The following is a 58,423-nucleotide window of genomic DNA, read 5'->3' as shown; positions in this document are numbered from 1 at the left end:
CACCTCTGCATTACAGACTCACTGCATCTCCTCACTCAGCAGCACAGCTACCGTGCTGTTCATGATCAGTATCACTGCGTAACTGGAACAGAAGGATGACTTTTGGCCAAGAAGGAAGAAATGCACAGAGAAGTGCTGCCACCTGGTGCCAGAGGGGGGAAAACTTAAACTTCATGCTAAACCGGATCCTACCAGCAGGTGGCAGCACTTCAACTTCAAAGGTCAGAACATTGCAGGATAAAACCATCTGTGTCCAGCCTCTGATAAGACTCCAGAGGACTTCTGGGCCGTGCTATCAGGCAGTAAAATTAAATAACACATGTTTTACTGATGATGGATTCTTCCAGGTATCAGCTGACCCCACTGTTTCCTGTCTTTAATGAAGACATTATTATATTGGGAGGAAAATGTGACAGAAATAAGCACACAGTAAACTGCTGACCGAACATGACCTGAAGCTGTGCAGGGATCAGTAAATCTCTGAAAATATCATGTGTTCACCAGAAAGGAGTTACCCTGACTGCCGGCTTTCTGTCAGCTGTTGTTATCCCTTAACCACAGGTGTGTCACTCCTGCTCAACCTGCTGGTGTTCAACAGTTAGAGGAAACTCATAGTTTCAACTGCTGAAGCATGCTATCTGAAACACTGACAAACCCGGCACAGCACAAGGAAAAACATAACATGTTTAAAACAAGGAAGGTCTTCCCCAGTCCCGGGCGTATTTTCCTCCCGTGTATGATCCCTCTATGATCGTAACAATACTAATATCACCACAGGTGGTGCACAGTGTCCATTAAACAGTTTCTATCAGCTGTGACAATGTGCTTGGTTTCGTTTGCTCGCCTTGTGACTCTGTGTGGGTGTCATCGTGACACACGTGTTCCTGGTGACACCTGCTGTGGGAACTACCACAGAGGCGGCTCTACCTGTCTCTGGATAGCTTTTGTTAACATGATGGCATCTCATCTGTGAAAAATACAGAGATAAACCTTGACGTGAAAGCTGGGTGTGGCTGACCCACGGCACTGGAGGTCATTGGCTCCTCCACTAAAGGCCACGGCCTGGTTCCATGTCGTTCTTGTTGTTTATTTATTTTTTATTCTTTTAATGCGTTTGTTATTTCCCAAATAAGTTATGTCATCATCTTATGTTTAAAAATACATTCACTGGCCACTTTGTTAGTTACATCTATTCAACTCCTCATGAACACAGATATTTAATCAGCCAATCAAATGACAGCAACTTTGATCACTTGCATCAATCCGGCGTGGTCACCATGCCAGATGGGCTGGTCTGAGTATTTTAGAAACTGCTGATCTATGGGGACTTTCCCACACAATCATCTCTGAAGTTTACAGAGAATAGTCTGAAAAAGAGAAAATATCCAGCGAGCAGCATGTCTCTGGGTGAAAGTGCCCTGTTGAAGCCAGATTGCTTTGAGTTGATAGGAAGATGTTTCTTTGTTGGAAGGCAACAGTAATCCAAATAAGCACTTATCACAACCAGAAAATCATCTCTGAATGCACAACATCAGAAACCTTGAAGAAGACGGGCTACAGCTGCAGAAGACCAACGGGTACCACTCCTGTCAGGTGAGAACAGAAAACTGAGGCTACAGTTTGACAACAGAAGGCATGTGGATGGCAGGGTTAGAATTTGGAGTAAAAAATGTTTCCAGCATCTTGTTGAAAACCTAAAGCACAACTGTTGTACCTAATGAAGTAGTGAGTGCATGTTTGCTAGTGTAGCTGATACCGTTCATCTTGTGAGTCAGTCTGTGTGTGCACGATTATGCCACAGTGCGGTTCTGGGGAGCAGGATCTACCATAGAGGCTGTGCAGCTTGCTCTGGTACAGATTTTGTAAACACAATATTGTCACAACTGTACAAGATGATTCATTTAGAGGTAGTAATTAACATGAAAATTAAGCTTAAATTTGAGCGTGGGTGTAAGTCTGAGAACTCCAATGTATCCCACTGCAAGACGGCCCATCAATTCATGAAAACTAAGGTGAAGCAATCAGAAACTGATTTGGTTGGGCATGTTTGTCTTTGTTGTTCAGCGCTCTGGGTTTTGAATAGATGGAGTTCGGTTTATTTCTCCGAATAGAAAAAGGATTTGGGAGGCCATCATCAGAAAACCGTAGGGGGCCGCTGCAGGAAAGAGAAGCGCACAAAGAGGTTAAAGCAATATCAAAGTTTTATTCTTAAAATGTAGTATAGAGAGGAACAGTAGTACAATTCAGACAGAAAAAAGGAGAATGTAGTTCCATCTTTGAAAACCCTTGATAAAAACGTAAAAAGAGTAACCTGAATCTGCTTTGTGTTCGGAGGGCACTGAGGCGGCGGCCCGAGTTTTGCATCACTGTTAAAGTTCGAGAGAAATTGAAAAATACAACCTTTTGCAACAGCGTAAAAAAATACAGCTGGGGAAAAAAAACCTCTGCTTTACATCTGTAGTGTTTTTGCTCTGGTTTTTTTTTTCTTTTTTTTTCTCATGTTTTTTTGGTGTGTGGTTTTTTTTGTTTTTTTTTTAATGTCCATATAACAAATACAGCATAAAATCTAAAATGATACATCATAGTTTTGAGTTTCATTCATTACAGTAAAATCAGTAGGATGGTAAATAGTATCAAAAGAACAAACAAGACAACAGGATGGTGTCATGAACAAGCACACGGCGTGAACAGAGCGCGCGACAGAAAGCGGAAGGTTAAAGTTCACGGAAATACATCGCCACAGCAGGTTTGTAGCCGACTGTTAATGTTCCATTAAGTAAATCCACTAGTTAAATAATATATTCTTCATATATATATTTATCTCATATATTCTCAACATTTTATTTATTTATATATATATATATATATATATATATATATATATATATATCCGTAATATATCCCCTCCCACAGTGATTTGAAGGTAAAAGTGACACGAAGAGTATGAATATCTCTAAAATATATCATCTTCCACTGAGTGTGAAGGGAAGTTACACATCTTCTGTATCATCAGCACTTCAGTACTATACTGTATATTCGACTGCATACGAACAGATACTGCTGTTCCAAGGTTTTAACCCGCAAACAATCCGTGTTTCTTTAGAAAGTATGTGCTTAAAGAAATAACCAAAAAAAAGGGAGAAAGCAAAAACATCTGTGGAAAGGAGAAAAATTAAAATATGTTTCTAGGGTAAAGTGAATGATTCTGTAGCATTAAAAACATTTAAAAAAAAAATCTCAACAATTAACAGACACGAGCAAGGATTTTTTTTTTCTTCTACACTAAGCAAGTATTCACCTGGCTTTTCTCATACATTATATTTCATCAATAATTACAAACAACAATTTTGGTTGGACAAATAGAAATTAACAGTCTTGATTGCATTTTGGAGTCTATATATATATATATATATATTAAATAACAAAAAACCCCTAATAATAATAATAATAAAAAAAAAAAGTCGCACATTGGAAGAAAACAGTTCCATTCAGACCCGCTTTTGGGGAGAAAAAACAAAAAAAACAAAACAAAACAAAACACAGAAACATAAAAAGAAAATTATTTAATGAACGCAAAAGTAAGTGCATGTCTATGAGGCGCCATAGAGCTTCACTTTTTGTGGAACAAAGTGTTTTCTACCTGGCAGACCTTAACAAAAAAAAGACATCAAATTAAACGATGACATTTCTCTATCATATGAAAAAAATGGAGTTCTTTTACACTTAAAAACATCACACACGATGATTTCTACACGCCTCCCTGACCCCCCCACCCTCACAACCAACGTTCAAGTGATTCAAAATATATAGATATACTGTATTTACTTTATACCTCAGTACCAAATATAAACAAACGGGTATGGATGTCCACTTAGGTCCTCAAAATGTCAATTGCAAGTACTGCCGGTAGTTCTACAAAAATGTTGTACATGTATGTGTGGATGTGTGTGCGCGTGTGTGCATTAAATAAATTTTTTTTTTTTTTTAAAAATAAGCTTAAAAACAATGGCAAAGCATACCTGATAGTCGCTGTAGCACAACAGTGTTTCTATAGTTTAAGCTGATTACATATGCATAACTGAGTCAGTTTAAGCTTTATGATTATAAACATCATATATAGCCTGTAGGTCCAGTATTCTGCAACAAGCATTACAGCACCAAACGTTTCGTCATTTGGCAAAATTCAAGCTTTAAGTGAAATTCAAATGCTTTTGTATTATAATAATAATAATAAAGTGTTACTGTGACGCCGTGATTTGTGTAAAGCTAGCAATAACATTTCCCCTTGTACTTTCTTTTTATTTGTTTTTTTTAAATCATCTTCCCCCACCCTGCCCGCTTAACAACAAACCTAACATCGTCTTTCTCTCACTCTCATCTTTTTTTTTTTCTCTTTTTTTGTTTAAATTCAGTAGTTTTTGTTTCCTGCTTAATCTTGGTGTGCGGTCTGTTTGGCACAATATCACAGCCCTCTTAAATTAATCATAAATATGGCTGTAATACATTAGAGTCGCAAAACAGATTTTTTGGTTCCAAGATTTTGTGCAGGGAAGGAAAAAAAACAAACAAACATAAAACACAGAAAAGAATAATATTTAGCGCATATAAGAAAAGAAAAAAAAAAATCTACAGAGCAAGGTAAAATCTTCCTGTGGACAGTAATGCTCTTCTTCTGTGTACTTCTACAACGCACACTCAGACGCAGCAGAGAGCGACGGCTTACTACGGCTCTGCTCGCAGACAAGGAAAGAAACAATAGAACAAAACAAATTATAGAATCTGATAAGACCATAAAGACCTCTCTTCATAAATTAAATAATTAACATTTCTTTGTTTAGATGATTGGCCTAACTCAACTCAAAAACGACTTCACCCTACCAGACTCCCGCCCGCCCGTCCCGAAAACAAAAAACAAAACAGGAAATAAAATACATCACCAAAGACCTGATTCATCACGTTATTCGTCATTAAATCGTTCTCTTGTGGGCGCTGGGCCCAGAGTTGGACACATTTGAGCAATAATAAAATCTGTACATCTTGGAGTTCCCGCAAAGCTTTTCTTTAAAAAAAAAAAAAAAAAAAAAAATCAAACTCTTTGTCATATACTCGCACAATTAAGTAACCTCAAGGTTTGATAGCACTTTGGAGTTGATTGTTTACCAGCTAGATTTCTGTATACATATATATTAAACATCAACTGTTATTCATTTTTGTTTCTCAAGCTTGTTAAAAATGTATTTATTTTTTTTTTAGTCCTCTTCCGGGGCAGCACCAGCGTTGCCCTCGCCCCAATTTGATTGGTCGTTCTCAGCAGGTTCCTCGCCCTCCACTTCTTCCCCTTCCTCCCCGTCAAAGTCTTCGTCCCGAGGAAACTCGATGCCCTCCAGGCCCTCCTGAGTGGCCTGGTGCGAGTCGGCGCAGTCTGCACACACGCCGTAGCGCCGCGAGCCGTGGCGGATACCCACGCTTGCTGCGAGCATGAAGATCTTCTTGCATACCATGCACTTGTATTTTTTGTCCTTCTTGTGAACCTAGAAGGTAGACAGGGTCGATGACATGGAGTAATTCCAGTTAGTTGTTGTGTAAACGATGCGTTCACTGGTAAATCTAATGTGGACTTATGCTACTTTTCTTTAGTTTTAGTCACAATACAAGTATATTAAACATGAGCAAAGTTAATGTTCTCCTTGAGATCACCGTTGTTGCTAGGAGATAACCAAGGTTTCCCATAGGTCACAAGTGCAACATTCGCCTTCGAAGTAAAAGTTGTGGCTTACCACAAAAGTTTCAAAACTTTTACTTTGAAGGTGAATGGTCTCCGTTTCTGGTTTGAGCTGCACTTTTCATGACTCAGTGTCTTTGATGGAGACTAGGCAACTGCAGGAATCTGCCAGCTTGCTGCTAGCTGGACTAAAGCTAGCGCAAGGAGGTTTTCGGTGCAGTGGCATACATCTCAAGCAACCACTTGCCAACTGGTTTGGGAAACATTTTTCTCGGCCAGGAGGGCACTGACCCATCTTTAGGCCTTTGGGACTGGTGCCTTAGTGGCTCATTACACTTGCCACATTGGTCATGTTGTTCAGTGACGCCACTACAGCTCTGCGCTGTTTACAAAATCCTCCACATCAGCGCTTGTAGAGGAGGGGGGAAAAAAAGTGTCAAAACTGGAAGCAAAGACTTTACTGCAACATCTCCCTCTGTGTAACCTGCTACTCTGAGCTTCTGTACTGAGGATCATTAAAATGGTAGTAAAAACTGACACGATTGTAAACTTGTGTCTGGTCAGCACCGGCCACATCAAAAACACTGAGGTTGTGAAAATGAGGTGAGACGTGCACGCCTGGTGCCTCTAAACTGAGTTTCGGCCACTAATGTTCAATCACTTTTGCTGGACGTGACGACACAACAATGAGGATAATGGGAACTTTGAATGGAGAAAAGCTAAAACAGCTGAGGATCTGCACCCAGGCCAAGTTAAAAAGACTGATTATTTCTGAATTATGAGTCATGCAAAGCTCTTCTATTGGAAGCTATGAATAAAATATGGAGCTGAACCATCCACGTTAAGGAAAGTAATATTCTGGTAATCTCGGAGCTGATGGGAGGCTTCAGACTAATCTAGGTTAGACATTTATACGTTTCCAGTTTCTATGCTACGCTAAGCAGAGGTAAGCAGTAGCTCAAAATCTACTGTGATTAATTGGATGTTAGCAGAATCAATATTCCCATCGGACTTGAAGCAAGAAAGCAAACAGAAGTACACCCTTCAATGTCAAAGTCTTCGTCTCAGCCAGTGATTCTCAAACAGTACCCTGATGAAGGAAAAACAGACCAACACGTTTGCTGATTGTGCCATACTAGCCTTTATTTTACCAGTATTGAACTTGAATCCTTTTTTTTGTTGTTAATGATTGATAAAACCGGGGTGTGGGGTTTGGGCATTTATTTTCCAGCTACTAGGAGTGGCTCACCAGAATAACTGCTTTTACCACTAGTGGAACACAGAAACACTTCCCCTTCTTTTTTCACTACATGGAACTGGGATAATCTTTCTCAGCTGACTAAGGAGTAAAGTAATTATGCTCCATCTTTAACGGGACGATGCCAGGACAATGATTAACTTGGCCTCCTTATCTTTAGATGCAGGAAATGAGGGACGATCCCACAATTCCATTTGTTTTGAATCACTTTGTGTTTGACCCTACAGTCCTCCCACCATTACAAAGTAAGATATGCAGCCAAAACGTTCTACTTCTGCACTCACTCCCTTTGAGCAAAAGCTACCAGACACAAAACACAAGGTGGAGGTGCACTGATGTGAGGGGGCGGCCAAAACGCTGTGGTGTTTGCCAGAAATTGGAGGGCGCACGTCACGTGGTAGCGCGAGAGGATCCAGTGCATATGCAAACTCACCAGGGAATGTCTCTTTACATGCTCACGGCGGGTGAACAGCTTGCCGCAGATGTCGCAGCTGAAAGAGCGCACACCTGAGTGGATGATCAGATGCCTCTTGAGTGTGCGACGGTGCTTGGCGATGTAGTTACAGTGGGGGCACTTGAGCTTATTGAGGGCTAGGTGTGAGGACTCGCCTGCGTAGAGAGAAAAACAGAAAACATGCAGATGCACAGGAAGGTCAGCAGGAGACAACATTTTGCTCAAGGAAAAGAAAGTTGCTTTAAACCAATAATGGTGAGATGGAGCAAGACAATTATCGTAAAAGCTGCATTTCCACCGAATGATGACAGAGGGGTGTGCCAGCAACCAACATCCTGTTTATCAAATCACTGAGTTAAAATGCATTACAAACCACAAACTGTAATGCAGACATAATTTAGGCAAAGCTACGCACACTGCTAAATGTGACAGATTCGCAATCCCTCTCTGTAGCTGCTGACTGGTCTGCAGGTTAACTTTACGACAGAGGTCACGCTATGGCGATGATACAAAGATCTACGTTAGGCATGAATGTAAAGCAGCACCATGGATCTATGGATCTACTGCTTGGCTCATGTAGTTCAGTCGGGGGAGTGGGTGGTGGGGTTTATACAATTACCAGAGCACTGCAATTGAAACGAGGAGGCAAGTGTTAGCGGGCTACTAAATTAATGAGTCTCTTTATTAAATAATAAACTGAATAACGGTATGGTAAGGATAGCTACACGCTAATAACGCTCGTTAGGAGCATTAAGGCAATCTGAATAATCCATAGACACTGATCTGCCTAATGATACAGAACACACGATTAGCAAGCTAAATAAATAAAGCCTGGCTATTTTATCACTCAAGGACAAAGTCTATGTATCAGCATGTTTATTTATTTCTTTATTATTTTTATTTCAGTGTGTAAATCAATAATAATGCAGATGTCCTTGCACCCTCATTTTCTTCATTAACCCTGTGGGTATGTTTACAAGCCAGCGAGGACAGCTGGGTTTGCAAATAAATAGACGATGTATTGATTTTGAAAAGGCTCCAAACGGGCTGTCTCCACTGAGAGTGGGGTAATAGGGCTGATCCTTTTGTTTGAGCCAAGGAGCGCACAACAGAGGAGTCGTCAAGGCAGGTTGCTAAGGGGAGGAGGGGACGATGGTTGATGAGAAGCAGGTCACCTGTGTATTCACTCGGCCTGCGTGTGTTAAACACAGCACAGAAGCACCTCGGGGAAGTGCAACACGCTGTGAATTTAAGCTGCACAGATTTTGTGTAAATTCACAAACTGCCCTAAAAGTGTACATTTAAATAAATGCATTTTAAATGCAGTGATTTTTTTTCTTTTAAGTGAAAGGTCACATTCAGTAAGGTTACATTAAAAAAAAACAAAAAAAACAATCCCTATCACACCTTTTCAGCTGATGCCACCTGACTAACCTGCCTCTAAATCATTAATCATCTATTTAAAAACAAACAAACAATCAAAGCAAAATCAAAACAGAAGATCCGTCTCAACTTTGGGAGCAATGGGAAAGAATCTAATTTAGAGTGTGCTGTGGATTCAAGTCAATAACACACAGCTCCTATATGGAATCTGGACTCTGATCTAAACTCAGTTTAGAGTCAGACGAAGTTGAAGGGATGAAATGACGGCTTCAAAATGGCTTGACAATCTTTTCCAGTTTAAAGGGAACATTTAGGAAAATGCAAAAAAGTAGTGTATACCCACTGACCTACCATTTCACACCCGCTGTATGAACTATATATACACACACACACACTACACACCCTGTCACTTATGACTGTAAGCAGTACTCTCCCCTCCTACATGTATGTGACGATGTCAAGTTATTTTGCATGTGTTAACCGTTCTGTCGACTATTCTGGTTCTCAAGAATATACTGAAATCAATTACAGCTTGTTGTACCGTTGACTGTTCAGTACTGTTGAGTCGGAGCACTGGCCATTTTCATATCCTTTATAAATAGACTGAAAGTAACACATAACCTTGTCTAAATTTGTCTTCCCATCTCACGCCTTGTTGAACACTACCTTTTTTTTTTTTTTTTAAATAATAAAAAAAAATAGAAAAAAAATTGTGCTCTCTGTGTCATTGTTATACATATACCGTTTTTTTTAAAAAAAAAAAAGCTTTGGTTATAGCTTTAATTTAGCAGCTTTATAGATATTAACCCAAAGGACCAAATTAAACACCAAACATTGTTGCTCATTTTTACAGAGAAAGAAGCTACATGAGACAGTCTTGTTTTCCATATGTCAGTCTAATTTGCTTAAACTTGCCCCAGGCTTTCCACATACTGTGGAAACTCAAGTCCCGATTCGGTAGAGGAACTTTTACCCCTTGGAAAGTGCCTGGACATCAGCTGATTTGAAATTCCAGGAACTTTTGGTGGAAAAGCACCTCACAGAGATCACAGGTCAGCTGCACCTTCTAAAACCAGTTGAACAGGAGTTCCTAAATGAACCCGGTTGTTTGTCTTCTCACTTGTTAAAAGAAAACATGTTAAATAGACTTCCCACACTCATTTGAAATAATGGGCATTGCACAAGAGTCACTAAATTTGCCTAAGCTGGTAATTTAGCAGTAGTCTAGAGTGTGGCATCTTACCATTCTCCCAGGACTCCCCTTGTTGTAAGTCTTGCATGATGCTATACTGGATCTGATTGGCCAGCTCTGGGAAAGGGGGAAGGGACAAGAGAAGGGAAAAAGACAGATGAGAGGTGGTTGAGAGCTGGAGGGTGGGGTGGGGAGTGGGGGCGACGCACACCTCACAATGTCTTGTGTACACAACTAACCACCCCCACATGAAACAATGGAAGTTTCAGTGAACAACATAGGCAAACACAAAGACACAGGCCCCTACTGTATGTAAAGCAGTGTGTTTTCCACCAACCAGTGCAACAAGTTAAGGAGGCTCCAGCAGGAAGGGGGTTAACTGGAGGATGACAGAGTCGAGCCCTCACACGGCTCATCTTACACTCAGCTTTTGTAAGCACTAGTGTGAGCACCTGTGTGTGTGTGTGTGTGTACGTGCACGTCTGGTTCGTAAAGCATCAACGCTTAGAGCCCATTAAAGACACACCCCTTTGTGTGTGTGCGTGAGTGAGTGAGTGAGTGAGTGAGTGAGTGAGTGAGAGAGAGAGAGTGTGTGTCTCCATTCTCCCTGGGTCAATATTTGGAATAGTGAGGACAGCCCCAGTGCATTAGAGTGGATTAGGGAGAGAAGGGACTGCCCCTTGCGGCTTTGCACCTCGCAGGGATTGGGGGTAGGGTGAGCAGTGGTGGGTTGTTTCTATGTGTGGGTGTGTATGGGTGTGCTACAACAGAGACCAGCGTGCATGCAAATACATTTCACCTGCTCTTTGTGCCTTTGCAGCACCCACCCTTTAAACAATCCAACAGTCTTGTTTGGCCAAAGAATTTACTGGCCATGAGTAATGGCTGTGGGCTTGGTGTAGGAAGAACAGGCAGCACCAGCAGAGTAACATAACCTTGAAACACTCTTCACTTTCAATTGCTCTTATCCTATTCAACACCAACCTTCCTTCAACATCAGCCGTCTTTACAACTGAACCACTGCCAAGAATTAATTGCTGCTTTTCTGAGCTTTCACAGCTCATAATTAAATATTTGAATAGTTTGGGACGTTACCTTGAACGCTAAAAAACTGACATATTTCACTAGTCAGCCCAATTTAAAGGCCAGACTAATTATGAAAAACAGGGAAATAACTGACAGTTGTTTGCAACAACGAATAATCTAAAGCACAACAAGAAGAAGACTGATAAAAAGTTACAGTTTTTATTATCCCTTTCAAAAACTGTAACAAACAAAGGCCTCCATTTGTGCTAAAATGTTTCCATCCTTGGAGCGCGACTACACAGATCAAAATGAAGCAAAATGAAAGCCAAGAGCGTGACATCACTGTGGGAAACTGGGACAGCTAGTATTGCTCGATGACTATTCACTCAAAGAGAAATATGCAAGGCAGCTAGTGCGAGAGAGCTGTGTAGTTTAAGCCAGCAGAAGAGTTTTTGTGGTGTGTACTTGTACTAATGACGGAAATGGATCATTCTAGTATTTTCTATCCAAGTATATGTAGATTTAGAAGATCATGTGACACACAAATCAAGACTGAATTACAACAATTGAGCACTGTATTCAGTACATGGCTAATCAAGGCTAGACTGTGGGAAATGCCGTCACCAACCGACCGCTCTGACAAGAAACTTTTTGTCCATAAATGGCGCTGGACAATCGAGGTGAAAAATTGTAATGGTACGGATCTTTCAATCAGACAACAGTGTATCTAAACCAATGCAGAATATCTACCATTGTGGCTGCTGCCTGTGTCTAAAATAACTCACTAGAACCACAATTTGCAAAGTGCTGGCTCCAGAGATCTGATGAATTTTTTTTTAGTAATACATTTATAATAAAATGAGGGGGGGAAAAAAAACACACAAAAAAAAAAAAAAAAAAAAAAAAAAAAAAAACTTGAGGAAGCCAAATCTACTTATATAGAATGAGGACAAAGGTTAGTGATCTTCTGCAGAGTGGAGAAGTACACTCAGGGTTTGTTTGTTTTTAGCATCGTCACCTCCCCAGAGACAGAGGAAAACTCACCAGCTTTGTACCATTTATTAACCACTTTTAAAGATTACACAGTAGTACAAGGTACCATTAAACAGTCAGAAATAACAGGGATATGGAGGTTTCTGTCAAATAATGTCTAACACACTTGTCTTTATGGCTCCCAGAGGTCAGTCTACAGTCGTTTTACCATTAGTACCTACCAGTGTTGGGTAAGTTACTTTAAATGAGTAACTTAGTTACATTACTAGTTACTTCTATCAAAAGTAACTCATTTACTTCAAGTTACTCATTACTTTCAAAGTAACTAGTTACTAGGGAAAGTAACTTTGGTTTTACTCAGAATTCTCTTGTTAATGTGTTGCTTCCGTAACTGGATACCCAGTAAGATTGCCAGTCTTCTAGCTTGCTTACTTGCCACAAGTGCACTGCGCCACCTACCAATAGAAAGGAAAAAATAATGTGCATATTTCCACGAGAGAAATCCCACGCCTGGACCGTCATTGACTGCTGCCATGATTCTAGCCTACGTCACAGCGTCATGTGTGCTTTGTACATCCAACACGAAAACTGCAGTTGTGGTGCTTTCGATTGTACTCAGAACTCGGAAATTCTGCCTTCCGAATAGGAAGATGTAGGTAACACCAGACTGCAGATGAGCTGCCTGGGACAAAAAAATAAATAAATAAATTTAAAAAAAATTAAAAAATTAAAAAAAATAAAATCGGTCCAGGCGTTTTGACTAGAGACCGGCCCGCCATTATAGGAAAAATCATAAAGCCTTTGAATGAAAACAAATGCTATTGTGACAGTGATGTACACCGTTTTGATGGTATATATGCATCAATCTATCAATCGTTTGTTGTAAGATTCAGATAATTTTTTTTTAAGAGCTAGATATTTTAAATGAGAATAAGAAAGAAAAGTATTTCTTTGTGCCCCCCTTTCCCTGTTAATGCCCTACCTGGCTCCCTGGCAAAACTTTGCTAGACCCGCCCCTGCACAGTTACCAGCTGTCAGCTACCTAAAAAAGGATCCTAGTGTTATTTGTCTCTCAGAAACAGTTCATAACTTCCCTTCAACTCATCCATGTCACCTAAAAGGCAAACCTGTTTCTCCATCACCTGTTCAGCTCTGATGATTCAGTAAGGACATCTCCTGGTTTCATCTTCATGCTTCCCTCTCACCACATATCCAAACCGACATCATGATCAGCAGTGTTTATGGCTGTGGTTCCAGCAAACATCAGCTGATACTAGAAAGTAATATTAAATAAATTCTAACAACAGCTGATCAAGCTTAAACGTGCTGCTGTTGTTTAGCGCAACATTTCCTCTTTCTGGCACAAAGTGAGCGATAAACAAACGAGAGAGAAAAGCCGATCAGCTGATCATTGATCAGTTTCATGATTGAAGTAGCAACAGGAGAGTGAGGGAGAGAGAATGAGAGAAGAAGAGACCGCTTTGTGTCTTTTTCATTGTAGCTGAAGTACCGGACAAACTGCATTCCTTTTCACCTCAATACGAAACGCGTAATATTTTCTCTGAATATGAGACGATTCCGTTTTTTTTTTTTTTTAAACGGGATGGTTGGCAACTCTAATAATTAACCTTATGAATAAAATAAAGTTCAACATCAGAAACATCATAGCACCTACCCAGCTGTATAGAAACTCCGTCATGCTAGCTAGTACACTGTACGAAAAAGTCAGCATAACGAAAATAAACTCCACCTAAACTTGGTTTATATCTGACCCGGATAGACTGCAGGTCATAACTTCTTACCTGAAGTTCAGTTCACCTGACACCAGCGGCCGCCTCGGTCCGCCTCGCCCTTTCCCTCATCCACCTGCTGGCCTCCACCACTTGCTAATGCTACTGAATCTGTGGAAGCTCCACGATAGCCACCACACGAAGTAACGAATAACGACCCTATCTAAATCCCAGTAACGATTAACGCGTTCCTGATTTTGGCATAATAACTAGTTACTAGGGGTGGGGGGAAAAAATCGATACTGTGTAGTATCGTGATATTTTGTTTGCTAATAATGTATCAATACAGGGACAGCAGAAATCGATATTTTGTTACAAAAAAAAGGTTTTTGTGCTCTGACTTCAGAGCATGTTGATCCTTTTTCTGAGCAAGAATCCTGACATTCCTTCACTGTCCAAATGTGTTTAACTTTTTTTTGGCAGCAATAAACATGACAGCTTACTTATTTTAACTTAATTAAAATAAAACATGTCTTAAATTAAGTTTAAAACTTTTTTATTTTATGTAAAATTATATTTTGTTTTAATTTACTTTCAAATTCTTCAGTTGCTGAAGGGGCTGCATAGTTTTCATAAATTGCTTAGTTCAGAATAGCTATAATTGTACCAGATGGTTGCATTCAGTTAAGTTGGACTAGACTGTAATACAAACCGTTCAGTTTTTCAACAATAAAACTGACTGAAATGAGAGAAAGACTGAGTGCGAGACTTTGATATTAAATAAAATGAATATTGATAAAGTTTACCTTTATGTACAGAATCTGAATATCGCAAAATATTTTAAAAAATTGCAATAATATCGTATCGTGCGTTAAGTATTGTGATAATATCGTATCGTGGGATGTATGGTGAGTCCCACCTCTACTAGTTACCATGCTCGTTACCACAATAATAACGTAGTTACTGTAACGCGTTACTTAATAACGTGTTAGTCCCAACACTGGTACCTACTCAGATCAGCTTGACGGGACTCGAGGCAGTACGACTCATTTTTCACCGCAATTAAGTACCACCTTGCGTGGGGTCGTTATAGCAATGCGGCTGAACATCCTGTGACGTCATTTGTATGTGACACGAACACCACAAAGGTGGACGTTGAGATGACATATTTAGACTTGTTCAAAACAGCTGATGAGATCAGGATTCTTTGCCAAAACTTTTGTAGTTTCAACCTCAGCTCTAATCTTCAGAAGAAGAAAAAACCCTCAGCAACTTAACTTAGTCTGCACTCTGTAGCACTACTCCAAAATGGGAACTAACACTAATACACACACAAAACAAAAAACCCCCGCTTAGAATACACCAGAACCAGAGAAATACCACAAACGGTACAATTTAACCTTAAATGAACGTTGTATCACATGTTTAGCGCACAAGCGGGCTACATTTCTTATGACCTAAAAAGAGGTGAAGCGCCCTCCTCTCCAACATCAAACAGCAGCAGCATAATGTGCTGCACATTTTAGCCTTAAATTCTCTAGACACCACCACTCGCAGATATTTCACAAAAGGCCGGCCATTAGTTACAGACGTTCAAGGTTCTTGACTGTAGTAGTTAAAGGGTTTAAGCGTCTGGATGAGGAGGTGGTTATATTTTGGTGAGCCGATCATTATTTACATTGAAAACGCAGCACATACTGCTCGACTAAAAATCTGGTAGTTGAGGTAAATGTACTGTTGGACAGAAAATATAATTTAGGGGTAAACAGCTGCCTTAAAACCTTTTTCATGTGATTGATATCTTACACAAAGCCATAAACATCTCTTTATTTGGAAAAAAGCTGTATATACTGAACAGAGACATGGAGCACACATGTTAAAAACTAACAGCTTTAAGTGAACTCTCTCTAGGCCAACACCCAGCATCGCTACACGTACATTTTAAAAGAGGCCTTGGAGGCACAAAGAGCATTCAAGTGCATTTAGGGAGGTCTGCGGGAAGAAATACTTCCCCTGCTTTCTTCATTATCCCGCATCAGGGAGGGCTTCTGTCTCTCTCACACCACACGTACATAAAATGTAGTTCTCTACTTCTTCTACACACAGTCTTCACATCCTCTTCCCCCTATCAATACCACTCCACTTAATATGTGATATCATTATGGTTAGATGGAGAGCCATGCTTAATGGTAACAAGAGATGGAGAAGGCTGGATCTAAGAAGAGATTACTAAGAGTGCTACAACGTATGCGGACTGGATAGGGTGGATGAAGGAACAGACAGAGTACAAATGTAACCAGTGTTGAACAGAAGAGAAAAAGACTGAAAGGACAGAAGATTTCAAGAAATGGAATACATGAAAGTCTCTTACAGAAACAAAAACGACCTCAGCGTTAGAAGGACAGACCTGGCAACATTAACATATCTAGATCTCTCATCTCTTAACTTTTATGAGCCCAACGGTCTGGAGTATTTGGTGAAGCCCGAGTCCAGGATTGGCTTAATTATTGACCATTCATGGCAGGTTAGATGCTTGAAAAGCACAGATTGGACTGCTTTGGGTTCAATCTGTGCTTTTATTGGGTTAGCAAGTAGGAAAAGTTTGTTACTTGATGATAAAGCCAACTGAATGTTGCTTTTGAACCACTCATGTTTCAGGGCTCTACTCAGTAATCTTCACTATATTTTTTAAAACCTTTTTGGCCGACAAATGTGCAGCTACAGACTCCTTTCAAGGTTGGAATTACTTCTAAAGCACAGTGCGTTATTCTGCATTTGGACAAAAAAAGGGTTCGTTTACATTATTCACTTTAAATACAAGGTTTTAATGTGTCATGTGACTACCAAGAGTGCAGAGATGCTTTACAGCGGAGGACAAGAGCTCGGTCTGAGGCTCCACTGTGTGTTGTAGGAGTTTCTGACAGAAGGAGTTTGTCAGGCATGATGGGGGGAGGGGTAAAGGAAGAATATAAACACTTACACAAGAAACAAAATTTCTTATGCTAATTACTACTTAGCATTAGCTATAAAGGACAATCCACATATTCTCACATCTCATAGCAAGACTGTTGTAAAGTTGAAAAGGCGTGTTAAATGTGTGTCTTACCAGCATTTTCGGAGAGCGAGGAGAAGTCCTCTCTGGGGTAGGAGGCTGAAGGCTGGATGAGCATCCCCTCATCAAATCCCTCTTCAGGCTCTGGTGGGAAATTGTAGACAAACCGCCGTGTTGTAGCTTGTTTTTTCCTCCGTCCACTTCCAGCTGCAGCATCTGGTGCCTCTCGCTTTATTGCTGCGGGTGATGCGGCCGTGCCGCCTGTGGCTGGCTCGTTCCAGACGAAGACCCGCGTCTGGCCACTCGTCGCCCGCATTTCATTGGTCTCTGCTGAATCAGATGAGTTGTCGTGGTGGGTCCAGCTACCAGAGGCTCCGGGGGTTACCAGGGCACAGCCCTCACCCCCGACCACTGTCACCTCTATATCACTCGTCTCCTCTTTCACGCGGCCATTTTCGTCATCTTCTTCCATTGCCTCCTTCCCTTGATTGCTGCTGGCCTTGATTGATAGCTTTGACAGGATGCTTGTCGCCCAGAAGTTACTTGGCTTACGGTCTAGCCCCCTTTGCCCCTCTTTGGCCACCATCTGCCTCTTGTTGTAGTCCACCACCACGGAATCGGGAGCTTCTTGCTTGATGCTGATGTTCAGAGCATCCTTTATAAAAGCCCTACAAGAATGTACAACCTCTGTCATCTGGAGGTAACTAGCAACTGACATCACCTCAATGGCATTTTGGCTTGTGAGCAGCAGATTCCCAGAGTAGAGAAAGTCGAGGATGACCGAGAAGCCCTGCACAGCAGCAACATCTAGGTGTGTGACCGTGGTCTGGTCCTGGGTCTCGCTCTTGGTCAGACAGTAGAGGGTTTTGAAGTAGCGGCTGCCTGCGACCAGGATATTTTTGTGCGCGCGGAACACCTGGCCCGAGACGACAATGTTGACGTCACAGAGGATGCCACTTTTGCGTTGCTTGTCCAGCTCTTGTAGAAGCTGGTAACAGTAGGAGTTCTCGTTGGGCTTGTTGCGGTAGTCTTCCTCTGTGCAGTTAGTGGAGGGGCTGGTGTTGTCTGAGGGCCTCAGTGTCTCCTTTTAAGCAAGAAGGAAGAAGAAAAAAAAAAAAAGTATTTTAAAAAACTGTGTGTGCCCACACAAGTAATTTGCAAGCGCAAGCATAAATGCAATCGTACACAAATGTTTTCCCTTCCTGTAAGTCCTGTCTTTACAAAAAACAAATACACCCACTGGGTTCCCAACGACACTGTTGCACCTGTCCTGGGGGTGAAACTGGTTTGACAGGCTGCTGTTAACGGGGAGGTGGGAATGACGGAAGGCAAGGTCCAGTACTTTAAGGCTAGGTAACACACTAATGTCAATGTGTTTTCTAAACCAAATTCCACAGCTGCAAATGTAAACATAAAACACAACCACATATTAATAAACACGAGAAATGACTGTATTCAACCATCACAAACAAAAGTAACACATCTTATTCTATGGACCAATAGAATGCCTGCAAAAACCTGAACATGACGCCATATTTGAGCACGATGGCATGTTTGTTCAGCTAAAGCAAGCGTTACAAAAACTTAACACGTTTCTGAGGTAAGCATTAGTGACCAATCAGGCACAGATCAAGTCAAATATCTGACTGATTCAACTCCTGCCAGATGTTGTGTTCCAAGTAAGCAGAAAACTCAAGGACTGAATGAAAGTGCAAATAGAGAATACAGTTCCTTGAATGGCCACTAAAGACTGGCTCAGTGAGAGAGACACACGTTAAATGCCTGTATTAAAATGTTGACATGTATGGAATGAATTTTCTTTTTAATAACTTGAATAATTTCATATTGATAAGGCTTAAAACCATGGTTATAGTCGCCATGACTCCCAGGTGTTAACAATACACCTCCTGAAGTTCCCCTCCTTAGGGTACGTCCCCACTAGCTAGCCCTGATAGATTTGAAAACTGTGTTTTCATCTGAAAAGGCTCCGCGTCCACACCAGCGTTTTCAGTCATTTTCACAGAGTTGTGCGTCCACATTGAAACGGCCCAAAACGCTTACGTTCCAGTCATGCGCAAAAGCCATTGAGAATTAAAGAACTTGAAGAAAAGCTATCTGGAGCAATCAAAACAACCGCTGTATAACGCACTCTGCTATCTTTGTTTATTTGGTCACGTGACTGCGTCACATGACTAAAATGCGTCATCGTTTTAGAAAGTCTGCGTTTTCGTGTGTCCACACTGCAACGGGACAGCTGCGTTTTGAAATGTATGCGTTTTTGAGAGTGTTTTCCCTTGAGGAAAGCGCCATCTTAGTGTGGACAGGAGGTCAAAGCGGAGAGAAAACTGGACGTAGCCTCAGTCTTTTCTCCTTTTGGAGATTCTCAATGCAGTCATTTCAAGAATTAACATGACTTACTTAACAAGTGTGTCTCAGTTTTGGTGAGCAAGATTCTACCCTTCTGTTGTAGGAGATGTGTCTCTGCAATGAACCTACACAATCTTTGAAATCAGCTTGCTAACTGTAGCATTAGCTGATAACTTATCAGTCCACCCTTTCACCTAACCTAACACGGTCACTCCCGGCCTCAGAAAGAAAAAAAGATGGCGATGGCTATAAAAGAAAAAAGAAAAGTAGAGCCTTCAAAATGCAGAATCTACAAACCGATGGGTGAGATCACTGCTGCTACATTAGTCTTTTAGATACAGACCGTGGTTTCAAAAAGGGAAGAAAACAAACACATAACATTAACACTACACAGAATGAAACAAATGGACTTTCAGTGACCCCTATATACACTCGCATGGATAAGAATAATTCTGGATTAAGACCTCTATCCATTTGTATGTCCTGATAACACAGTTTGAGGCACCATTAAGAAACTAGCCATAACTGTGCTAGGAGCATTTTTGAAATGTCTCAATGTCTTGAGTTTGTTTTATTTTTTTCTCCCCCTTCATTAAAACATGTTTTCTTTCCATTTATATTCTTTAGTTAGTTTCTACTACAGATTCACAGGATTCAACGTTTTGCACATATTCTGTTTCTAAACAACTAAATTCTGTCACTTGATGAACAGGAAATAGGCCATAAATAGACCAGGAGGCCTGAGAAGTATCCAAAACAAGCATGGGAGGGGTACAGGCAAAGGCATCAAACCCCACTCACCTGGAAAGAGTTGAAGGGCAAAGAGCCCGACTAACACAGAGCAGGAGAAAGAGGTGTGTATAGAGATGTGCATGCATATGCTTAATGCAAACATCACATAACACACAGTCTGGGGTGAAGTAAATGCATATATACTCACAGACAAAATACAATGCGCCCCCCTCCCCCCAAAAAAGTATGTATGTATGTATGTATACACACAAAATCATAAACCCAGAACATGTATGTCAGTTTTCCCACATGATGTACACAAGCAGGGCATATATCTCTGGCTCATTTTAGAATTGCAGAGCAGATGTCCTAATCCAGAATAATTCACATTGCTCAAGCCCTGCATTTTTGCCCCCACCCATCACCATCTCGCCGGCGCGCGTGCACATCCACACACAAACACTGCCTACACGTACAGCTGGGGTTTCAGCTCGAGTAATTCAGATTAAATCCATTTCTCCGAGGTCCCCACCCAGCCCCCACCCACCACCCCTACTCGCTCCACACTGCAGCTCTTGTCCAGGGCAGCCTGGTCACAGTATAGGGGAGCTTATCATCCTCTGCCACAGCTGGAGGGAGAGAGATGGGATGGAATAAAACGAAAGGCAGAATGAGGGAGAGATAGGAGGGGTTGACTTTGCAGACCACATAAATAAATAGAGGATGCACAGATAGAGCACATTAGGAGACAAGAAAGCTGCACTGCACCATCCTGGTGGGGAAAAAAAAAGCAAAAACGTAGAAACAGAACTGACAGAAATATATGAAAAGAAGCTGAGAATGTGCTGATAACACACACTCCAAGAAAATGAATAAAAGGCTGAGCTTGAGAGAGCAGTGAGAGACAGGGCGGAGGAGAAAATGTCGAGCAGAGGGGGACAGAAAGCGAGCGTGATAGAGAAGGAGTTGGGTCACCCCATTTTAGCCTTCACAATAGCTCGTGTTCTCCCCTAGGCTTATTGTCCACTCACTGTGGGCCTTTGTGAAAAGGCTCGGCACTCACTCTCTTATTACACAGCAGCTCCCACTTGCAAGCATAGAAAGGAGCCATGGTGCATGTGGGTGAGGCTAAGAGGATGAGGAGAGAGGGAGAGAAATTATTCCATGATATACACATCAAAGCCTGTGGAGGGGCACGGTTATCATGTTGAGTACTATGGGTGGGGTGGGGGTTAATATAGCGTTGTGGTGACAGGCAGGAGAGCGATCGCAACAAGGGGAGTCGGATATGCTTTCAACTTAGGTTGTCAACACTCATGCTTGTTTGTTTTTGCCCAGAGTTTTTAATTTTCCACCTAACAGCATGAAATAAAATAACCTTAATGACAACTTCAGGGCTCAACAGACTCAGAAAATAAATAAATAAAAACAAATACATCTCAAATACCACAAATAAACCAACACCCACAAACTTGCAGACTGCTTATCATTTGCAGCAACTAACCATCCCGCTCCCAAACACCCTGACTCCTCTCAGCTTTTATCCGGGCTAAGTTGCTCCATACTGGCTTCATGAGCAGCATCATTCTTTCTCCAGATGTGCCATGTGTGAGATGGGAGCTTAAGAGAACCAGCAGATCAACCCTGCACAGCAGATGCTGGAGGCAAAACCAGCTTGAGCCAAAAGAGAATGTGGGGACAATATCAGCCTCCCCCAGTCATGACGTGGCTGGGTTTTTATTTGAGCCAGAGATGCCAGGGGTGGAAGAATAAAAGGCAGAAAGAGAGCACAGCATCCAAGAGGGTGCTTTGATCTAGGTCAAACATGAATGCTTCAAAATCTTACAGTGAAAAGCCAATAACTGCTGATTTACAGGTGGATTAAACAAACCAAGATGGTCATAAACCCGAGCCTTGATGCTCTGACTGCTTGTAGAAAAGAATACTTCAACAAACTCAACCACAAACCCAAACAAACCACAACGCCCCCAAGGCCAGCAGATCCATGGCAAACACTCAGACACACCTCCAACAGATCATGTCATACAACAAGGTCCCCTTGAAACATAATAACCCACTGGAGCCAGTTTTTGTTTACCTTTTATGCACACATGTTTGCCTCCGTCCCCTCACTTATACCCCACCACCCTCCATCTATCCAGTCCCATGACCAGCCCAACCCCGAGGCCATCTCCACCAGTCTTTCACTAACTCCCTCCATCTAGTGTATCCTTCACTCAGCCCCCCCTTTCCTCACCCAACCCGTCTGTCCCCAGATGCTAGAACAATACTGCAGTGTGCATTTGGCCCAAGGTGTGGGAGGGCTGCACTAAGCGAGTCCCTGCCTCCCAACAATGCTAAAGAGCCGGGGGTGTCACTGACAGACTCAACGAGAAGAATTCTCCCTCCGGCTCCTCCCCACCCATTCCCCTGACCTGCGTCCCCCAATAAACACCCCCCTCCCGCGTATCCACCCCGGTCTATCTGCTAGGCACCAGGCTGGCAATAGGCTGGACCCCTTATCCCTTGTGGGAACACTCAATCACAATGAATATGGTGTTTGTCTAGGGCTACAACAAGAATTAAAATCTGAATTTTTCAGGCCAATATTAATGTCATCATTTCTCAGAGACTTTGGGAAAAAAGCATTTCCTTCAGCTTTAGTTGCAATTCAACAGAAATTAAACAAATAATGAAAAGAGAAAGAAATACGACCCGAACTAAACGTGTCCCGGCCTGCAGGAAGGGAAAGTGGGCTTTTAGGGAGCAACAAAACTAAAAGAAAGTGTGTGCGGTTGAAACACAAGAACAAGAGAGACACTGTCAAATAATCATTTTATCTCCGCTCTTTATCTTATTTCAATAATCGTTAGAAGCCAAAATTATAACTGAAATTAAAGTTTGATTAATGATGCAGCCCTATGTTTGTCTCTACTAAAATGACAGGATGAAAATTACATATAAAAAAGAAGCCTAAACATATCTTAATTTCCCTTTTGGAGAATTAAGTGTAGTGATATCATCTTACACCCTCATTTAGACCAACACAGTAGTGTTTGTTTGGCCATCAAATCAAATGGGTCAACATACATCATCTGACCTGACTACAGCCGTATCCTGAGCTGGTTCGGGCACATATCGCTGATCTCTGGTGAACAGGCGAGATGGGGATTAAATTTGTCATTTATACTCAACAACAACAAAAAAAACAAACAACGAAAACAAGGAAGTAAATGAGGGGTAAGAGAGAATGGCTGCCAAAAACTTGGTGTGACAAATGACAATTACACATCTCTCTGTGTCATCATGTTAAGAGGAATACCAGCCACATAGTCTCTGCACACAACCATGACAAGGAACTTTCTCTATCATTCTGTAACATCTAGAGTGGGTTTAACACACCCTCAGCCGCCCTCCTTTAAATACGTATTAAAAGAAGTGTATGGACTGCCCATTTTTCACCATAAAAAATAAAACTTTTCTGAGAATTTAATTTAATTAAAATGGTCGTACATATGTGACTTCATATCTAATCTCAGAAAACCTTGTCTCCTTTTGCCTCCGTTTACCCTTTTTTTCCCCCTCTAGTGAGCACGAGGAACAATCTGACCATAAGACAGCATCTAGAGAATTAAGGACAACGGCCCCCTTCTCCAAGGATACCCACATTTAACACAGCTGCCCTGGTGTGCTACAGATAATTGAATTAGGTTTAACAAATGCAGCAGAGGCCTGACTAACATCAGGAATGGGTGAATAGAACAAGACGTTGCCTCATAACACCGTAGTTCCCCTTTAATGTACTGCTTCATAATGCTGTCTCGCTTACACTGCTGCCTATTATTTCAGCAGTACTGTGTTTGCTGTTTTGTTTACTTTAAAAAGGCAGACCAAGTTGAGGAAGCATAAAAACAAAAGATAAATAGTTCAGAAAAAAAAGAAAGAAGGCTTTAAGCTTTAATTCAATCTTTATCTACTCAGCTATAACCATTTATGAGGAAATGGCCTGAAAAACCTCTCAAGACAGCGTCTGGGGTCCTTGTTGCTAGGGAAAAGCCTCACCAAGCCCCTAATCCACTCCTAGTGCTCTCCTTACCAATTAGAGATGTGTACAAGTTAGTGGATCACTTTAAGTCATTCTGATTAGTGATTGCGTGTACAAAGGAAGGAACTAAATGTAGTAGTACAATCCTCTTCACTCACAAATCACAGACAAATAGCACCCCGCTCTTAATTCTCGTGACAGCCCAAGCCATTCTCTGAATATGAGGTAGGATGTGGCAATTTAAAAAGGAACTGAGCTCCCCCCCTACTGTAGGACTAATAAGAAAAATGTCCTTTGACACCGAACTGTACAGACAAATCTGCCCTCCCTGTTTTTATGAGGTCACTAAAAGAGTATTGTAGAAGTGTTGCTTAAACTGTAATAAAAAATGACGAAGCAATAAAAACATCTCATGGACATCAATAAAGGCAGTTCACATGCAATAAGACTTGAGTGTTTTGAATTTAAAAAAAAAAAAGGCATTCAAGAAACTGATACCCAATTATACCTACATCGAGCTTTAGCTAACTACACACTCTTTAAGTGCCTATTAAATAAAGTGGAGTCATTTCCTGTAAGTATGACCCGTGGTTTCAGTCGTCTGCAAACAGGATAAGCCTTTAATCATAAGATATGCCCCAAAGTTATAGCCAGAGCCCAATAATCCAGAAATATGGATGACAGGCTCAGGTGATGCTGTGTCATCCTATTACTGACATCTATTTTCACTCTTTCAAACCTTTTCAAACGCTGCCTCTGGGCAAGCAAGATGTCACGCTCAGGGCAACCTGATTTACTCTCCCCTCCTTGTCCAGCACTGCAAGTGACACCATCTATGGATTTTGGGGGGTCATTCTCGCACAATGCCTCTAATTTAGCTCCCTAAAGGGAGGCGGAGGTGGAGGAGCAAGAAATGCGCCAGAGGTCACCCGGGACAGAGAGGCAGCAGAGCTGCATGAGAGGCGGGGGGTTGGGTAAGGGGTGCGGTTCCCCGAAGGCTGCCAGGGTCGAGCCCTTGCCATTGTGCGACCTCTAGCAAGCTAGCGATCAAGACTACTGCTGGTGAAAGGACTAGCTGCGATGTACAGTGAACATCTAAAAGTGCTCCACAACACCTTCACTGTCCGATATGTATCCCTTCATTTTCGGCAGTTATCGGTGATTAGCAGTTAATTGTGACATGCAATTAGTCACTTGACAACAAACAGCCTCCGGAGCGATATTAGCTAGCAGGTGTCAAACTGGAGCAGGTCTTTAACTTGCCCGGTGAGTGGGCACACAACAGTAACTTGCATAGTACAATATATTTTGAAGTGATTTTGTTTTTCAACTCTGTCACCCCTTAGCTTCGGTACAGGGGCTTTCCAATGCGGCCACTGGTCACCTACCTCCGGCTAAACAGTAAAGCCGCGGGCGGCTTGTGAAGCTAGGCTAGACATTAGCTGTGGTCGTTAGCGCACACCGATGCTAACTATTTAGCCGGGAGAAGGGATTGTGAAGCTTAGGTAAAAGCTCATTTTCCTGCCAGGCTGCGCTTTACAATTTGAAGTAACTTCTATTATGTGTGACAGAAAAGGGAAACAGGTAATGACATTAAGGTATACCGACGGTGTGACAGGTATTTCACGTTACGTAGTTAACTAAACGAAAGCGTCGTGGAGTTGGGCTAACGTTACCTGTTTGGTGGGATCGTTTCTCCCGTGCTCAGAAGACAGGTGATGTCTCAGCAGCAAGGCCCGCTTGTAGTTGCGACTGCCTTTGACGAGCTCGTCGCTGTTTTTAGTGGCAATGTTGTGACACCAGGAGCACGACATGAGTCCAGTCTCCTGGCAAAATTTGAGCCATGGAAATTCTTGCAACCACGAAGCGTGGAAAAGCGAGTGTTTCTGAAGCAGCGTCTGCGGTCTCATCTCTACCCCAGATTTCCTGGATCCCGTCTCGCCTCCCCTGGCAGTCTCCTGGCCGTCAGCGCTGTTGCTGTGACCGTTCCCCGCAACCCAGTTTTTCCCGTCCCCGGACCCGTCCTCCGCTTCCACCGAGTCGACACGATCGTCGCCCTCCGCAGCTGCCCGACTGCCCCCTTCCGGGTCCTCTTCTTCCTCCGCCTCGGGTTCCGTGCTATCGCTGACAGATCCAGCGCCCTCCACTCTCTTCTGCGATGGTCCTTTCGCCCCCAGATCCCTGTCCTCCTCTTGATCCGGCCTGTTCCCGTTAAAATGTCGATCTTGACAGGCCGGGGCCTCCCAGCTGTTACAGTTCCCCCCACCGATACCGCTGGAACCCGTTAACCCAGCTAATCCACCTCCTCGGAAAGCCAGCGACCTGCGGTTTCTCTCACCGGACATTTTTTTTCTTAATATATGTTAGAATCTTCACTTTCTCAACAGTATTCCCCCTCCTCCGATTAAAATGCTGTGTTTATAACCGATGTGTTTTCCGAAAGAGATGGACCGTCGTCGTTTCTGCGCTCCGCTCGGCCCTCCCGGTGAGAGTATGTAGGTTATGCGGAAATAAATAAAGGTTTTAAACGCATAATGAATTTCAGGGTTCTCGCTGCGTCCGCGCAGGCCCCGCAGAGGTCGAATGGCAACGACTTTCCTCCCCACAATGCACCTCGACCAGAGGGGGTGGGGGGGAGGGGACGCGTTGGTGGTAGTGGTGGTGGGGGGTGGCTTTTTAAAGGAAGATGACGGGGGGGGGGGTGTAGATCAGCATGGGGTCTTTTGTGCTTTAAAAAAAAAGCACCCATTTTCCGCATGCTTTTCATCTGATATCTGTTTGTTTTATTAGACCGCAAATGTCAAATCACATTCCTCACGGCGGGGTGTCCCAACATTCACGAATGTCTGCAGTAGGAAACTTGTCGGGTGTCTTTTTTATATTATCCATTTATTTACTTTTTATTATAGTGAATATATGTATTATACATAAATAAATAAAGGTTGGCATTTGAATATAAAGAAGTGGGGCCAATAAATATACATAAAAGCATGTTAACCGAGATATTTATTCCAAACAAAATTGCTTACACTACACTAATATTAAGTCAAGATTCGACATTCAACACCACAATATTCCCTCTGAGCTTTATGTGGTGTGTGTAAGAATGATGCCTTATATTTTGTATGTGCTCGAAGTACATTTTCATTTGTGTGTTTTTTTCCAGACCTCCTTTGTTGAGTTTGCTGATGCATGTTGAACCCTAAAACAAAGGTGTTATTCATTAACTGAGATTTTGTATATATATATATTGAAACGCGCGTGTCTGAAATAAAGTCACGCAATGCGTTTGGACGCGAAGCGTCATTCTCTGGAGACTCCAGCCTTGTATTCTCGCGTATCTGCTCGTCTCCCACTCCTTGTGATCAAAACGAAATCCAGTAGGTGGCACTCTTTCATCTGAGCGTCTTTTCTCACCCTCAGTGTGTGTCACATTGCTTGGTGTATAGTTTCATTGCTTCCCAATTAAGAGCTTTGCACACACAGCGTGTGAACAAGAGTGGGAATTAACCCGGGTTTGGATGACAGTAACGTGGAGGATTGTATATCCCACAGGAGTGGGTAAATCCCCGAGAAGAAGACAAGGAATGTTTTGTATGGCTAGTGTGTGTGTTTATTCATCTAGCCTGTACACGCTATCAGCTGGAAAATAAAAATATAATGGAACTAAAAGGGAAAATAACTGAAATTCCTTCGATTCTGTCATACTAAAATGCAGTGTGTCATCTCGCATCAAATGAACAGCAGGCCTCGCAGGTGGCAGTGAATTCTGTCTCAGCAGAGCAATGACTGCTGTATCTTTAAAATTAGAAATAAATCTTGAATTGACTTGATTGTAAATGGAGGTTAGTTTGAGCTTAAGAAAGATATGCTCAAAACAATATTTAGCCGAATATATATAACTCTTAAAAAGAAACAAAAAGAAGAAAAACAAAAAAGAAATAGAAACTAATATTTAAGGCAGCCATGATAAAAATTGATATTGATATATAATTTCATTCTTCCTGTATATGCTGGAGTTACATGATGTGGAGCAGCGGTATTTTCCTCACTATTAGTATTAAAAATAAAATGATAATGATTTAAAAGCCCGATTTAACTGGCTTTTCTTTAAACTGATTTAACTGGCACCAGAAGCAACAGGTTTGCATGTGTCATAGTCTTCTTCGCATTTTACCTGACACTGTATCTGTAAGAAAAAATAAAACAACATATATATACTACTACACTATTGCAGATATATATACATTTTACATATACATACTCTTGTTGTACAGTAAAAAACAAACAAACAAACAAAACAGAAACACAAGTAATGACGTGTCCTTGTTGCGCAGCTTTGCATTGTTGCTGGGCTAAAACTTGATCCACGTGCTTGCTTCTGTTTACACTGCTGCGTGCTGACGTCACCGCGAACCCCACCCCGCACGGCGGGCTGCCTGGCAACATGAGGCAGAGAACAGGAAGACCCACAGCAGGAAAGTGAACAACCTGAGGACCCTGAGTAGAAATCGACGAGAAACAACGCTTTGGACGGACAATGGAGGATGCAGACAAAGGTAATTAAATCATCGACGCGTGCCAGTGTCGTAATAGATGTTTTAAAACTACTTTTTCCTTAGAGAAAAGTTAGCGGACTAGCTAACTTTGTGCTGTGACTCAAGTTAGTTCGTTGAGAGCATATGCTACCTCTCGCCATACGAATAAAGTGAGTTATTTTTGCGACGGACAACAGTTTGAAGAATTTGAATAAGAAAATAACTTTTTTTCAGCAGCACCACTGCAACAGATTTCTAGAAAAATGACACGGAAGTGCGGTGTCACGCCACAATTTGTTTTTTAACCACCCATTAACTTATTAGGTGAAACCATAAACGCACATTTCAGTTTTTGTGTGAGTTAAAAACCTTGACAGGCAGTGAAGAAAAGCAGTAAAACACTAGTCAACAACATATTTTGTAACTGACGGCGTAGCCTGTAAAAATGGGTTACACCTGTTTGACAGCTCACTGCTATAACTAGTTCAGACAAGTCACGCTGTGCTCTTATGCTCTTTCAAATGGTTTTTTACACTGAAAAAAAAGTTTTATTTTGAAATTTACGAACACTTATTCTGTGCCAAAGTGGTTGTGAGTTGTGGGTTTTGCTGATTTTTCTCGTGCCAAACTATAGCACAGTTCAGTTAACCACAGGTATCCTACCTGCATTTCTGTCTTTCACCTCGTTACTCTTCCTGCACGTTTGCTTTCCTATCAAGCAGCTGTTCTGCTCTCTTATGTACTTAAACACAACTGCTCCTGTCTCAAGTCCATATGTCTTTGCTGGAGTACAGAAAAGTCCACATTTGCACACAAAAAAGCTTGTATGTCCAACTTTTTGTGATTTTACTCATAAACAGCATGATCCATTCTTCTCTGATCTTTGTGTTATTTTATTCTACTTCATTTGCACTAAAGTGTTTGTGGAAAGAAGCAAAGCATCTGAGTTTTATTTGTTCATTTAAAATGTCATGTTGGAATTTTTGACCAAATTTCCCTGCAGCACAAACAGCCTTCACCCTCCTCTGGGTTCTCAAAAGTAATTTTCTGATGGTTGAAAGTTGTTTTGTGTGGGGGTTTTTTTGTTTTTTTTCCCCCTTCTTCTTCTTCTTCCCTTTTTAATAACGCAGAGCGAGAAAGCCAGAACAAATGTTGCGTATGAACACCAGAATTATTGATGTAACTGGTTCCTGATTGATAATTTGTGCTTCTCCATATCAGAAGAAATGAGGTGTGTTTCTGCATCACTTTCTGTGTTGCTGCCAGTGGACACAATAGAAAAGAATGCTTTACTTGGCTTTAAATGCCACGCTTGTGAAGCCCATTCCTGAATTAGAGTTGCAGGTCCTGAGCACATCCTTAAGTAAATGGTATCTTAGTAACTGTTTGATCTGGGTTCTCTTTGCTCATAAAGGTTTCTTGTGGTATGCTTTGGAGGGTTTTCCCTTCCCACATGACATGTTTTTTCACTGTGTGCGTGCGGCGGATGCACCAGTTAGATATCTTGTCTTTTAGTGGTTTTATAAGTCATTGCATGTGACCTTAAAAAACACAGTTTGAAAAAAGGTGAATGCCAGATTTCTTTTAAGGCCGTGCACACTTGCACTACAGGCTATTGTTCATCAAAATCGCAATAAAACAGGCCTGTACCACAAGTAATCACAAGAAAGTGAAATTGCATAGTTATCAGATAAAGGGGAAACTCTTTGCCAATCTCTAACTTTACTGCAGCCTTGAGGTGGTGTCTGTTTACCTCTCTAGGCAGCAAAAGTAAATGATCTGCCTCTCGAGATGTAATTTTATCACCTTAAATATCATCATAGGAACTGCTGTGCTCTCTGAATTTATAGTCGCACTGCTGTACAGGCAGCCAAGTTTGTTTCAAGGTCAGACTTTTGGTATGGTAGCTGTATTTTACTACCATCTGTACCTGCATCCTCCTCGTAGAAGTTGAGACCGCTCAGTGACAAGTATTTGCTTGCTTCAATACAATAATCTCCCTTTACGTTATTTATTTATGTATTTATTTTAAGGGAGGGTTTCATAGGTTAGATGTTTCAATCCTTTGACAGTAATTCAGGTAAAGCATTTGCAAATAACTTGGTGAACAGGTTTTTTGCAGGACCAAGGTCGGAGAGTGCTCTGACTGGTGCCTCTCAAAGGAATCTGCTCTCCCCTGATTGTGTGTCTCTGTGCAGATGATCTTTGGATAACAAACTTGTCTGTTTGTGTCCTCCCTTTTTCTTGCAGTATAATGTTATTTTTTCCATAGTGAATGTTTTTTTCCCCTTAAACTCAGGTTCAGTGAAATCTGTGGTTGACTCAGATGTGCCTTATGATCTTGTTAATCTTGATTTGTTCATCAACATTTATAGAGCTTGAATAGACTACAAAGAGGTTATTGGTACTCTGATAGATGCCTGAACCTAAACGCCTTCTCACTCAGTCATATTGTTCCAGGTCAATGTCAAGGACTGTAGAAAGTTTTTGTACTCCAGACTAACTTTTATTGTTGTTTTGAATGTTGCCTGTTTCATTTTCTGCATACAAGCTTGTGGCTTGAATCAGTTCAGAAAGGATGTGGTCAGGTTCACCAGCCCGTGTTGTTTTTCAGCTACCGGTCTAATGAGATTGATCAGGAGCAGAAGCCAACATTTTTTGGCGTTATTAGATTTCTGCGATGCACAACTGTCTGCTTTCAGCTGTCAGAGGAAGTCTCTCACAAACAACATCCCCACCCCAGTAATGTAGATCCGGTCGTTTGAGCTGGAAATACATTCAGCACAGCCAAATCACACTTTAAAAGCTGCAAACACTGCATGTGTTTATGTAAAGGTTTGCTATGATTTTTTTCAGTCATGCCAATAAATGTCATATTGGGCTACAAGCTGTGTCAGTCTGGGCTGCACCTCCCATTTAGTGAAAACCAGATGTGTGTTTACCAAAACCATTAGTATTTGAAGTCTACTCAGAAATACACCTGTCAGCAGTCATGGCTGTCGTAGATCATTTTCAAAGGACTTTTGGAAGGGTTTGATGTATGCGAGAAGCTGTAGCCTTGAAAGCTGTAACTTTGAACGTTGGTGTCGCCAGGTTTGCACATTTCATTTCAAAGATTAAAGGGAACACCAGCTGTCTATTTGAAAACTTTGTATGTGGACCTGATAGTTGCCTGAAAGAAAACGTTGGCAAATATGGTATAAGATGCTTTATGCTGATCCAAAAAGTCTGAAGTTTGAGAGAATACTCAGGCAAAGGTGCTTTTAACCTAAATATATACATCACAATGCAATGCATTTAATATTTATCTGAATTGTTTGACATTTCAGCAGTAAAATGCAGTGATCAGGCTCTGTTAAACTGAACGAAAAAGAAACTCAAAGGTCAATAAATTCCACTACTTTCAGTACAGCTTTATGGAGAATTTTTCACCGACTTGTGAGATTTGGCCAAGCAGCACTCTCACCTAGTAGTTTATTTTCCAGTGAAAGACTGCAGACAGAAACTTTGATAAACTATTTAAAAGAAAGTTCAGTAGAGATATAAATTATTACTCCCAATTAACCAAAAGTTCTTTTTTATTTCAGGTTACTTCTGTCCCTGCTTTCATTATCTTTTAATCGGTACCTTACATGACAGTAGAAGGTTTGGCAGACCCTTTTTTCCTGTCCGATACCTGCTGTTTTCATCTAAACTCCATCACTTCAGTTATTTAAGGTTTTGTAACACAATCAGGGAAAAAACGTAAACTTTTAGCGTTTATTGGTATCATCTAAGATGTATAATGACTGCAGAAAGTTTTGGTTTCATTACTTTTTTAATGTGCTGTACTACCGTGCTGCTCTATACACCATGTCCTGTATTTGTAGTGCAAATAGAGTAAGATGGTGAATCTGTTTTGGAAGTAGGCCACACAACAACAGCTTTCCAATCTGTTGCCATACATTAGACCTTGTATTTGGAGAAACAACCCATTTTTAGTGTTTACCGTTGTTTGAAGGATGAGAGGATTGACACCCTTTTCCAGTTTGAATGGTTCATGTACAGTTGTGTTCTGGGTCGGTTAGCTGTTTCCAGTTGTGCGCTAACCATCTGCAAGCAGCTGCTTCACATTTAAGCAACAGATCGAGAGGAGATTTTTTTTTCCCCCAGCCTGTCAGACTAACTTTAATCAGCTTTCATCTCCATGTTTGTCTTAAGTCGTGTAGCCAAGAGTCTAGATTGAATGCACATGTACGGTATCGGTGTCCATCTGAGGTATAGCCACTTCCCATCATGCACATCTCATGCTTTGTGGGCCTAGTTAAAGTATCCACAGTTATCCATGTCTCATGATTCCTGTTTAGGCTAATCATGTGACAGGCCCTGCTTTGAATAGTAAGGTAATTGATCGTGCGCTGTGCTTCATTAGCCGCTCTAAAATGGCTGTTTGTTTGTGTTTACGGTCACAGTCGCGGCAGGGGTTGATTTGTGTTTCTGTTTGTCTTATAAATCAAATGGGATGTTTTAATGGCATGAACTTATTCTGTGAAAATGTCTGATTTGTGACCTTGACTTTCATCATTTTTAATAATATAGCTATACAAGCGTACTGGTTTGTGTGCACGTGTGTCTGTGTACGTTGTTTTAACAAGTATCACATGGATTAGGGGCTCCACTGATCAGGAGGGAGTTATGTTGAGTTCATCATGTTGGGAGGCCTGTCCAGTCTAGCTGAGAGAGATACTGTTTGCTAAGATAGAAAAATGAGTGTGCTGGTTTGATCCGTTTCAGTACAGAAGGATTCTTGTAGAAAAATATTTGTGCTTGCATCTTAACGAGGACCTCTTATATTCATATTTACCTCTATATTTGTATTCTGAGACTTCCCAGTTTAAGAAAAAAAAATTTTCTGCTAAACCGAACCCTCATAGAGGCTTTCAGCTCATTCTGCCTGAAACAATCACTTTCAGCTCTTTCACATTTCCTTCTGATTACCCGTCCCTTGTCTGGCTTCCACAAAGTGAACCACAAAGTCTTTGTGAACACTACTTCCTCTTTTTGGGAGTATGCAAAGTCACAAAAACAAACCTGCCGAGGGACATAATTTCTTATTGTTTATGTTGTGGCTGACTTGTGGGGAATGTCATAAAATGCCAGTTGAGAGGGGAAAATATCTGTTGTCAGGAAATCCCAAAGTTACAGAAACCAGAGAAATATTACCTGCAGCCGCCAAGTGAATGTGTAATGACTCTCAGCACTGGAGGCTGTTTGTATGCTGGAGTACTTGAAAGAAGTGCCAGTAATACTAATCATTTAGACTGTTTTAAGAGAATGTGTTCGTACATTTACTGAGACGTTTATATTGGACTGTTGTTTGCACGTTGAGGCTTGATAGTTTGCCGTGAGCGACTGCAAACGCATTACTTCTGGGTTGACCTTGCTAAATAGAAAAGCTGTGTTGTGGAGCCTGTCTAGTGTAGCTGTAGTGTTATGCTATTTAGCCTTATATGACCAACAACTTGTTTTACAGACTTGTCATGTGTACTGTAGGGTTTGCTGTTACATTGAAACTCATCATCTCCCTGTCACCATCATTGTAATACCTCTGCTGCCATGGTGGGGGTTCTTTGATACTGAGTTACTCTTAGTCACCTGTTTTCCTCAAATGGAAAAAATGAACATGTTCATCACTTGGATGTACAGTTAAGTAGAAAAATAAGTAAGTCCCATTAAGATTATTGGCTTTTTCCACATTTCAGCTGGTTGGCATGTTTATGTCTTTGAAACATTGCTTACAGTTGAAAATGAGATCAGACCATAACTATGACCTGCTTATTCAGCAAGTGCTGTGTTTTTTATTTGTATTTTTCCTTTTTAAGGTGTGGGATGCCATCAGACCAAGAGCTTTAGGAAAAAAAAAATCTGGATTTGTTTTAGTCTGATGAGGATTTAAATAGGATCTCCAAATAGTTTGAAAGTGGAAAACGTGTCACTACTGCTGGTGCAGATTTCAACTGTTTTCCCATCTGCCCAACCAAACAGCAGACCAACCAAAAAACATCACCACAGTGTCTGCAGGTAGCTCAAAGCGCGTTCATCTACAGTGAGAACGAGAGGGCAAACATTCACATGGGAGGCTTTCCCACAAACCAGCCTTTGACTCTAAGAAGGCAGAATTTGAGTTTCCTTGTGAACATGCAGGAAACGGATCAGGCCTGTGGATTAAAAGGCGCAGAAGAACAGCATTGCAGAAGAACCTCGTATCTTACAGTAAGGTGCAAAATGTTGATTTGCTTTGCTGCCTCAGAAACTGAGCAACTCGATGAGTTCGATCTAATATCAAAGACTTTTTCTTTTTTTTTTCAATAAGAGTTTCCTTGCTGTGTTTAACTTTATCCACAGGTGCTGATTTAAAGAGACTCGAATGTTGAGTTGTGCAAAATATGTAGGAGGAAAAAATGTCAACTTTTTTTTTTGACTCTAGTTAATCGTGGAATTTGTCCCCTAGTGTTTCAATACTTTCAGGAGAGCACCGCTCCTTCTCTCTAAATGTAAGGCATTTCCTGGAGAGGATCAAGCAGACATGCACGTCTGGCTTTCTGCACAGAAGAATGGTGGCTGCACAGGCCTGAAGGGAGCTCGTGATTTATGTACATAGTTTTTAAATTCTCCCTGTGAACATTTCTGTACTAATGTGCTAATTTTCCCCGCAGCGATACCTTTGCAGAGCTTAAATCTTTACCACTTCAATTTTAATGCTGCTCGATACCGGTGCTGCAGCACATCTTTCCAAAGTTATCGAGTAATTTTAGGGCAATTTTACATCCGTAGTTGAGTCTGCTGGGATTACTTATTATACATCAGGGAAGAAATAAAAAATCGTAAATCTACTGAAGCGTTTTGGGCTTTCCCCAAAGGAAAATCATCAGGGTAGTAATTGAAATATATTTGAATGCATTTCTTTAAAGAGGGGTTTGATATAACCCTTTCTGTTTTCCCTGTGATTGCCTGGATAGCCCCCCCCCCCCCCCCTGCACATTTGCTTAAATATAAAATACATTTTTGATTATTAAATGTCCAGACCTAACAGGAAAGCCTTCGTCTGACACGTCTGTTAACTAAAGGTAAATTACTAGGTGGGTAACTGAGCTGATAACCCCCAGACCTCAGTTTCAAACCAGTAAAAACTCAGTATATGATCTTGCTTTGAGTCGGCTTCACTCTGTTTAAACTAGCCGATGTTTGTTTTGTACCTCCTTCCACAATGCTCTCGAGCTCTTTCAGGGATTCTGTCTGTTCACCGTCATAAAACTTGTGCTGCTTTTCCTTTTCAACGCAACCTTGAAAGCTTCAGTGTCTAATATGTTGCCATCTACGCTGCTTTTTGCACATTTGATTGAAATGTGACAAGGATTGCACTTATGTTTTCCTCTCTTTGTGCAGCCTAAATACCTGCTTTATGTCACAGCTCTGTGCCGTGTCGTAATGCAAAAGAAAAAGTCTGCTTTCAGGCGAGGAAAAGCTCGATTAAAAGAGTTTGTTTTCATGTGATGAAGGTCTTGCATTACAGGAGCTTTCTAGTTCAGAGAATGCCATTGTGGCAAGCAGTTTGTGTGAGTACACAATCTAGCACTTGTTCCCTCTACCACTTCGCGTAGCCTCTGGCACCCTCTCTTCTCCTTTCTAGCTGACTAGCATTACCGCTGCTTCAAGCTGGACTGTCCACCCTGGATTAGAGCTTTGCTGTAATCTGGGACACTGCAGATTATGCTTTTCATCTAATGCGCCCCCACACAATCACATCGCATGACCGGCCCACACAAATGGGGTCGCTCTCATGTCCTCCTCGATTGACAGGCTGGGAAGCGAGGGAGGGCGGGAACTGGCGGCGGAACCCGAGAGTATTGGAACAGGAGTACCGTGCGGTATCGCAACAGCAGCTAGGCACACAAAAATGACAGCGATGGCGCTCACGGTCTGCGGGATGGACTAAGAACTGACCTTTGGGATTATAGTGGAGAGGAAGTGGGAGGGTGTGTTTTTTGTGTGTCTGTGTGTGTGAGCCGGCTACAACAGCTGCTTGAGGGGACAGGTAACTTATTAACAGCAAGACAGGAGCAAAGGGCTCACTACACCATGGCCCAAAACAGAAACCGATATTTAGAAATTGGCATCACTGTAGTCACTCTCACCTTGTGACTACCTGAGGGCCGATACAAAACCTCCTTCCTTGTGCATGCACACACTTGGACACTCGAGTGTGTCTCCGCATGTCTAGTAAAGAAGGAAACGGACACAAGCAGCACGCGCCTGGGTCACATGCAAACAATCAGCAATAAGCACTCGGCTGGCTCTGCTTAGGTAGTGCTGGTAAAAAGGAGGTGGTAGTCGCTCCGGCCGGCAACACGCTGAGAGCTGTAAAGAATAAAGCATGGACCCTCTGGAGGAATACCGCTCTCCGTTTGACTTTGAACAAGGAGTCAACACCAGCTATCTCTACCTCTCCCCAGCCTTAAGCGACACACCGCCCAGCTCGCCAGCTGTCAAAACCAGAGGTAATCACAAGGAGAGAAGGGAGAGGCCGAGTGAAGGGTCTGTGTTTTTCGCGTGTGTGTGTGTGTGTGCGCTTGCTGGATAAAAAGACAAAACATGGGTTTGGTTCATTGAACAGGAAGAATTTGGGGTGGGGGCACAAACTGGAGGGGGAGGGAACAAATGATGATTGTCGGCGATGCGTATGACAGCATTCTCTCAATTTAGATGTTTCTAGATCTCAGACAGTGTTGATTTCAGACCATCATAACTCTTTAAACTTCAGTCATAATTATGCTGCTGTACCACACGGCGCGCCGCGTTTTCCTTCTTTTTCCTAGAAATGTAGAAAATAAGGATGCAATGACTGTAAAACTGTCCGTTTTTCTGTTTTGGGGAAAAAGAGAAGTATTCGCTGCAGTAGTTTAAAGTTTTTCAGCTCTTTATCACGCTGTCTTTGAACATTTATCCAATTGAGTTAGATATAAACAGAAAAAGACAGAACAAGACGTACACAGTTTGTACCATAAGTTAATGGGTGACATTTTTGCAACGTCCAGTACAGACTGTCCATATCGAGTTATACTTTGATTGTGTCTCATTTTTACAATTAAGCCTTTCCAACGAGTTCTCACAGGCAGCAGTGTTCATCATCTGTTCCCCAACCATCATTCCTCCCATTACAGACTCATTCAGCTGCGGTAGGAACCTCCTGTTGTCATGGTACCTGGGTCTGTGAGCCAGGATTTCAAGTTTTGTGTGAATTCATTATTCTTTCCTTTGCGTCATGAAGATGATTAAGAGTTTTAGTTTTGTACGGTTTAGTCTTGAGTTTGGTTCTTTCTAGAGTCTCTGAGTCTGATATTAGTTTCCTTTCATGTCTCGTCCCTGTGTTCTGTCCTCGGTGTCTCCTGTGGATGTCAGTCTTGTTGTCATGTCCCGTTGGTCATAGTCTGCGTCTCTATGTTCTGTCTCCTGTACCTGTTTCCACGTTCTTTGTCTCCCCACTCTGCCACGTGCTTCCGTGTCCGTTTACCTCCTGTCCTACTGTCAAGCTTTCATGTCCTCGTCTGGGTCGCCATGTGTATGTCACTTCCTGTTTTATTTTGACGGTGCCTCGTCTCATGTGTGTTATGCTCAGTTTTGCTTCTCCTGTTCTGTTACTCAGATTAGTTCCAGCTGTGTTTCCACCTGTTGTCACCTGTTGTTGTGAATTCAATTCCTCATCTTCCTCTGTTCCTTGCCACGACCCTGGCTGTGTGCGCGCTCCATGTGTCTTAGTGTTCCCAGGTCCTCGTAGTTTCTGTTCATGCTGAGGTTTTTATGCCTCATGTTCTTTAACGCTAGCACTGTTGAAAGTTGCAAATAACACAGAATGGGTTTAGTGCCTCGACGCAGCTGGATGCTTCTTTTAATACAAGCTCTAATTCTAAGTATTTCCTTAAGAGGAGAGTTTTGATTGTAGGTATCCGGATCGCTGACTGTCATATTTCCTGTTGTGTTCGCTTGCGTGTTGATTTACATAATAAGGTGGCCAATATTTTAGGCACCACAATGTCAGAGAAAATCGCACGTATCAGTCAAGTTGCCGCTTTTATATTAAATGTCATCATTTTACCCTGCTGAGCATTTATGCTAAATTTCCTTCTAATTGGTTATGGTTGACAGTGTGCTCGATGACCTTTAACCTTTGACTACCAGTATTAATTCACTCTTGAGTCCAATTAAATCTCTGTGCAAATTTGATGAAATTTCCATGAGGCGTTTGAGGTAGGTCGTATTTATGAGAATAAGTTTGACAGAGAGAGAGAGATGGAAAATCTTAAAAGATGTTCCTCGTCATGTTGGGAGCTGTTTGTGTGCAGACACACACACAAAAGTGTGTAAGGATTGAGGTTGATATAACTCAAATGAGACAATAGAGCCCATTAAGGTGAACAAATAGCTTCCTCTGCACACTGTCATTCTTATCTTATTCTTTCGTAACATTCTGGTTGTGTAATACAACTTTATTGATTTCCATGTTTATTGGTGTGTCGTCTGGCCCTTTATGAAAGCTGCATTAGCGTGGTTACCGCTATCCGATGACTAGGCGACCTCGCTGCTTATCGCTTATCACAGGAAAAGAGGGACAATCAAAAAGCTCGTGGTCTCTATTTAAGTGCACGTCTTCGTCGTTGCTACAGTACTGACAGACACACAGTTGGGTGCTCATAGGGCAGGATTGTTAAGAGGAAATGAACTCAAACCATAGAGGTTGGGCAGGGATGTGGGTGAGTATGCAGTTTGATGTCGCAAGCCAAACTTCTGCCTACACTCGCATATAAACTTCTCTATTTGTTTCTCTCTCTGACTCTCCCTTTGTTTCTTTTTTTTCCCTCTCATGCTCTTAGCACCTACTGATGGAAACACACCTACAAGACATTTACAGAGGTGCCCAGAATTTTACATAACCCGATGTGCTTGAAGAAAATGAGTTCCTGAGCAACATATTGTAGGTTATCAAAACATTATGTGTACTAAAATTTACAAAAAAAGGGTGGTGTCTTATTTTTTTCTTTATCTGGCTGAAGCACAGCCGTTATAACAGGAAGTGTCTTTTGCAAAATTGTGATGTTGTAGTACGCAGGTTTGTCTGCATATATGGTGTCAGTGCTGTATCACTAGTAGAAAGAAGAGGGGGGTAAATTCAAAAGAGAGTGGAAAAGCGCTTAAGGGCAGATGAAGTGAAACACCCCACAGGAACAGAGGGGGTGGTTTCAGGACTGAGGGCTAAATGAGAATTTCCTCTGTGGTTCTTTTTGCCTGATTACCATAATGCCCATCTCCGTTTCCTCGTCGAAACGATTTGCCTCGGATTCACTTCTCTCGCCAAAGCGTGTTTTGACATATAAATATTTGCACTTGCGAGGTGTCCAATCCGCTCGCCTTGTCCCCTGGCGTTAATTAAATGTAAAAGGAGAAGCAATTAATGGCACAGCTCCCTCAGCTCGTGATAATAATGTGTGTTTTGAAGGCAGAGGAACGTTATTTCATTAACGGCTCTCCAGACGGCGTGAGGCAATCCCGCTGTCTTTGTGGGAGTGTGCACTGCTAGATTTATGTGATTTTTTTTTTTCTCCTCTTTTTTTCTGTCTCCGTCTCACGTCTTCACAGTGGTCCGCATTGAAAGAGAGAAAGGGTGTCCTCAGTATTTGGAATGAAGTGGGAGGAGGAGGCTGGAGATAAAGATGTATTTCAAGTACCATTCCTTTTGGCGAGATTGCGCGTTTCACCGCAGCTTCCGTGTGGAAACAAAATATATCACCGGCTAAAATGATGTTGTGCGTTTTGCTGTTTATGCCAAATCCTGACCCCAGCTGGGTGACAGCTTAGTCACTGAGAGGAACATTTCCTATATTCATGCAGTGAACAGGTCAAAATATAATGATTGGCTGCTTACGCGACCACCTTCAAATGCACTTTTTCTTTTTAAATCCTGAATAATAATAAGCAGCTGCAAATACACAGAAGCTGCACCTGATGTCTTCATTTCACTCTTGCACTATTACATATATTTCACTGTTATTACATAATTATTACAACCCCAGTCTGCTGAGAAAATTGCACATGGCCAAATTCTCTTACTCGTTAGGTTGAGCCAACGCTTTAATGAAACTTACACTCTTCTCTGTTTTGTGTGATGGTTCTGCCTCCACGCTGAGGTAACAACACTGTATGTGTATGAAGTTCACTCCAGCAGTTCCTTTTTCTTGTATTCTTCCCCTCACACTGAGTTATTCAGCTCTGGGGTTTCCCCTTTTTCCTTTATTTTTATTTTTTTCATACTCTCCTATTTTGGGTTTTGCGTCTATACTTTAACTTCCTTGAAATAATTTGACTAGATACCAAAAAAAAAAAAAAAAAGACCTCAGGGAGAGATTTTTGTTTCCCCTATTCCAGCTCACTTCTGGCCCAGAACATCCTTATTGGGTGTCGTACTTTTGTTTCACAGATCCCAACAACTCCTCCTCTCACACCGTCTGAGCCGAGGATATCTCCATCTAGAAAGTTTTTTGTATTATTGATGCGCTCTTGTTCCTGCTGAGCACAGCTCTGTCAGAGTCATCAACATCCAAGACAAGCTTGTACTCTATATGCCGTGTGTGTGTGTGAGGGAGATGGTATAGCTGGTCTGTGCAGGAAGAATTGTGGAAAGCTTCACTCCTTAATCTCTGTCACATGTTAAATCACCAGACATGTCTGTTTATCTTTAAAAAGAGATCACTTCATTAAAATTTGCACTTCTTGCTGAGTCAAAAACATTGTTTTCTTTTCTTTCTTTCTTTTCTTTTTTTACCTCCCAGGTTCCCAGGGCCATCCGGACTCGGCCCCAGAGGTGGGAGAGGATGCAGTGACGTCTGTTGGCGCTGCGTCCTCAACAACGCCCGACTTGACAGAGGAAGAGCGTCAGGAGCTGCAGGAGGAGCTGGCTAAGGTCAGGAGGGGTCAAAGATTTAATAGAAGAGATGTTGGTCTGAGCGAGGTAAACATTCACGCTCCCAGTTTGGGATAATCAGTTAACCTGACAGGATGGACTGTGGGAGGAAGCCAGAGTACCCAGAGAGAGCCCACGCATGGGGGAACATGCCATGCTCTTTAACCACTGAGAAGCTAAGTTCAGGCCTTTTCACTTAAAAAACGGTTCACAGCTATTTAAAACAGCTGAATGTTGTTGCTCCAGGACCTCACCTGGTGGCGCGTGTGACCCGTGTACTAACGGCTCGGTCCTCTCTGCAGCTGCCTGGGTTCGATTCAGCCTCAGGGCCTTTGCTGCGGCCTGTCACCCGCCCTCTCTGGCTCCATGCTGTCCTGTCCGCCTCTATCAGATAAAGGCTAAAAGGCTCAAATAAAAAAAATTTTTTTAACGAGTTATTTGGAGAACAGTCATTCTGTTCAGTCGATTTAAAGTATTTTGATCAAACGGCTCATTTGTCGAATGTATTTACTGCGGATTTAATGAGATAATTTGTATTTGTAACAGCAGAACGTTGGTGTTTATGGGGACTGGCTCCAAATAAATTTGAAATGTCGCCACGGTCATGCGGTTAAACAATGGTGGAGTTTTATGAATTGGAAAAAATGTGTTTTGAATTTGGGTCTTTTTATAATGGCAAATACTGGATGAGCCAGACTTTACATGTTGGGGTACAGATTTATATGTAGAATCAAATATGACGTCTGTGTGCGTGCGTGTGTGTGTGTGTGTGTGTGTGTGTGTGTGTGTGTGTGTGTGTGTGTAGGTCGAAGATGAGATCCAGACTCTGTCCCAGGTGCTGGCATCCAAAGACAAGCAGCTGGCTGAAATTAAGAGGAAGCTGGGCATCACTCCTCTTAATGAGCTGAAACAGAACATCACCAAAACCTGGCAGGAGGTCACTACCTCCACTGCGTAAGTACTGAGCTGCGCGCTTTTCACGATGCCTTCATGTCAGCCGGCTGAAAGCGTTTGCTAAAGACTTTTTGTAGTATTTTTGTCCTTTTCCCATCCTGATCGAGAGCTTTCTTATGCATCAACCCTGCACGTTTTCTCTAATTGCTCTGAAAATACGGATAACTGTCAGCGCTGTGGAGAAAACGCTCTTTTTGCGCTGAACGAGAAAGCTGTCAGTGCTCCTGACAGGCTGCCTGTGGCCTGTTTGAAATGGTTCAATGGGATTCACATTGAAGGAAATGAGCAGCATTCTGATGCTCTCCGGCTTTTCTTTAAAATGAAAAAGACACTGAAGTTTACTTCTGACCTTCACGTGTCTCTTCCGGCTTTGATCCTTCAGTCTCTTTTCATCACACTCATATCCTTTTTTTTTTTTTTTGGCCGCCCATCACTCCTCTTTCTCTCTCTCTGTTTCAGCTATAGGAGGACTTCTGAAACTCTGTCTCAGGCGAGTCTGAAGGCTACAGCAGCTTTCACAAATATGGGCTCAGCCATCACCCGGAAGCTCGAGGATGTCAGGTGAGTCAGACGGGGAGATGTCAGCGAATCATATTTTGTAATCCTTTGAAAAGCCACAGTAAAAATGGCTCCGCTGTGCTGCACCTGTCCATCATATCACATGTGATAGAAATGTGTTCCTGTAGCAGGCTCTTTTCCTTCTGTCCTTCCTCAGCGTTTAAGAGACCACACTCCTGTCTTTCTTTACTAACCACTAACAAAACTCATTTTAACAAGATTCAGAGTCAGGACATGTTTTTAAGGTGACAACTTTAAAACTGGGGGCAGTGTGAGACTGCTCGCCTGCTTCCGTTCATAACGCACCCGCAGGCCCACATGAAACACATCTTTGTTTAAAGCATAAGCAGTGGCTTCCATATCTCCTGTATATTCATATTCTGCCTTTCTTTGTGTTAAACAAATGAGAAATGTGCGATAATCAGCATAGAAGCAGCAGAAGTGTTAGTAACTTACAGCATTGCTTGGCTTTTGCAGGTCACACTATACGTCTAATAAAGTTAGGTAAGACTGCTCACTTATTTAAGGCCAGTTAAAGGAGAAATAAATCTTATTTTTCTTTTCATACCATCTTTGTGAAATGTGTTTGAATGTGGGACTGCAGAGGTCGTTCTTCTGATCGATTTCAATTTGCATGAATAACTTGGACATTTTCCTGCATGTTTTTTTTTTTTTTAAATCAAATTCTGCAGAATGAACTGAAATCAGCTGTGTTTTTATGCACTGATGTGTTTTATTCAATTCTAATTAGCCTGTTGCACCACTTTGACCAGCTTCTTATTAAAGGGCATATGTCCCGGTGGGTTAGGTGTCAAACTGTGCGTTCAGAGCACCAAACGCAGCACTTCCTGTGAATTATTCCTGATTAAACCCGGCTTTAAAAAAAAAAGAAATCAACAGCAGATTGTTGCATTTGAGATGTATCTCTTGTTGATCCTCCCTCTCGTGTCTTAGTGTGTCTCCCCTCCCCTGTCATCCTTCTTCTCTCTGGATTACTGAGCCGCAAACAAGATTATTAGTCCTCTCAAAGCTGCAGTGTGCTGAGAAGAGCAGCCTCAAAGACTCCGGGCTGGTTGCCATGGGGGGGGGGCTACTGAGGGCCTGACAGGGGTCGTCAGGGTGTGTGTGTGTGTGCATGTGTTGTCCTTTTGTGTGTGCGTGGGTTTGATGACATGATACTCACCCATAACTCGCAGGATTAACACGTACCCGCTGTGTTAATACACAATCAATCTTAATTGGATAAAGTGGGATTTATAGGATTTATGCACTCGGTAGAATAAACGAGGGTTTGTGCTGTATGTTGTGCTCTCTCGCTCTGTGCACGCTCTGCTGCTGCTGTGCTAACATGACCACTAACACTTCCTTCTTTTCTCCTCAATAACGCTGTCGGATAGCGTAAAGTCATTGCAGCACTCTGCTAGCATGCCCGTCATGAGGTAAGAGAACCCGAACCAGTTCGTGTGAATGTTGGAGGCTGCTCAGTGTCTGTGGGCGGCAGTAGACAGACAGAAGAGCGTGTTTCCTGTTAAATAAAATAAGGCCTGACAGCGTACCCTAATAATACCGAGAGACCGCTGGTGAAAGCCACTTTATCTGCTATCAGTGAAGCTGCAGCTTTAATAATCTCGCTCCGCCAGGCCGCTGCTGTTTCGTCAGGCTCAGAGGTTTAACAGAAATCTAAAAAAAAAAAAAGAAGAAGAAAATATGAAGATGCAGGGAAACGCCCACCTGCACAAACTGCTCGCCTGGTTTTTGTTTTTCTGCACTTGGAAAGAATGTTCTGCCCTAAATATGGCTCTGCTTTCACAAAACCTGGACACACACACGTAACCAGGTTTTGAAAGAACTTTATTTCTTATTTGGTCTGTAAATATAATCAGAAATTTCTCCCGGTGAATCCGAAAGTTCAGCTCGAGAGCGCACACACACGAGAGGCTTTTCGGAAGACTGTCCTCTCGCCCTCTTCGCTCTGTATTCTCTTTGTGTGTTTGCATGAAAAACAAGCCCTCTTAGCACTTTCTCAGCTGAACAGAGAAGAATGGGGTCACTTTAGAAAATCCCGCATTGTGTGTATCGAGTATCAGATAACATGACCTTTAAAGGCTGTGCTTGCAGTGGGTGTCCTGCTCTATTTTCCTTTTGAAAGGAAGACGTGTCTGCATCTCGTCTGGGTGTGATTATGTTTGATAACTTCAGTCATCTTTTTTTTTTTTCTCTCTCCTCTCTGTCTTCTGCCTTTTTTTCCTTTCACAGAAACGCACCAACCTTCAGGTCGTTTGAGGAGAAAGTAGAGACTCTGAAGGTAACGGCTGGATAAAGGACCTTGATGCCGTCTGCAGACGTGCCTGTGTGGATGTAGAATGGCTAGGAGTCAGAAACGCACCATTATTCTGCGCACAAACTGTATTCCACTGCATTTTGGCGTCACGCCGCAGTAATGAGGTCGCGTTCAGTTCGTCCTCTCTTTTCAGTGTTCGTGAAAAGAGGAATTCGGCTCTTAAATAACTTTTTAATCAAGATTTAAAGTGAGCCTTTGTGGCTTCTGAGAGCACGCGGTGTCCTTGGTTTCTTAGTTAGATCCATCTGTTGCTCCACGTGTCTGGTTTAAATAATAAAAATGAGATAGTGGATGTCAAAATGCTCAATTCGAGGCCTTAAAAACCAGTAAGTGATGTCAGATGCCCTCCCTGAATCAGTCCTGCCACTTATCCAGGCTTGGGCCCAGCACTAGCGGTACAGGAGCTTTATGAAGCTTTATTCAGTGTCCTTCATATCCTTAGTAGTGGAAGCTATGACATTATTTGACTCATTCAGGTCACAAAAATGTTGTGCAATATAAGTTCCCAGAGTTATTTAAGGGTCATGTATCACTGTTTTCAGCCTGGTTGCGTGTGACTGAATGTCGATGTATCTCCTACCGCATGGCAGGAGTTTGATGAGACGGTGTGCAGGGTATCTGGTGATGTTAGTGGTCCTGTTTATGTAGCGGGCCTAGAAGATGTCAGTGACTGCAGGTAGCTGGATCCCAATTATCTCATCATCCCAATTAGTGACCCACTGTGCACTGGTCTAAGTTAGTGATGAGAAAAACACATTTCTGTGCTCTGGATGAGTCAGAAAATATCCCACCTTCCACTACAAAGGATATGAAGCACAGCTTCTGTGCACACTCACATAAAATGATCCCCCTGAGTGCCTCAAATCTGAGAAGTTGTCAGACGATGATCATAAAATGAGGGTTAAAAATATGCAGGGATTATAAAAATATAGCAGTAAAATGCAACATATTGCGTTAAATGTGACGAGTTTAATGCTGCAGAAAATCTTTGATCTTGGGATTTAGCGTGCAGAGCCGTAAAACAAACATTTTAAGTTGAGTTAATTATCTTAAAGCTGAGCGTGCTCTCAGTAATTCCATCAGAGTAAAACCTACGTTGTTTTCTTTCCTCCTGCCTCAGACCAAGATGACCCCATCACCATCCACCAGTGAGACCGGCATCCAGGACGGCGGGGATTCTCCAACCGCTGAGGCTTCACTCAATCAGCCAGACAACTCGCCCTCCCAGGAGGAGCCGATGCACTGAGAGGGCCTAACCACTCTTGAGCTCTCTCTGTCGACCCTCTAACCCCCCGGGCCATCTACACTCTCCCCCTAAACGCTGCATGCCAGTTTCCCTTTATTGGAAACCAGTGACTCCCTCCCCCCCACACTCCCAGCCTTCCTTGTGATCTAATTGTCGGATCTTTTCTCATGACACGTGCTCTCACTTGTTAACCACCGTGGAAAGTGAAAGCATGGGATGGGCGCAGGCATGTGGTCTTTTGCTGTGTATCTTCGAGTCTCTTCAGGCTCACTGTGGGAGAAATCCTCCCTGCTGTGCCACTTTTCCTCTTCCCCTTCATCTTCTCCCTCTCGCACTCCTCATGCCTCTGCCTAACCTGCCAAACATGCTCCAATTTATCTTTTTTTTTTCTGTAGAAACGTAACAGTTTTTGTGTTTTTGTGTTGTTGTTTTTTTTCTTTTCTGGAGAGTAGAAAATTGCACAAAGTTTTCACTCGTTTATGAAGGATTTACACATTGGTATGTGACCCAGGCAGTTGTAGGCTCCTAGCTTCTGCATGGCCCTGTGTTATGTGTTAGTTGTTATTATTAGAAGCACTCGTTTGCTCCGCTTCCATTTCGGGGTCTTTTTAAGTTTACCTTGTTTTGGGCTTCTTCTTTTTTTTTTCTTTAATTTTTCTTACAGCACGATTGCAAAGTAATTTAACACTGCGTTCAAAGAACAAATGTAAAAATGTATGCCTTTCAGTGTCATCGGGGTGTGACACCTGGTGCGAGTACTGTGGGTTAAATTAGTCAGTTTTTCCCAAGTGCAAACACCGACTCGAAAATGGGAATTTCAGAGCACAGGATGGGGGTGAAACACACACACACAAAAAATTCCCCCCTTTCTTTGCCTTTGTGATGATGTTGTCAGAGAACGATCTCCACGCTCAGATAGTTACAGGAAAACTGCCAAGATCAGCGGAACAGAGATAGAGCAAACACAGCGTCAAGGTTCAGCCTTGACCCGAGGTGAAAGAGGGAAAAAAGAGCCAGAGTCAATATTTAAACACTTCATTGTTCCTGCGTGGGAGGTAACACCTAAACCTCCCCACACTGTGCGTGATAAAAAGGCCTAGCAAGAGGATACTTCACTGATATGAAATAATATTGTAACAGAGAAAGTTTCCCTCCCTATTTTGAATATGCGCACTAAGCTTAACAGGCTTTTTCCTGCTTTTTGGGGGGAAGTTGCATAAATAATTGAAATTCTGGTGGTAGAGTTTTGGCATACTGCACAGGTACATGTATTGGGTAAAACAAATAAATGCTGCTTTCAGAGATCAATCACCATTTCTGAGTGTTGAAGGTAACTTAGTGGTGCATCTTCAGTGACCACTGTTTTCAGCTCACTATTGATCCTGCACATCCTAGAAACTATTGAACTGCTGAACAATGAATGAATCGAGTTGCGTGCTACCCACGGGTGACGATGGAGGCTCAATGAACCTCGAAGGGCGAACAGAGCCAGGGTGGAGTCAGCCAGGGCTTCCTCTGAGACGTGAGCGTAACTAAACTACTGATTTGTAACCCTTCCCCTCTTCTGGATGCACGACCAACCTTGTGCAAGTCTTCTCCTGCTGGTGGTCCAATCGTGCGTGTGATTCAGCTCGCCCTTCGCCGTTAACGTCGCCATGCAGACCAAGGGTCGGGAACACTGCTATCCAGCCATGAGCAAATTTGTTGCAGCCTTTTATCTGAGGCGCTTTTATTTGGAGTCGTTTACTCAACACACACACAAACACATTTGTTCATGAATGGAACCATGGAGACAAGAAATGCACTCTAATTAAAAGACTTTTGAAGTAACCTGACTCAGTGCTCATTGACTTTATGTGGGAGGAGTGGGGAGTCACTCAGGCAACATTGCTTACCCTACTGTGTTTATTCATTAGTTTCTATGACGTCATTTTACATTAAATACACAAATATTATAGAGGTGCAATACCTCAACTGAACACAAGAGGGCAGCCAAGATCAGAAGCTCTGCTTGTGGTGCTTTTACGTCTCAGTCCGGCCCAGACAGCCTGGAGCCTGCTGCTGAACTGACTCACAGTCATTACTGTTGCCTGACACAGTGAGGGGAGATGTAGGAGAAGTGAGGAAGTCAGAGGAGAGGATAGTTTGTAACCGGCTTCTAAATATATATAAACAGCAGTTTCAGTGACACTGGAGTTGGAAAAAGTTGAAAATACTGATCTGATCAGCGTTTAAATCAGACCTGAAGTCTGGGCTACAGCAGCGGTAAAATGAGAAGTATAAATTTAGAGTTGACTGCAATAATATGACTAACAAAGCAGTTGGTATTCGTATTTGATTGTTATTCCTACCACAGTACTGTGCAAAAGTCTCGAGTCACCCCTCATTTCTTTATATTTTGCTTCCAAGGAGCCAGACTTTCTTGTAAAGTGGTCTCGAGCAATAGTTCTCCAGGCTTTCAAAGGTTTTCTTTACACGTTGGCTGTTTTTTGTTTGTTTTTTTCACTAATTTTCAATCCAGTCCTCATGCCTGACCGTTTTCAGAGAAATATTTGTTTAAGCTACGTAAAACTGACCCAAGTCCACATAAAATATGGATGAAGCAATATTCAGTGTACAGACAACTTTGTAAAGAAGTTTAAATTGTATCTTTACACATTTTGTCACCAGCAGCTGGCTACAAAGACTTATTTGCTCCAATTTCTTTAGTGGAGTCATAGTTTCACTGCCATAAAACAGTATTTTTGAGCCATTAACTGAGAACTTATGTATCTCAGCACAGTGTGCACATTGTCCCCTAAAAAATTTGAGGAAACTGGACAAGTGGAGGACAAAAGAAGTATTGGTAGGCCTGATCTGCCTACAGCAGCTGAACAGTATCTGAAAGTCATGTCCTTAAGAAATGGGGAAGTGAAGGGAATCTTCTTCTGATCCACTATGTAATACTGGCATCAGGTCAGCAAAATCTTCATTTGTCAGCATGAGAATGATCCCAAACTCATGGCCAATACAGTAATAGCATAATTAGACAGAAAACCACATAATGACCATATCTGTCATGGACTGGTCTCCCCAGAGCTCGGGTCTCTACATTACCGAAGCAGTGTGGGATCAGACAACAGAACAAAAGGGAGCCAACATCTGAAGGTGCTTCAAGAAGCCTGGAAAACTATTCTTGAAGACTACTTAAAGAAATCACAAGAAACTCTTTTATCCAAGCAGTGTTGAAGAATAAAGGATGTCATACCAAATATTGAGCTTGTTAGAAATGTACTAACTCTAAAATTGATCTGTAGAATTGACCTACATTATTTCCAATAAACAATTTTAAGGAACGCTTTGTGTTATCAGAAAGCGTGTGGTTAAACTGCACTCACACAGAAGCGCCACATTCAGGAGAAACGACACACCGACAGCAGCTAACAAACAGCTGCCAAAAAATCTTTATTCAGTTATAACCAGACGCCTGCAGAAACTTGAAGTCACACAGATCGCTCTGGAGAAGGTCTAAACTCTACACCGAGTCAAACAACAACAGCACCAGAACGCACTTTGTCAGTAAACACAATTTTACAACAAGAACGATGGCGTTTTCTACACACACAGAGATCAGATAAGAAAAACAAAATGGTACAGGAGATTTAACAGTCAGTGTGCACCGATTCTTCTCAACCGGAGAAAAATCATATATATATATATATGTATGTATATATATATCGATAGAAGTCGTTTGATAATATCGTGGAAAAGAATGCCATTATAATAATAACATCACTGGTGCAATAGAGTACACATTTTGTGATAGATCTTTACTGCAAGTGCTTTGTGTCGTGTGTTGTGTTCACAAAGGATCCCGTGTAGACTCAGTGTGTGACACTGACAGCTGTTGTTGTCGTGCGAGTTATGAAGAAGCAGGCCGGTTTAAATGTGCAGAAAGAGAACATTCAGTCGAAACATGGCTTAGTGTGTGTAAGGTCCAGCAGGCAGAAGAAAAAAACAAACCTCCGGGAATCCCAAATGACAATTTGGACCGTTTTGGATTTTTCTTGTTTAGAGTTGAACGAGAAGATCGATACGCTGCTATGAAGGGAGGCATTAATGACACGTCCCACAGGGGACCCTGTAGTATATGTCATTATGTGGGCTCCATGATCCCGTTTCCCACCTGTGTGTAGCACAAAATGGGACTTACTATGCCGTGGGGTTTTGTGGGAGCTAGTCAAAGAAATGTGTGTCCAGCACTGGTTAAAGTTTTCAACTGAAAGAAAATAAAAAACAAACAAAAACAACAACAACTCTTAGTTAAATAGTTTAGAGCAGGGATGTCAAACTCATTTTCCATCGTGGGCCACATACAGCGGAACATCTTTCTGTCAGTGTGAAGAAGTTTAACCACACATTTAAAGAGCAAATCAGTTTTTCCACACGATAAAGTTTTTCTACTGTAGTAAGTGAAATGAAATCTGTCAGTGTGACTCTTTGGGCTCAAGCTGTAAGAAATTATAACTAAATCATAAAGTGGGCAGCTCATCGCTCACAGTATGATAGTATGATAGTATGGGGAAGGAAAAAGCTGTAAAACGTATGAAAACAGTTAAAAGTCAATTTTTTTTTTGCCATTTTTCTTTCTTTTTCAGAGCCGTCCAGATTGGGGGTTTCCCCGGCCAATTCTAGCCCCCATGCCTCATGTTTGACACCCCTGGTTTAGAGGATGTGGGTAGGTCAGTCTTGCAGACACCAAAGCCAGCTTGTCTGTAAGTCGACTTGTTGCGGCACGTTGTTCTATAATTTTATAATAAACAAGCAGCTGGTATCGATCTTCTCTTCAAACTTCACGATAATGTAAATAAGCATATTCCTACCCTGCAAAGAGAGAAGTGGGGGGGGGGGGGGATCAGACACGTGATCGGCCCCACGGACATCTGAGACCTTCTGTTGTGGCGCCAACATGCAGAACCGATTCCACCTTCAACCAGAAGAAAACCAGAGCCTGCGGTTGCACAAATCTCTTTGTCTCGGGTAAAACTGACCCATGTGTGTCTCCCCCCCCCCCCCCCCCAGCACCCTCACAGTAAAAGGCAAGCTACCGATTCCACGGACAGCAGCGATTCTTATCATCTAAGGTCACACATGGGGAGCCCTGCGTGCGTGCCCCGTTTCACATCGTCCTCGTCAATTATTCAAAGACTCGGACGCACGCGTACGCACAAACAGCAGCAGCTCCCCCCGCCCCCTCCCTCACGCGCTCCACCGATAACACCTAACATCGTCTGCGCTCTTGACTCAGAGAGGCCTCCGCGTCCTGTAAACGCGGAGTTACAGCTCATACTGGTTGCCTGATGGAAGGTGATGCTCCGCAGATGCCAGTGTGTGTGGTAATGAATCACGCAGGCGGCCGTTGGGCTGGTGTGAGCAGAAGTGTGTGTAGGGCGGTGAAAATTCATGAGGTACGACAGCTTGAACACTGAAATGTGCATTTATGGTTGCAGGAATGGCTTGACCAGGCTTTGTAGGGAGTAGAGGTGTACAAACACACACACACGCACACAAAATAAGCTTTTGTGGTCACTTGCACAACACAAACACAACAGGAGGAGGTATAAATGCTACATTGAGCAGATGGGACATACCTCGGGCGGTCGTTGGAAACACAGTCCATCATCTCTCTCTCTCACACACACACACACACACACACACGCCGATAACTCCTTAGCGGATCTGTGTTTTTGGACCAGCGGCCCGGTGAGACAGGAGCAAGCTCTTCGCATCGTCACATGATGAGATCTGAAGCCACGGGGACATACGCTGAGCAGCAGGGCCACATATCGCACCCATGATCTCACTCAGTGGGCTTTCACACCTCTTTCACTCATATTGTGTTTGCTTGCTTGCGTGTGTGGAGATGAGAGAGGTCTGTGTTGTGTTACATCACTGTTTAATGCGTGCAGTGACAGAGGCCCAAAGAAATAAAGGCGACAAATGTGTTGTTGCTGATGTACGGTTGCATATTATCCTAACAGATCCTGCTTGATACATGATGCCGACTGATATAAATGATGCGGTTGCTTGAGCGATGGATGAAAACGAGAGAGCATCGCCAGTTTGGAAACGGTTCGTACCGCCCCAAAATGGTCTGAGCTAAATCCCTACATCGGCCGCGTACCGCCCACCCCCGTCTTTAGACTTTTCCTCCCCCCCCCCCCCGGCGCGAGACGCCGGCTTCGTGGGAACATAACGCTGCTACTCCTGATGGCACAGGAGGAAGGAGGCCTGTGTGACTGATACTGGAGCTCATCATGAGGTTTTAAGCGGCTTCCTAGGACTTATTTTCAGCACATATAGAAGGAGGAAGAGACTTTGGGAGACTAGTGTTTCTCTCAGAGCTGACGTGTTTGAGATGTCAGAGGGGGTGTTACAGGCTCATGTATGTTGACTGGAGGAGATACCAGAGGAAATCCTTTTGTCTGGTCTAAGGTGGCACTTGCAAAGATTAACTGATTTCCATCTGAAAACTATCTTAATCAGTCATCACAGCCTGCATCCAAATGCCAAAGGAATAGCTCATCAAGAAAGTCTTTGTTTTCTTGATGAGAGTCGAGAAAACCTCTGAAGCTTGTGGAGAAGTTAGCCTGTCAGCTTAGCTTAACCTCCAGACTGGGAAAAACAGAAGGAGCTCGGTACACTCTGCCACAGCAGCGCTCTGACGGCTCAGTCACACTAGAGCAAACACAGGACACGGCAACCTCCATGTAAATAGGTTTGAAAAAACCTTTAACGAGTTTAGAAAACTTTTTCCAAATTCATCGGATGATTGCAAGAAGGTGAGGTAACCAATATCACTTTTGATCGCAAGGTGAAACAATTAGTCTGACTCCAATCATTCGTGGGCAGATTGGAAGGTTTGCACATAACTGCCATGTAAAGTCTTGATTATACTCCACAGCAGACAAGGCAAACTGCACACCCGAGGATTGAGCAGTCAATCTGACATCTGCTTGAAGTCTGTCACTTTGGCAGGGTGTGTAGATGGTGCTTTGTCGTGTTGACTCTGATCGGTCACAAAACTCAAGCAGGCACTCGGATGAACAGCTGATGCTTAAATTTACCTCACAGGGACTCAAGCGGGTCCATGCAAAGTCCCTGCTTAATTCAGAAACGCAGACAGATTTCTAGCACGCTGCAACCAACCTGAGCCTGTCTGCATCAATGACGCGTCTCTTTGCATTCGGGGTCTCACCTCAACTGGTTGCCATTGGGTGTATTCCTACTTGCAGGTTACTCAGCGCCTTTGTCATTTTGAAAATCGTTGTTCTGTCTTCATGTTTTCAATCTGTGAGGTTCGGACTGGACTTACAGATTGTGATATTCGCTGCTTCATCGGTGAATCGCTGCATCAACACAGATTGGATGTAACTTGGCCGTGTTCAATCGCAGATGGTTTCCGTCTTATTGCGGCTTTATCACAATCTTTACGAACCAAAGTCACATTGATGCAACCTTTTTGAAGTCAATGAGACCGCAGGTTCTTCGCACACGGCTGCAATAATATTGGTCACCCTCGGTCTCCACCCACTGTTTTCTCTAGTGCGACTGTTTTGCAGTGACTGAATTGATCTATAAATGGCATCCACCTGTTTAATGGTGCGGTGGAGCATTTCTTCACCCAGACTTGTTACTTTCTGCGGTGCTGGTGGGAGAGCTTGTAGCATCATAATTGCTTTTCTTTTCAGTTTGTTTACAGTTAGGCAACAAAGCTGATTCTGGTTTGGGTTGAAATACAAAACTTAGAACTAAGAAACAGTCTGGGCCACAACCCTGCTGACGCTGGCAAATTATTGCTTTTTATGCTTTGGTTTTTGTGCAGCTGAAACAAACAAATGGGTCATTTAATTTAAGATTCAAATACGCTGGAGGTGGATTTTGTTGCACACCAACTCAGCCTCCTTCTCCGTTTCTCCCAGTCTCTGTGTCACAGAGAGAAGCCGAGAGCCAAAAAGTGGACAATAGTGTGCCGCTCCAGGAGTTGTGGCATCTGCCAGCTGCTGCTGGGACTGCTCCATAGTACATGTACTGGACATGCAAACATTTCAACCACAAGGACACAAAGTGTCTGCAGCGATGAGCGCCGCGCCATTGGACACTTCCGGATATCGGCGTTGCTGACATTAGCTTCATGTACTTTCACTTCCTAGCTTCAACAGAGCAAAGATTTCTCAAAACGCCTTCGCTGCTTTAAGTTTGCTCGACGCCTGGCAGCTGCATCAAAAGCAGAACCGACCCCGTTCAAGAAATGACACCCTAAGCACGTCGGCGTAGAAGAAACGCTCCCAGCCGCGGTCGCCGGTGGTAACAGATGAGGAAGTGTTTGAGATTTTACAGCCCAACTGTGGCACCTGATGCACTGAACAGACTCTGGAGCAGGAAAATGTGTTGCATCTAGTTTACAGTCTGGAAACACATATCAAACATTTACATTTAGAGGCTTCAAAAGGATAGAAAAACGCAACATACCGTGGCGACCATGTCAGGGCGGAGAGCAGCCGCCGCCAAACAAAGTCCCCCTTGCAAAGTTACTTAAACATCTTAAAATCGGGGAAATTATGTTTTAAATAATCACCGTGTTTTAGGGAACTCGCGGTTAGACCTCTCAAATCATTTTGTACCGTGTGTGGTGTAAACAATTGATTCAATCAAGCACCACATGATTCAGGCCTCCTGTGACTGATGTCCACACATGGAAAACATCGGCCTTTTCAAAGCTTTGGGTGTCTTTTCAATCCAGCTTCCCAAGGGCGGTGCATGCAGGAGGAGGGACGACAAAGAATTCGTCCTCAGCATCCAACCAGCTGAGGAATCGGGTACTTTTAAAGAGATTTGCAAACAAAAGCAGGGGATTTTATTTTTAAGCTAAACTGTGACGCAGTTTAGCTACCGAGGACTGCACTGGCTGCTCTCGAGTCCCCGTCCTGGACGCCACAGCACAAGTAGAGCACATTTATATAAAGTCATGTTTTCCCATAATTTCCTTATTTGCATGCACATGCAGTATTAAAAATACAGTTAGACCAGAGCAGTGTGTGTATATATATATCTATATATAGATATATATAGATGTATATAATGTTTGAAAAAGGAGTGTAAAAATCCAGTGCGACAGTCATTGAGTTCTTGAGGTCTACATGATTGTAATCAAAATAAAACAGCCAGTGAGGTGATCCAGTTTGGAGAGAGGGCCGAGCTCTCTGTTGCATATTCGAGTTCAAACTGAGGAAGCTGCGGCACAAATACCCTGAAAACAAAGACTGAACGCCGTCTGGACTGTTTAGCGAATTTACATTCCGAATGATTAAAAATCCAATGATAGAATTCCGGCTGACGGAAGGTGAGTTTCTTCTCTCTACCTGATCGCCTCACCTTCACGCCGAACGCGAGCGATGCCCGTTGAGGTTTTCCCGTGGAAGCCGCTTAGCAGCTCAGCGCTATAAATGGATCATCTCACCGACTGTTTCACATGCCGTTTGCTGAAAACGAGGCTTCCTTGATTTCCCAAACATATCGAGATTGCGCCACGACAGCGATTCTTCTTCATGTCAACATATATTTATCTACAAGCCCTTACACAAAGGGGAGAGGGGGTTCATGTTTGGGAAAGCAAAGAGAAGGAAAAACACATTGGAAACACAGTATCATCATCATCATTATCATCATCAGGTTTGGATCAAAAAAATAAGTTTACAGCAAAGAGTAGAAAAGTCACTCGCAGATATCTTGCAACATCTTTCTTTCTGGAGCTGAGACGGGGCTAAAGAGGCTCACAGGAGAACTCAGACTAGCCAGCACCAGAAACATTCCTCCAGAGTTTCTCAGAGCACAACGCTGCGACGGCTTGAGGTCCGATCTAGAAACTCCACGCTCATCAAGGCACATTCAAGACTCCTCCAAAAGGTAACCACCAGAAATGAGAGGTGGTGGTCGAGAGGGGGGAGCAACTCTTGGAAACACACACTCAGGACTTCTGAGCGTTTCCCAAAGCCATTTCACCCATCCTTCCACCGTCCTCCTTATTCACATTCCTGAATGAATGAAGGACGGACTCGAGAAGAGGGCCCCTACCCTTTTAAATCGACAACAACAACAACGCTGCCCCCTGCTGCTGCACTGGCAGCTGGAAAGAGGCAAAGACACCCCCCAAAAAAATGCTGCCAGTTAGCACAGCAGCCATAAAAACCAGCCCAGAGAGTTGGAAGGCTCTGACACTGCAAACACACTTGTTCCCCAGTCTCAGCAGAGCGCCACCTGCTGTTAGCCTTGCAGAACACTGGAGGGTCTGTGAGGCAAACTGCAGGGCGCAGGGGCAGATAACAGCACCGTGGGCTCACGCACATTATCGCCCACTAGACGTGGGTGGGTGGCACGTCTGCAGACACAGCTGAGGTGGGGACCAAAGGCACAGCCCGTCACTTTAAATAAAAAAAAAAGTAGGAATTTTGATCGTATTATAGTTAGAGATATCACATCAATGTACTGATACACACCGATACTGTAGCTTAGATATACTGTACTGTAGCATATATTGACCTCATAGGTGGATGATACAGGGTATATTAAGTGTCAGCCTCTTGTCACAAAAACAAGCGTCGTCACGTATGAAATATTGATCTGGTTAAGGATCAGCTTACACAAACGAGGGGTCCTCATAAAACTGTCAACACGTGAACTGCTGTTAAAGCTGCCACCGTTCAGGAGCAGTGACAGCCCAAAGTGCAACACACACACACACACACACACACACACACACACACACACACACACACACACACACACACACACACAGGGTCCCTCATAGCTCATGAGAGTTGATGTTTATATCGTCCGTAAGTAGAATAATGCTGTCTTGTTTTACTCGGCTCATAAATCACAGCTCAGCCCTTTAATAGGCAGCAGCGAAGTAAACACGACAGAGAACAAAAGCCAGACCAGCCGCTGCCGCTCCGTGTGACAAGAAAACAAAAAACAAAACAAAGAAAGTCCTCATAAGTATTCATATGGCTCCCTCTCGAGCAACAAGTCCGCCTATCGTGGGCCTTTGATGCCACCTTTTTAATTAAGCTGTGTGAACACGTGTTTATAATGATAGCCCATTTCTGAACTCGTGTTTACGCCTCCACCCCCCAAAATCCCATCAGGTTTCAGGGCTGAGAGATCAGATTAATATGAATGAACAAGTTAGATTATCTGATCGGTGCGATGCTGCCATATGGTGTGCTGCACATCATTAACCTGTCAATTTGGGGGTAAAATGAACATCGTGATTTTTTCCCCCCTGCTATTTTCATCTAAATGGGAGTAAATTATAAATTATTCTGCATCTCTGCAAATATCTCCATTTGATAGTTAAATAACAAGATGCTGCAGCCATATGTCTGCACGTTATGTCAAATTTCATCATGCTCGGTATACGGTAAGAAAAAACTGCCCGTTTACTCACTCCATCCAGAGCCTTTGAATGTCTTCATCAGCACTGATAAAAGGCAAATTTAAAAGGGGACCTATTTATTGTGCTACTTTCCTATAATGAGCCTTTTATTCTCTGGTTCTGCTAGAGTAGCTTTGCATGACTCACAGTTTGAAATAATCCTTATTTATATTACGGGCTACAGTACAAGCCTGATGAGTTCAGCCCCTTTCATTTTTAGCCAGCTTTCTACCTTGGCTGCCCCTCACAAGCAGCAGTTTTGAACAGCGGGTCTTCTGAAGCAGATGTTTCCGGTTGGCTGGGATCACATTTGTTAGTCTGATTATTTTAATATGAGTATAACTGCAATAGTATATGTGACAAAA

The 58,423-nt window shown here is 42.6% G+C and overlaps 2 protein-coding genes across 4 annotated transcripts; one reads left to right on the top strand and one right to left on the bottom strand.

Moving 5' to 3' along the window:
- Positions 1-2,183: 2,183 nt before the first annotated feature.
- zbtb10 (zinc finger and BTB domain containing 10) lies at positions 2,184-26,554 on the bottom strand. Of its 2 annotated transcripts, XM_085445859.1 has the most exons (5): positions 25,631-26,554; positions 16,865-17,894; positions 10,061-10,126; positions 7,414-7,589; positions 2,184-5,531 (listed from the first exon to the last, which is right to left on the bottom strand). In XM_085445859.1, the coding sequence occupies exons 1-5, from the start codon at positions 26,297-26,299 to the stop codon at positions 5,250-5,252; spliced, it is 2,223 nt and encodes a 740-aa protein (XP_085301985.1). In that variant the 5' UTR covers positions 26,300-26,554; the 3' UTR covers positions 2,184-5,249. The 2 variants fall into 2 exon arrangements, with proteins under 2 accessions (XP_085301985.1, XP_085301986.1); XM_085445860.1 differs by lacking the exon at positions 10,061-10,126.
- tpd52 (tumor protein D52) lies at positions 25,145-48,417 on the top strand. Of its 2 annotated transcripts, XM_085445862.1 has the most exons (8): positions 25,145-25,220; positions 28,292-28,513; positions 41,353-41,483; positions 42,289-42,437; positions 42,897-42,998; positions 43,473-43,499; positions 45,252-45,300; positions 46,457-48,417. In XM_085445862.1, the coding sequence occupies exons 2-8, from the start codon at positions 28,495-28,497 to the stop codon at positions 46,580-46,582; spliced, it is 603 nt and encodes a 200-aa protein (XP_085301988.1). In that variant the 5' UTR covers positions 25,145-25,220; positions 28,292-28,494; the 3' UTR covers positions 46,583-48,417. The 2 variants fall into 2 exon arrangements, with proteins under 2 accessions (XP_085301988.1, XP_085301989.1); XM_085445863.1 differs by lacking the exon at positions 43,473-43,499 and having other exon boundaries at positions 25,150-25,220.
- Positions 48,418-58,423: the final 10,006 nt, after the last annotated feature.

Source organism: Copadichromis virginalis, linkage group LG22, assembly GCF_057382275.1.
Source record: "Copadichromis virginalis isolate Kocher_CV1m ecotype Utaka linkage group LG22, C_Virginalis_male_GT1.1, whole genome shotgun sequence".
Taxonomy (NCBI): domain Eukaryota; kingdom Metazoa; phylum Chordata; class Actinopteri; order Cichliformes; family Cichlidae; genus Copadichromis; species Copadichromis virginalis.
Note: the sequence above shows the minus strand (reverse complement) of the source record. Positions and strands in the feature narration are given on the sequence as shown.

Excerpts from the sequence above, each read along its gene's own strand:
- zbtb10 (XM_085445859.1), bottom strand. The coding sequence starts at position 26,299 with ATGTCCGGTGAGAGAAACCGCAGGTCGCTGGCTTTCCGAGGAGGTGGA. Across the intron at positions 17,895-25,630 it reads GAAACGATCCCACCAAACAG|GAGACACTGAGGCCCTCAGA; the intron begins GTAACGTTAGCC and ends CTTGCTTAAAAG. Across the intron at positions 10,127-16,864 it reads CTCGCTCTCCGAAAATGCTG|AGCTGGCCAATCAGATCCAG; the intron begins GTAAGACACACA and ends CCCCTTTCCCAG.
- tpd52 (XM_085445862.1), top strand. Across the intron at positions 42,999-43,472 it reads CGGAAGCTCGAGGATGTCAG|GTCACACTATACGTCTAATA; the intron begins GTGAGTCAGACG and ends TGGCTTTTGCAG. Across the intron at positions 43,500-45,251 it reads TATACGTCTAATAAAGTTAG|AAACGCACCAACCTTCAGGT; the intron begins GTAAGACTGCTC and ends TTCCTTTCACAG.